This window comes from Vipera ursinii (genome assembly GCF_947247035.1).
Source record: "Vipera ursinii genome assembly, chromosome: Z".
NCBI classification, from domain to species: Eukaryota; Metazoa; Chordata; class Lepidosauria; order Squamata; family Viperidae; genus Vipera; species Vipera ursinii.
The window spans coordinates 13,176,566-13,244,574 of record NC_139517.1 but is presented as its reverse complement, the minus strand read 5'-3'; the positions used below and the strand labels follow the sequence as shown (position 1 = coordinate 13,244,574).

The 68,009-nt window shown below is 43.3% G+C and overlaps 2 protein-coding genes across 2 annotated transcripts in view; one reads left to right on the top strand and one right to left on the bottom strand.

Annotated features, from left to right (window-relative positions):
• Positions 1-8,407: 8,407 nt before the first annotated feature.
• MMP25 (matrix metallopeptidase 25) lies at positions 8,408-36,310 on the top strand (the record flags this gene model as incomplete). The annotated part of the gene is made up of 10 exons (XM_083378817.1): positions 8,408-8,527; positions 18,900-19,032; positions 20,676-20,820; positions 22,585-22,880; positions 22,991-23,164; positions 25,374-25,476; positions 29,014-29,096; positions 29,934-30,086; positions 31,639-31,899; positions 34,735-36,310. The coding sequence occupies 10 exons, from the start codon at positions 8,408-8,410 to the stop codon at positions 34,980-34,982; spliced, it is 1,716 nt and encodes a 571-aa protein (XP_083234943.1). The 3' UTR covers positions 34,983-36,310.
• A 3,040-nt stretch (positions 36,311-39,350) lies between these two features.
• LOC310649983 (integrin alpha-X-like) overlaps positions 39,351-68,009 on the bottom strand; it is a 54,486-nt gene continuing 25,827 nt past the window's right edge. Inside the window, exons 10-27 of the mRNA XM_083378816.1 lie at positions 65,588-65,728; positions 64,418-64,621; positions 64,174-64,304; positions 61,307-61,470; positions 58,353-58,504; positions 55,917-56,048; positions 53,861-53,934; positions 52,632-52,773; positions 50,805-50,915; positions 49,281-49,363; positions 49,111-49,194; positions 48,517-48,589; positions 46,214-46,321; positions 44,536-44,613; positions 43,387-43,509; positions 42,431-42,529; positions 40,922-41,032; positions 39,351-39,669 (exon numbers count right to left, since the gene is read on the bottom strand). Of these exons, the coding sequence (XP_083234942.1) occupies positions 39,568-39,669; positions 40,922-41,032; positions 42,431-42,529; positions 43,387-43,509; positions 44,536-44,613; positions 46,214-46,321; positions 48,517-48,589; positions 49,111-49,194; positions 49,281-49,363; positions 50,805-50,915; positions 52,632-52,773; positions 53,861-53,934; positions 55,917-56,048; positions 58,353-58,504; positions 61,307-61,470; positions 64,174-64,304; positions 64,418-64,621; positions 65,588-65,728 (2,112 nt within the window). The 3' untranslated portion in view covers positions 39,351-39,567. The remainder of the gene's footprint in view (positions 39,670-40,921; positions 41,033-42,430; positions 42,530-43,386; positions 43,510-44,535; positions 44,614-46,213; positions 46,322-48,516; positions 48,590-49,110; positions 49,195-49,280; positions 49,364-50,804; positions 50,916-52,631; positions 52,774-53,860; positions 53,935-55,916; positions 56,049-58,352; positions 58,505-61,306; positions 61,471-64,173; positions 64,305-64,417; positions 64,622-65,587; positions 65,729-68,009) is intronic.

The following is a 68,009-nucleotide window of genomic DNA, read 5'->3' as shown; positions in this document are numbered from 1 at the left end:
AACTTAACAACTGCAGCGATTCACTTCACAATTGTGGCAAGAGAGGTTGTAAAATTGGACACAGCTCACTTAACAACCCCCTTGCTTAGCAATGGAAATTTCTGGTCCCAATTGTGGTTGTAAGTCAAGGACTACCTGTAGCTGGTCGATCACCACCACACAGCAAACTAGGGCAGAGAACAGGGATTTGATTTGATGGACATGCACTAAACTGGTGACAGCCAAGTGAGAAGCTTCGTTCTTTCTCTAGCTCAGGGGTGTCAAACTCACAACGTCACATGACGTGTCATGACGTATCATGACTTTTTTGTCATTGCCGGCAATGGAGTCGGCGCGGTTTTGCTATGATGCATCCGGCCCGCGGGCCAGCAGTTTGACACCCCTGCTCTAGCTTGACCATTAAGCCCCTCCCTGCATTGCCAGTGCTGTTCAGCCTGATCCTAATCTGCAAGCCAAGGGGATCCACGGCGGGAAGGTCAAAAAAGTCAAGATGGCAGCTGCAAATGAACTGTTGAACTGTTTTTTCCAAAGATTTGCCTGACATTGACATCAGGTTGACTGTTCTATAACGGCTAGCACTTTTCTTGGGGTTGCTGTTTTTATTTGGTTTGGCTTGGTTTTTTGCCCTTCTCTCTCTCTTTGTTTTCCCCATTTCTTCCACAAATGAATCAACAAATATACTGCAATACATAAATACATACTCTTAAGGTGGGGTGCTGCTCGTCCATTTCCCCTTTCACTGTACCCACCCTCCTTCTCTCTCTTTCCTCTTCTCTCCTTTCTTTTTCCCTTTCTCCTTTCTTTCCTACTTCCCTCTTCTTCCTCTCCTCTTTCCCTCACCACTCCCCTCCCGTTTCTCCCCACTTCTCCTCTTTTCCTCTAACCTTCCTACTTCCTTCCCCCTACTTTACTCTCTTCCCTCTCTCCTCTCCTTTCTTCCCTCCCGTTCCTCTTCCGATACAATTCAGGGGTGATGTCCGAGCAGCTCCTCTCCTCTTTCTGCCCTTCTCTTGTCCTCTGGGACTACATCTGTTGTCCATGATTTTTCAAAGATCACAGAAAACAGCTGCAGGATGGTGTCTGCAAGACACCTGGCTGCAGCACTCTGATCCTGGAGAGCTAAAGTAAGCAGATAATCCCTACTCTTTCTTTCTTTCTTTAGCTATTTTTGTTTTTAATTTGTTCCATGAGTTGTTTGCTTAGATCCATCTGAACCCATCTTCTCTTTGGGGGGCGGATAGGAACAAAGTAGGAGTTGACAGCCAGTTTGGTGTGGTGTTTAAGGCAGTGTTCCTCAGCCTGAGCAACTTCATGATGCATGGACTATAACTCACAGAATTCCGGGAGTTGAAGTTCACACCTCATAAAAGTTGCTATGGATGAGAAACCCTGGGTTAAAATATCAGGCTAGAAACTGGGAGGTTGTGAATTCTAGTCCCACCTTGTGCACAAAGCCAACTAGTTGGCCTTGGGCCAGTTCATCTGTCTCAGCCCTAGGAAAGAGGCAATGGCAAGCCACTCCTGAAAAACCTTGCCAAGGGAACTCCTGGAACTTGTCCAACAGATTCTGAGAACTGGACAGAACAGAATTGATTTTTTTAAGGAGTTGCTACCTTCTCCCCCTCTTTTGCTACTCTCCCACTATCTTTCACAAAGAGACTTATCCTTTTTTCCCCCTTTTAGTTATGAGCTAGCCAACCCCACCTCCTGTTTTTGCTGCTTTTAATTTATGTCCCTTTGTCATTTATGACTAACTTCCAATTTTTTACACAAGTGCAAGAACTAGCAGTTCAATACAGCTAATCCTTGACTTATGAATGATCATAATTAGCAATCAAAGTTACAAGCGACCCCCCCACCCAGAAATGTATTATGTACGTACGTACACACACACACACACACACACACACACACACACACACACACACACACACACACACACATATATATATATATATATATATATATATATATATATATATATATATATATATATATATATATATATATATATATATATATTGCATGATGTCCCAGATTCAAAGTTCTGACACCCCTCTGGTTACATGATCGCAGTTTGGGTGCTTGGCAACTGGTTTGCATTTACAGCTGTTTGCAATGTCCCAGTCATGTGACCATGATTTACCACATTTTTTTGCCAGAAACTGGTACTTATTTCTGGTTTCCAGCAAAAGACACCCGTTGGTAAAATGGGTTCACTTAACCGCAGCGATTGCTTAATGCAGGGGGTCTTCAAATTTGGCCCTTTTATGACTTGTGGACTTCAACTCCCAGAATTCCTCAGCCAGCATGCCTGGCTGAGGGATTCTGGGAGTTGAAGTCCACAAGTCATAAAAGGGCCAAATCTGAAGACCCCTGGCTTAATGACTGTAGCATTCACTTAGCAACCATGGCGTTCATTTAATGATTGCCACATTAAAGGTCACAAAAGCAGGTACAGCCACATGGTGACCTGCTTAATAACCAGTATGGCATACGACTGCAATTCTAGGCTCCATTATGGTCAAAAGTCGAGGACTATATATGTACCATGCAAACCGCTGCCAGAAAAGAATAGGTCAGCCACTTAAGCAAAATCCAATTGACCCTGGATCTATGCGGAGGTTTATTAATGCATATTCAATCTCACACTGACTACAGCTTAAAATGTATTTGAGGAAAACCCAAAGCACTTGCACTGCAATTATTTTCTATCATGTGTTCATCATTTTTGATATCAAATAGTTAAGCTGCCCATTTGTACAGGTAGTCCTCGACTTACGGCCACAATTGAGCCCAAAATTTCTGTGGTTAAGTGAGGCATTTAAGTGAATTTTGCCCCACTTTACAAACCTGTCTTGCCGCAGTTGTTAAGTGAATCACTGAAGTTGTTGGTAACACGGTTGTTAGGTGAATTTGGCTCCCCCATTGACTTTGCTTGTCAGAAGGTCAAAAATGGGGATCGCATGATTCTGGGACACTAAATATGAGTCCGTTGTCAAGCATCTGAATTTTGATCATGTGATTATGGGGATGCTGCGGCAGTTACAAGTCTGGAAAATATAAGTCACTTTTTTCCGTGCCTTTGTAACTTCAGATACTAAATAAACAGTCATAAGTCAAGGACTACCTACATAGGGGTCTCTTTCTCTGCAAAGCAGGCAGGAGAATTTTAGGAGGGCCACTTCTATAAGACACCCTGTCCCACTGATATATAATCCTCTAGGATGGGAAAATTTCTTTTTTAAAAGATCTTTTTTCTCCCCAAATGTTCCCTACAGTAAACTACATCTGGCTTTGTAGAAGGAAGTTATTAATATACACCGCATGTACACAACACGTAAGGCCATATGGTTTGCCCGGTTCTGGTCTTCTTTGTCTCTCAGGAGTGGGACACAAAAGAATGATCTTAAGTTACAGGAAGTCCAGCTCCATGTGAATTTAGAAATAGCTTCTCATTAGCAAGAACAATTCAAGGGGAGAATTCAGTACCCAAAAGTTCAGGTACCGTAGCTTTCTCTTCTGTGATTTTTACAACTGTATTGTTCTGTTTGGAGAATCTAACGAGTGCAGTTAATAGCAGAGAATGGGGTTTCATAAATAAGCTATGTTTAGGCTATGGCTCAGCATTGAATTGTTCTGTGATTGAAAGGCCTTTTTTTTTAAAAAAAAAGCACTCCCCTCCCCCACCTCAGAAATGAATCTAGCCCTGCTCACAGTCCATGCCCTAATCTAGTGGTACTCAACATTTTCTTCACCACAAAACCTCTTTAAATACCTTTTCTGGCCACGGACCACCAAGCCTTAACTCAAGAATTAAATGATAACATTTCTTCAAGCCTTTACAGACCCCCTGTGATGACATTGAGGCCTCCCAGGTGTCCGCGGACCACAGGTTGAGAACCACTGCCCTAGTCACTTCCTGTTTTTACTACTGCAAGGCACCTGGCATGGGGCTGCCCTCAAAAAGTATCGAGAAGCTTCAATTGGTTCAAAATGCGATAGAACCGCATGGTTTTCTACAAGTCTAAATTTGAACACGTGTCACTTCTCTTGCAGGAGCCTTACTGGTTGTGGATTTGCTTCCAGGTCCAATTCAATCTGCTGGCTGTCACCTTTGTCACCCCGCATGACCTGGGCCCAGGTTATTTGAAAGACTGTGCTTTCCCAGTTACATCTAATGACCCACCAGAGCAGGGAGGCAGTTAGGGGTCCCCTCTTTTAAGAAGGTCCATCTAGCACAGGGGTTCCCGACCAGGGGTGTGAGACGACATTCCAGGGGGTGTGAAAACTTGGGTTTTCAAAATTATAGTTATATATAGTTGTATTCGTTTCCGTTATTTTGAACTTTTGTAAGGGGTGCGAGAATACATCAGAAGCGTTTTAGGGGTGTGGGGTATAGAAAAGGTTGGTAACCGCTGATCTAGCAGGACCAAGAAGGAGGGCCGTGGTGCCCCCCACTCCCTATGAAGCATCATATCCATGGAGATAAGATTGGCCCCCACTTTGACACTCTTTTGAAAAGCCCTAAAGACTGCGGACCTGGAGACCCCTGAGTGAAATGGAACCCTAGCAAGTGGTTGGTTTGATCATTGTCCCCCGAGGGTTATGTGGGTTTTGTATCGGAGTTTTTGTTTTTGTAAGCTGCCTGGAATCACCATGAGTTGGGTAGCCATATAAATTTCCTAAATACAGGTAGTCCTCGACATACGACCAGAATTGAGCCCAAAATTTCTGTTGCTAAGTGAGGCATTTGTTCAGTGAGTTTGGGCTTGTTTTACGACCTTTCTTGCAGAATCACTGCAGTTGTTAACAACATGGTTGTTAAGTGAAACTGGCTTCCCCACTGACCGTTTGTCAGAAGGTTGCGAAAGGTGATGGACACTGCAACTGTCATAAATAGGAATCAGGTCCCAGGCGTCTGAATTTTGATCATGTGACCACAGCGATGCTGCAACGGTTGTCAATGTGAAAAATGGTCATCGGTCACTTTTTTCAGTGCCGTTATAACTTCAAATGGTCACTAAACAGTCTGTTGTAAGTTGAGGACTACCTGTAAATCAATAAGCCTGCCTTTCCTCCAGCCTTCATCTCCCTTCCCCCCAACCATTTTCCAACCTGTGAGATCTGGCCTTCAGTCTCTCACCTTTCACCTTCAGCTTCCTCAAGAGGTAGCCAGGTGTGAAGCCGGAAATTAAACAGGCAGGTTTGAAGGAATGCAGGTAAACAGGAGCTGTGTTGATGCATCCACCCCCCCACACACAAAAGGGAAGCAAAGTTAAACGGTCTACAAAGAAAAAAGAAAAAAAAACTTGGTTGGGCATAAGCTAAATCCCAAATATGGTATAGTATTTTTTAAAAGCATGTTTATTTACTAAACTTTTACAAAGAAAGACAAAAAAAATACAACAGTGGTAGTACAATCAAAGCAAAGTAAAATGCACACAGTGGTAGTGAATGAAATGAACTCAAAAGGGTGGGTGAGAAAGATTTATACAGGATTAATATAGAAGTAGCCAAATTCTTCAATGTAATATTAAATCGGTACTATTAGGAAACTTATTTCTCCATCTTCTCATTTTTAAAACGTAAACGGATTTCAATTATTGGTAGGAAACACATTTCTTGGATCTACTTTTTAATATTTGGAGCACTGATTGTTTTGCACCTTTATAATTTCCTTTGAAAAATTCCAGCCCTGATAGAGGTAGAAATCATTTTTTAAAAAATGAAATACCATGTTTTTATAGTATCATTCATGATTGCATTTCATGTAACTGTTTTCCCTAAAGGCTGTTCTAATATAAATTATGACTTAAATCCAAAAAGGATCCATAAAGGAGCTTATCTAAATCATCTGTGTTAAAGAGACTCCAACTTTTTTATACCAACCACAGAAAAACCCTGATTCTCATCCTATTTAAAACATTATTTGAAGAACCTTGTAAACAGTAGTAGTACAATCAGAAGAAAGTAAAATACATACAGTGATAGTGAATTCACTCCAGGTAATTCACTCCAATCCTAAGAAATATATTTTAGGTTTCTTAAAATTTTGGGCCCACTGACTTTCCAAAATTGGACATTCAAAATCAATTTTTCCATGTATCATACGTATTATCCATATTAACGTTTGTCTTTTTACTTTCAAATAGAATTAAATTGTTGATTTTATTTCAACTACATGTCTTAAACATCCAAATTTCCCATGTACCTTTAAAAATGCTAAAACGTCTGAGCCATAGTTTGTTACCATATTTACATGTTTTAACTGTATTACACTGTCAAGCAAGTTATAGATAGTATGAACCAGTTGCCAAGCACCTGAATTTTGATCACATGATCATGGGGATGCTACAAAGGTTGTAACTGTGAAAAAAGGCCATGTCACTTTTTTCAGTAGCATTGTAATTTTGAACGTCATTAAATTGTTGTAAGTTGAGGATTACCTGTATTGATATAAGCTACATTCAGAACAGGGACGCGGTGGCTCAGTGGGTTAGGACGCTGAGCTTGTCGATCAGAAGGTCGGCAGTTTGGCGGGTCGAATCCCGAGTGCCGCGTAACAGAGTGAGCGCCTGTTACTCGTCCCAGCTTCTGCCCACCTAGCAGTTCGAAAGCACGTAAAAATGCAAGTAGAAAAATAGGGACCACTACGGTGGGAAGGTAACAGCGTTCCGTGCGCCTTTGGCGTCTAGTCATGCCGGCCACATGACCACGGAGACGTCCTCGGACAAGCGCTGGCTCTTCGGCTTTGAAACGGAGATGAGCACCGGCCCCTAGAGTCGGAAACGACTAGCACGCATGTGCGGGGGAACCTTTACCTTTACCTTTACTTTACATTCAGAACATAGCTTCTGAAAAAGCTTATAATACTAATCAGTTGCATGACTTCCAATGAAACATCCCCATTTTCAAATTAGGATTAGTCCAATGTCATTAAGCAGCAGGAGTGACAGACTGGTAAAAACGGCATCCACATGCCAAAAAGGGGTGGAGCCTATTTGACAATGCTGCTTTTATCCTTCTCATAAGGGTTTTCATGAGATTCCAGATCAGAATTTAATGGCTTTCCAATTAATTAATGCCCAGTTGCATCTAGCAGCTTTCAACGCTGGGAAGATCAGCTTCTGATGGTTATAAGTTGACCGAATAACTTGTGAAGTATTCAAAAGGAGCAGTGTTTCTCAACCTTGACAACTCTGAAGTTAGGTGGACTTCAGCTCCCAGAATTCCCTGCCAGCATGGAGCACCCATTGACACTCTACACAGGATAAGTCTCTTCAATTCACTCTGGCCAAATTTCAATTCATTTTAGCCAACTGACTTTTCTTTTAATGTTTGTTTCTTTGTTTCTTTTAATGTTTTCTTTCCATGTTTGTGGAATGCAAATTTCTTACTCCTCTCTTATGTAGAATCTCAATGGGTGCTCCATGCTGGCAGGGAATTCTGAGAGTTGAAGTCTACCCATCTTCAAGTTGTCAAGGTTGAGAAACATTGCTTTAGCTTAGGAGGAAGAAGCCCTGTTGTAAAAATCCAGGTATTTGGAGAATGTGCTCCAAAAATGTAGTTTGAACCCATATCAAAACCCTTTTTAGTATCTAGCACAAGGCTTAGTGCAATGTACGAGCCAAGTCAGGGATAGAGGCGTTGATGGGGAAGGAGATTCAGATGTTGTAAACCGATTTACCAGACTGCATGGGTGAAATGCTGGTTTAAGGTTAACAGCTTCTAACCACTGTCCCTCCCACAACTTAGGCTGCAGAAGCAAGAATCCAGCAGTTTGACTGGCAGGCTTCTCTTTCACATCCTGCATTAATTTTGACTCGATGTTAAGACCCATAGAGTCTCTAATAAGACATTTTAAGTAGTAATAAATACTGTAGGAGGAAAACCATGTGAGTCTATGGTAGCCAAAAAACCCAAGGCAGTCTGGTGGCACCTTAGAACAGTACGTTTTATGAAGACATAGTGTATTTGCCTTTTAATAGTATTTGTTTGCCTGAAAAGGTGCAACTGGACTTTGAGCTTTCTCAAATCTTCCTCTGTCTTCCTTTCCAGCTTTCTGACAGGCAGAAGTTCAGTAGGTAGTGAACATACCTAAGCTTCATCTGCTGAGCTCTGCCCTATAAACAATTAATCTACCAACCAGCTTCATTTTACATGCTCTGTAAATTCTGTATCCCTATCAACATTTGTTGTTTTCCATTACAACCCATTCTCACTGACTAGAAAATCTGGGGGGTGGGTGGGGTGTCTACTTCCCATCTTTCTCACCCCATCTTAAATTGACTAGCAGGGCGGAGAGAAGAGAGAGACAGGAAGGAGGGGAGGGGAGATAAGGGGGGGAAGAGGAGAGAGACTATATAGGACCTCCAGGCTGTGCCCGGAAACCTCACTTGCCAAGATGCTTCTACTGCTTATTTTCCTGGCATCGCTCTGCCACATCCCTCAAATCAAGGCAGGACCATCTAGAGTCCTACGATCTAGTTCCCGATCTAGTTCCCGAGACAAGATAAAAGGGCTGGTGAGTACAGATACTCTCAAGAAAGCAGGAAAAGTGGGGAAGGGTCCAAAGAGTTAGGATAAATGGTTGGGTAGTTGAGAATAATCTCTCCCCATTTCTCCTGCCCAAAGGGAGGTGGGGGAGAAGGCTGAATGTGAAGGAAGGGGAACAATATTTGGGGGAAGATGATTGGACTTTGGGAGGCTATCATAAGGCAGAGAGGACAGATCATGAGTTGGGGAAAGAAATTGGTGCCTGGGCTTAAGAGAGGTAGGAAAAGGCAAAGGTTGCAAGATAAATATAACTCACCTGGAGGATTATAACAAAGGCTGAACGGGATTCACAGATTTGTTGTGGGTCTGTCTTTGGTAGCATTTTGTTCCTCTTTCAAGAAAGATCAGATTGACTCTTTGGAGTTTCAAGTTACAGACTGCCTACAGGCAGGAAATCATTGATCCCTAACATCATTTTCTTTCCTTTCTCTCCCCCTGTAACTCGGTGATAAATTGTGGGAAATTGGGGGCCCTGAGTGCAGTAATGTATTATCAGATTTACAGATCTTTTTGATCCTCTTTCTCATTGTCCAGAGGATCATAATGAGATTCAGCAATATATGCATCTGTTTTTTCAGTACTGGCAGGGTTTGGAAATACCTGAAGCATTTGCAGTGTTTCTCTTTCACATCTGCAAATGTGATTTATAAACACATGAAACCTTAATAGGATGTGGTTTGATCCCGACTTAGCATCTTTCATGAGTCAGCTGCAATTTATTCAAAAATTTAACAAACCATGGTTTTTAAAATGCTTTGGAAGCTCCCAATAAGCTCCCTGACAATGTTAAGTTCATTCAGAACCAAGTTGCCTTTCAGATCTGAGATTTGCTGACTTCCAGACTTTGGCCACGGGGAGGAGACATCTGTTAGGCTCCCAAATTCTTTGAACAGACCCTTTCACCTGTGAAAATTGCCATCATCTTTTTCCTGATGGCATATTTGGTTCTTGAAGAATTCTGATCCTCACATAGCCACAAATTTTGATCATGGGGAATGGTGATTCTTGAAACTCTTGCTTGCTAAGCAACTAATAAAGGTAAAGGGATTTTGTGAAAAATTTTAGGAAGTGTACATTATGTCCTTGCCATTACTTGGAAACACTGAATGGGTTACAAGACTCTATGCCACCAACATTCTTATTCTTATTCTTATTCTTATTCTTATTCTCATTATTATTATCATTATTATTATTATTATTATTATTATTATTATTATTATTATTATTATTATTATTATATGATATTATCATTATCATCACAGTCAGACAGATGCTCAGACTGGATTTGGCATTTTTGTCTACCTATCAAGTCCTTATCAAGGACCTGGGAGAATGGTAATAATAATAATAATAATAATAATAATAATAATAATAATAATAATAATAATAATAATAATAATAATGATGATGATGATGATGATGATGATGTTTCTACTGCCTTAATTGTACCGTCATTCAGAAATCCAATGTTTTATTGCTACTATATTTTAGTGTCTTTAAATATATCTCATTTTCTGTTCTTTTGGAGAAGTAGAGAAAGCTACAAGTAGGTCTTCAACTTACAATCATTTATTTAGCGACCATTCAAAGTTACGACGGCACTGAAAAAAATGACTTATGACTAGTGCTTGCACGTAAAATCTTGCAGCATCCCCATGGTCCCGGGATCAACGTTCAGGGGCTTGGTTTCTCTTCAGATCATATAAATGTTTCACCTTTTATTGAAAATTCAGGTGCTGGGCAAGTAGCATTTATTTACAAGGTGGAAATATACCTGCTGCTTGGTGCCTGAGCTATTATTGCACGGACTCCATAGCGAGCATGGAATTCCTTTGCCTTCCTAGCTTCAAGCTGAGTTGATTGCTGCTTCTCGTAATGTATAATTTGGCTCATTTGCTCGAAGAAGCCATTCTCCGTAGAAGCGCTATCAATTTTGCAGCGTACTTCATTTAGCAGGAGTGGAGGGTGGCTAAACTAGGGATAAAGAGTTTTACTTTGGGTTAATGAAACATATTTAGCCACTAAAACCTATGGTTTCCTCCCACGATTCCTAATGAACTTGCAGAATTCACTTTAAAAAAACACACAAAACACCTCCTGGAAGTTGCAGCTTGGAATAATTCAGGAGCTGCTAATCACTGAATAGAAGCTGGAAGAAGAAATTATGGAGTGGATAAGTAAATAAATACTTACGATCCTGTTTTTCTATACTTTAAAAGCGCTCTTCTCTTCTACTCTCCTCGCCGTAAGAAACAGAAAAAGCCAGCCCAGATTTCAAATCTATTTGGAGGACAAGAGCAATAAATACTGCAAGTGTTTCAAAAGTGCCTTCTATGAAAGATTAATAACCTACTTTAGAGCTGTTGGGTTGTGTTTTTTTTGTTCTGCAACCATGATGGAAAAATAATAGAAACTGTCTCCTACCTGCCACTCCTAAAATCTCAGCCTCTCTGTCCTGTGCCTCATTTCCTTCACTTTTTTCCATTCTTTGAGAAGAGGCCATTCAAAAAAAAATTAGTATCTTTGGAAAAAATCCACTGTTTCCAGGCTTGGACTATCTTTCCCGATAACTGCAGCTGCATTTCTGCCTTTCCTTCCGGTGGAAAGTAATATTGACTAGCTGCTTGACCTTTTCTTTTCTTTTCTTTAAAAAAAGACAGCTAACCCAACCAGCTGCAAACAGCAGGGGTTGTGTGCATGGATGTTATACATCAATGGATAAGATACACTGGGGGGAAATTGACCCGTCCTGGAAACTGAGGCAAAAGGGTGGTTGTAGTGAGGTCACGGGGGTCTCGAGAAACCAGGGGGCGGCTCCTGGATTCTCCAGAAGCCTCCATGGAGTCAGACAAAGGAGGCTTTCAACTATCGGGGGGGGGGGGCTGTGGTAAATTGGGAATGTGTTAAACTCCCTCAAAAGCTGTTCAGAGCCACTTAGAATAGAATAGAGCTGAAAGGGACCTTGAAGGTCTTCTAGTCCAGCCCCCTGCTCAAGCAGGAGAACCTGTCCTATATCATCTCAGACAAGTGACTGTCTAGCCTCTTTTTTTAAAAAAAATCTCCAGTGATGGAGCGCCCACGATTTCTGGAGGCAAGCTCTTCCACTGGTTAATTGTCCTTACTGTCAGGAAGTCTCTCATTAATTCCAGGTTGCTTCTCTCTTTGGTCAGTTTCCAACCATTGTTTCTTGTCCTGCCCTCTGGTGCTTTGGTGAATAATGTGACCCCCTCTTCTTTGTGGTAGCTCCTCAAGTACTGAAATACTGCTATCATGTCTCCCCTATTTCGTCTTTTCTTTAGACTAGCCCAGACATGTCAAACTTGCAACGTCACGTGACGTCGCGCAACGTATCGGAGCTTTTTCGCCATTGCTGGCAATGGGGTGGGCGTAGTTTCCCGATGACTCGTCCGGCCCGCAGGCCAGCAGTTTGACACCCCTGGACTAGCCAAACCCAAGTCCTGCAGCTTTTCTTTGTATGTTTTTGTCTCCAGGCCTTGGATCATCTTAGTTGCTCTTCTCTGAATTTTTTTCCAAACTCTCAACCTCTTTTTTGTGATATGGTGACCAAAATTGGCTGCAGTATTCCAGGTGTGGTCTTACTAGGGTTTTATAAAGCAGTACTAATACTTTGTGTGATATTGATTCTATGCCTGTGTTTATACAACCCAGGATTGGATTAGCTTTTTTGGCGGCTGCTGCACACTGCTGGCTCATAGTCAAGTGATCATCCACTAGCACTCCAAGGTCCTTCTCACAATTTTTAAGCCAGGTCTGACCCAATCTGTACTTGTACCTTTGATTTTTCCTACCTAAATGTAAAACTTTTCTCCACACTGAAACTCATTTTGTTGGATAGGGGCCGGGCCCATTGTTCAAGTTGGTCAAGATCTTTTTGGATCCTGGGTTTGTCTTCCAGGGTGTTGGCTACTCCTGCCAGTTTGGTGTCATCTGCAAATTTGATGAGTTCCCTTTCAATTTCCTCATCTAAGTCATTGATGAAGATATTGAAGAGTACTGGGCCTAAGACAGAACCTTGTGGTGCCCCACTGCTTATTTCTCTCCATGTAGTGCCATTAAGGACTACTTGTTGAGTACAGTTTGCCAGCCAGGTACAGATCCATCTGGTGGTGATGTTGTCTATTCCACCTTTTTCTAGCTCGGCAAGGAGTAGGTTGTGGTCTACTTTATGAAATGCCTTACTGAAGTCTAAGTATACTATGTCCACAGTACTTCGCTGGTCTGTTAGTTTAGTCACTTTGTCAAAGAATGAAATAAGATTGGTTTGGCGTGATCTGTTTTTAGGAAACCCGTGCCGGCCACTAGTTATAACTGTATTTGCTTCTAGTTGTTCGCAGATGTGTTTTTTGATCATCTTTTCTAGGATCTGATTGGTCTGTAGTTCTCTGGGTACGTTTTTCCCCCCTTTCTTGAAGATGGGAACCACATCAGCCCTTTTCCAATCCTCAGGTACTTCCCCGGTGCGCCAGGATTTTTGAAAGATGTGCAATGTGTTGTGATTCAGGGTCAGCCTGTGGGTTCGGCAGTTGGGTCGGACAATTCAGAAGAGGAGGGGGGGTGTTGGAGAGCCTGCAGAGGACAGCCCTGAGGCTTCGCAGAGCCCTCAGCCAGGCCCCTCTCATCTGGTCACTACGCAGACCCAGCTGTGTGAGCCTGACAGCGTGGATGAAGATGACCCACAGCTGTTCAAGGACGCCCGACGCAGGAAGCAGTCAATCAGGAGTAAACAGAGGAAGGCAATGGGGCACCTCGGAAGGAGGCAGAGAGAAGCCACCCCTTGAACTGTTTAAAAGGGGAATGTGTGGGAGGGCTGGTTTGCTGAAGGCAACCGTTTGAATAGCTCCTGTTTCATGGTTCGTGTTTTGGTTTTGCTCTTTTTGCTCTGTTTTGTGTCAATAAATTTGGCAGGCTTAGTTCCAACCTCTTGCCTTTTTGTAAAGAGGTTGTCTCTGCCTTTTCTGCAGGGCCGGTAGTAGGCTGGTACAGAACATAGTGGTTCTGAGATAACATCTGCCAGCTCCTTCAGAACTCTGGGGTGTAATCCGTCAGGCCCCGATGATTTATATTTGTCAAGGTCAGATAGGTGTTCTCTTACCATTTTCTTGCTTATTTTTAATTTTTGTTTCTAATTTGTCTTTTGCAGTGTTTTTTGGTATGTTGGGCTAGTTTCTTTTTGTGTGAAGACTGATGCAAAGTATGAGTTAAGCAGCTCTGCTTTCTCCCTGTTGCCTGTTATTTCCTTGCCATCTTCTCTCTTTAGTGGACTTACAGTTTCCTTGACTTTTTTCTTGTTGTTAATACAGTATGTTGGAAGAAACTTTTTTTTATTATGCATAATTTCTGTTGCAACTTTTTGTTTGTTCTGAGCCTTTGTTTTCCTGACTTCATCTTTGCATTTTCTGGCTGTCTGCTGATAATTGGCCTTAGGTATGTGCCCCTCATTACATTTTTTGTGTTTGTCCTTTTTGTCTTTCAGTTTGTCAGAGACATCTTTGTGCAGCCATGCTGGTTTCTTCTTGAATTTCTTGTTTTTCTTTTTCAGTGGTATTGTGCTGGTCTGGGCTTTTATGATCACATTTTTCAGAGTTTCCCAAGCTTCTTGGGTGTTTTTCCCCGTTAGGATTTTCATCCATGGGATCTTTCCTAGGTTCTCTCTGAGTTTGTTAAAGTCACTTCTTTTGTAGTTCAAGACACTGTTTGAATTGTTTTCGGTTGCTAGTGTTTGCATTATATTAAATTCCAATATGACATGGTCACTTTTGCCTAAGCTTCTGGCAACTTCAACTCCCTCTATCACTTCTTTTCTATTAGTTAGAATTAAATCCAGTATAGCTTTACATCTAGTTCCCTCCTCCACCTTTTGGATGACAAAGTTGTCGGCTAGGTTGGTTAGGAATCTGTTTGAGCTCCTGCTCGCTACAGAGTTTGTCTCCCAGTTGATATCTAGATAGTTGAAGTCTCCCATTACTGCTGTGGTATGCTTCCTACATACATTTGTTAGCTTGTTTGCAAAGAGTTTATCTATTTCTTCTGATTGGTTGGGTGGCCTGTAATATACACCTATGGTAATGTCATTTTTTCCCCTCTTTTATATGGACCCATATACATTCTGGAGAGATTTTATCTTGGATCATGTGCATTTCTGTAGATATGTAGAGTTCTCTTACATATAGTGTAACGCCCCCTCCTCTTTTTGTATTCCTGTTTTTTTAAAACAATTTGTATCCATCCATAAGTCCATTCCATTCATGGGTTTCGTCCCACCAGTTTTCTGTAATGCCAACTATGTCATATCCTCCCTTGTGTACTACTGCTTCTAGTTTACCCTGTTTGTTTCCCAAGCTTTGAGCATTTGTATATAAGCATTTAAAACTTTTATACCTGTTCATGAGCATATTTCCTGCATCTCCTGATTGTTGTTTGGGTTTTTCTTTTTTCTCGTCTCTGCCTACCTCATTGTCTGATTTGTTTTCTTGGGATTTATGATTGGTTTTGGGTTCTAGAGATTCTAAATTGGTCACCCTTCCCTCTCAATTTTAGTTTAAAGCCCCTCTGATGAGTTGGGCCAGTCCTTTTTTTTGAGTACATTTTTCCCTGTTTTCATGAGGTACAGCCCATCCCTTGCCAGGAGTCCTTCACATAGGAAATGCAGTCCATGATCCAGGAAACCAAAGTTTTCTTGGCAACCACCTTAAGCCAATGGTTTATTTCTAGAATTCTTTTTCCCCCTCAATGGGTGTTAGCCTTTCGTTCGGAATACAGATGAGAACACTACTTGTGCTCCTAGCTTCTTAATTGCCTAATTGTTTGCAATCTCTCACTATTGTACTCAGGTTCTTTGTTGTGTCATTCGTCCCAATGTGGTGGAGGAGGAAAGTCAGCTTTCTTTCATAGATTGGGGTTTGGCTAGAGTTGCCTTACTTCCTAGTGCTGTCTGCTGGTCATAAAGAGAGATGCAGGTAGAGAATTACCTCCAACTGCGAGTGAGTTGTTCTCTATAAGGTGTATCTGGGATTATTACCTAAAGCTAAAGCATTGTCCCAAAGGTGATTTTTAGCACGTATTATTGTGGTTTGATGTAATATGCAAACCACTTTCAATGTAAGGGTTGGCTGCACTTTTATCCTTTTTTCTACCCAGTCAAATCACCAGTTGAGATTTGCAGCCGTTTGCAGGGCCCCAGAGTCCAAATGACCATACAGTAGTTTATGATGTTTTTGACCTATGTTTAAACCTATGCTGGCTGAGAAGCCCTGAGAGTTGTAGTCTTAAAGTTGCTGAGATTGAGAAATGCCGTCACACAGAATGCTCTTGCTTTCTGTTCCCTAATGTTGGAAAGAGGCTTTGAGGAACAGCTTGTCTGGATTCTTCTGAAAGCTGAAGGCATCAGCAGGAGCCATCTCTGTCCCAAAGCAAATGGGAAGCCGTTTTAAGGCTTCCCCTCCATGCTTCTGCATCTCAGTTCTCAGTTCTTCGTAAAGAAGGAGGAACCATTGCTCTAATCTAGAGAAACGGAAGGAGAAGCAGTGATGAATCCTTTTGAGGGACAGCCCCCCAGGCAACTGGGGAGAAAAATTACAGTCCTGGCCCAGCCTCAAAAGGGAATCCCCAGGTGAGAACAGAAAGACATAGTAGAAACGAGAACAAGATGCTCTTTTGGGGATTTTTTTGGCTTGAATTCCCCTAGAGCAGCTTGCTTCAACTGAGCATGCTCCAGATCAGGGGTAGGCAACCTCGGCTCTTTTATGACTCATGGACTTCAACTCCCAGAATTCCTGAGCCAGCTGACTCAGGAATTCTGGGAGTTGAAGTCCATGACTCATAAAAGAGCCGATGTTGCCTACCCCTGCTCCAGATAGATTGGAACTGCTACTCCCAAAATGCACAGCTAGCACGCGAGCCAGGAACTGTATTGTAGATACAGGGAATTGTAGATCCGCGGCACTGGGAGCATCCTCAACTGGAGAAGAATAACCTGTTAGCCAATCAAAGTAATAGAACTAATAATTATTACTACTAATGCAGTAGTAATAATACTAGTAATATAATAGTAATAATCTAGTAACAATATATATGTGTGTGTGTCTGTGTGTGTGTGTATGTATGTGTCTGTATATATATATATATATATATGTGTGTGTGTATATATGTATGTGTGTGCGTGTGTGTATGTATGTGTGTGTGTGTGTATGTGTATGTATATATATGTGTGTATGTATATATGTGTACATGTGTGTGTATGTGTATGTGTATGTATATCCAAAATAGTCCTAAAAATGTGAGTCTCGGGTATATTCATATTTAAAACTAGAAACACGGATCACCAAGACTGAAAACGTATTAAAACTGAGCTTTCATCTGTGCCTGATGACATCATCAGAGTGTAAGCCAGGATTGGGAAGTGCGTTCTTATAGTCTCTGTGAAGCTAGCAGTTTAGCTAATGAGCGTGTTACGGGTCTGTTCAGCTCCCGCCCTTCCGTAATCAATTGCATCATTCCTATTTCCGTCGGACTCGCTGACGTCTGTTTGAGTTTTGGTGCTCTGCCTCTCTCCACTCCTCCCGTCCGCTGGGAGCATTCGTCTTGCCACCTGCAGTCCTCTCGCTGCTCGTCTGACACTTTTGTATCGGCCGATCGTTCCTCTCTAGTGCTGGCATCGCTGTCCACGTTGGTCAAATCTCAGTGATGGACATAGCACAGAAGCGTTGTTTAAACAGGGTCCATAACATTATCTGTACTCATCCTCTTCACAACCTATTTTCCTTGTTACCTTCTGGGAGGGGGCTTCTTGGTATCCATAGCAGAACATCCAGATTCAGCCATAGTTTCATTCCATACAGCATTAACCTTGTGAACTCTCAGTGTCACTGCGTGTTTTTTTAGTTTTGCCAGCTTCGCTCACACTAAAAGCATGAAGTTATTGTTAGAACCCACACATACTGACTATGCAGAGTTATGTTGTTATGCAGATTCTGATTGGGCGAGTGACAAGCAATCACATAAAAGCACTTCAGGTTATATGATGTTTTTAAATGGATGTCCTGTTTACTGGCACGTGCGTAAACAGAATTTTGTTTCTTGTTCATCTACTGAAGCTGAATATGCTTGTGTTTCAGATGCATGTAACTCTCTAACATGGTTTGATGCTTTAGTCACAGATATCTGGACACACCCGATTCGACCGATCACTGTGATGGAAGACAACGAATCTGTGGTTTATATATCTGAGAATCGCTTTACAGGTTCCAGGTCTAGACACATTGACATCCGTTACCAAAATATAAGACAAGTAGTTAAACAAGGTTTTGTTAAATGGCAGTACGTGCCTACACATGACCAGATTGCTGATATGCTGAACAAACCACTTCCTACAGCCCAACACGAGTATCTGCGCAAAAAGATGTGCCTTATCTGAGTTCTGCTTCGCTGACAAAAGAAGGGGATGTCACTGCGTGTTTTTTTAGTTTTGCCAGCTTCGCTCATTTCTGTCTGTACATTTTCCCCTGCTCTCTGCACCTGTGTTACTATCTTATCATGTAACCATAGTGAATGTCACATGTGCAGCCATGTTATGGTTTTACTCTGTCTTGTCCTACTAAGTGCACATGGCTAGAAAAAGTTTTCTCACTTTTACTTTGTATTCTGCCTGATGAGAGATGTAGTCAATTAGGTCTTTTGTTTTCTCATTAAAAGTTTTACAGTAGAATATGCCTTGGATTTCTTTCTTTGATGTTCAGCATGCATCAAATGAACCACGGTTCATCACCCTCTGATAGGGGAGTAATAATCCTCCCCTGTCACTCAGGCTTCCTCCTTCCCTTATATATTCAAGATGGACAGTATTTAATATTTATTTGTTATGTATATGTAGGGATGTGGGTCTATACATACGTTGTATGTAGTATATTTTAGGTGTGTGTCATGTATGTGTTTCACTTTGAGAGGGTGCAACTAAATTTCATTTTTGATGTGTGCCGTTGTGCCCACAGTAAAAAATGACATTATTATCTTATCTTATCTTATCTTATCTTATCTTATCTTATCTTATCTTATCTTATCTTATCTTATCCTATCCTATCCTATCCTATCCTATCCTATCCTATCCTATCCTATCCTATCCTATCCTATCTTATCTTATCTTATCTTATCTTATCTTATCTTATCTTATCTTATCTTATCTTATCATCTTATCTTATCTTATCATCATCTTATCTCATCTCATCTCATCTCATCTTATCTTATCTTATCTTATCATCTAATCATCTCATCTCATCTCTGCCTATCTGCTGACTTGATGTACCATGTGAATTGTGTTCTCACAGGAATGGTTGATGCGCTATGGCTACCTCCCCCCACCGGATCCCAGAGCAGCAACTCTTCAAAGCCAAGAGGAGTTATCCGTTGCTGTTAAAACGATGCAAAGGTTTGCAGGTCTGCCTGCAACTGGGAAACTGGGTAGGTGTCTCTGTCCACTGAAGGATGCCGGCATGAATGTAGGATTACTAGACGGCTGACACATGTCCTTTTTTTGCTCTCAAGTTTTTATTATTTTTATTTCTGTCTTGCCTGTATTGTTTTTACAAATAACTCAAGGTTGGCAAACATATCTAGCACATCTTCCTCCCCTTATTTTTCCCACAACAACAACCCTGTGAGGTGGGTTGGGTTGAGAAAGAGTGACTGGCCCAAGATCGCCCAGCTTGCTTTCATGCCTAAGGCGGGACTAGAACATGTGGTCTCCCAACTTCCGGTTTGCCATTGTGGATGCCGCAGACGCTGGAAGGCGAGCTCCGTCTTCCGCATTCAATGTCACACCACTGGGGGACCCTGGAAAGGGTCGAAGGTCACCCTGTAGGGACGACAAACAAGGAGGTGATCCCCACTTGATCGCAGGAGGGCAGTGGCCCTTCCGCTTGATCCGGGGCAGCCCTCCAAACTGGCGACTTTTGACCAGCCATAGAAATATGGCCCATCACTAGGCTGCAGACAGCCGGTCAAACTTACCACCAGGCACTTCCAAAGCAGTGCGGATGAGACTGGGTGAGATCTGAGCCTCTCTTCAATCCTAACTATTTTTTTTTACCTGTATAAGCTGCCCAAAGTAGTTTCCCCCCTGTGGAGAGAGGGAAGGGAAATTCTATCCCACCCTCTAAGAGCAGCAGCGGCTGACTATACAAGGGAGTTTAAAACGCTGAAAGAATAACCTTATTTTAACTGGATTTATATATTTCTAAAATTTGGGGACCAAAAGATTTCTTACCCCTATTGAAGATTTGGGTTTTTACTTACAAAAAAAGAAGTAAAATTGGAAAAAGAATTATAAAAATTTTGGACTTAAAAAACCTTAAACAGCATTGGTGACATCTTGTGGCTAAATCTGATACTACAACCAGTTATTGTTTAAAAGAGACTTGGCTTGAAACCCAGACTACAGATAAGACTCCTTCAACCTTGGCACATATCAGTTGTGAGAAGCTCAGCTGTGTTTTATACCCAGTGATAAAATTATTTTCATCCCCTGATTGTAAAGCTTTTAATCTAATACACCACTAAGAGAATATGGATGAAGATCAGGAACAGATTCTTTCTATGTTGAAAGCAATTCATGAAACTATTTTTACAGCCTCCAATGAAATAAGATGCTATAGAAAAGAACAAGATGTCAGCCTTTAATGACTGTTCAACATTATACCAGCAGGGGGAAAAAGTAATTCTTGACACTTACAATGGTTGCAGCATCCCTATGGTCACGTAATCAAAATCTGGGCACTTGGCAACTGGCTTGTATTTATGACAATTAGAGTGTTCCTGGGGTCATGTGATCCCTTTTTGCGACCTTCTGACAAGCAAAGTCAATGGAGAAGCCAGATTCATTTAACAACCATGTTACTAACTGAACAACTGCAGTGATTCGCTTAACTGTGACAAGAAGGGTTGTAAAGTGGGGTAAAATTCACTTAACAACTGTCTTGCAGAGCAACAGAAATATTGGGCTCAATTCTGGTCCTAAGTCGAGGGCAAATTGGAATTTCACATCGGAAAAGAGAAAGGGACCTTGAATTAAAATCAAATCATGGAAATTCCTCTCTCTTTTGCAGATCGTGAGACTCTGAAAATGATGAACAGGCCTCGCTGTTCTCTCCCTGATTTCATTGGCACCTCAGAGTTGATGCGACGGCGACGTAGGAAGAAACGCTACGCTCTCAGTGAAAATACCTGGAAGAAGACCGACTTAACATGGCAGTAAGTCCACTAATCCCATCTCTTTTGAAGGAGGAGTCCTGCGAAATGCAGAGTTAAGCTAACCACTTCTTTGCTGTGGTTTTTGTTTTCCTGTGATTTCCAGTTCTCACAAGAATCATAATTCAGCATCTCCTCTAAATTGAAGAATGATACTTTCAGTGTGCAGGTCGTCCTCAACTTACGACAGTAATGGAGTCTGCCCACTACTTTGTAAGTAGTGACGGACATAAAGCAGATCAATCACATGACCAACCCGATTTTATGAGCTGTTTTGCAGTGGTCATTAAGCGAATCCATGGTCATTAAGTGAACAATGTGGTTTTTAAGCAAACTCATTCTTTGCTATGGGGTATTTGGCTGAAAAACAGAAATAAAAGCCATTTGGGGGCAAAAGTGTTGTAAGTAGTGATCATGTGGCCGCAGGACATTGCAAATGGCTATAGGTGCAGATTGGCTGCCAAGCACCCAAAATTGCAGTCATGTGACCATGGAAAGCGGCAGCCATTGGAACTTTGCAAGTACCTTTTGAAGGGGTCCACCATAACTTCAGACAGTTGCCAAGTGACTGAACATAAGTTGAAGATTACCTGAATACACTCTTGTTAATTTCTTCTCTGCTCACTTTTGTTATCTACTTCTCATTACATAACTTACTGACTGGGCAACTGGTGGAGTTACAGGTAGTCACTGACTTATGACAAGGGTCTTCAAACTTGGCAACTTTAAGACTTGTGGACTTCAACTCCCAGAATTCCTCTGCCAGCCGGCTGAGGAATTCTGGCAGTTGAAGTCCACAAGTCTTAAAGTTGCCAAGTTTGAAGACCCCTGACTTACGAGCACAATTGAGCCAAACATTTCCACTGCTGAGCAAGATAAGTGAGTTTTGCTCCATTTTACGACCCTTCTAGCCACCATTGCTAAGTGGAGTACTGCAGTTGTTAAGTTAGTAACACGGTTATTAAGTGAATCTGGTTTCCCCATGTATTTTGCTTGTCAGAAGGTCGCAAAAAAGTGAGCACATGACCCAGGACATTGCAACCATCATAAATATGAGCCAAATGCCAAGAGTCCAAATTCTGATCACGTGACCACAGGAATGCTGCAATGTTCGTAAGTGTTAAATGGTCATAAGTCACTTTTTGCCATGCCATTGTAACTTCAAAGAGTCACTAAATGAATGTCTATAAGTTGAGAATTACCTATACTCTATCAGAGCTGTTACACCCATTTGGAAAAAAGGTACTACAACTTACTGCTTCTGTTTCATTCTTTTCTTTTCTTCTCTTGTTCCTGCACCTTTATTCACTTTGCCATCTGTAATTAATTTTCATTATTCTTTTTTTCTTGTGACACTGAATATCACAAGCTGGGTAACAAAAGTGTCCTGTAAGAGGATATTGCCTACATATCCTGTTTCTGGGCTTCCAGTAAATCCTTCGTTGGACATCTTGCAAAACAAGATAGTGAACCACACAGGACTTTGTTATACTCTCATCCAGCGAGACTCATCTGGCCTTACCTTATTCCAGGGGTTCTCAACCAGGGGTGCTCGCACCCTCTTGGGGGGTGCAAGACAATATTCCAGGGGGTGCAAAAATGTGGGTTTAAAAAATTGTAGTGTATATGTATAATTCATTGCTGTTATTTCGAACTTTTGTAAGGGGTGCGAGACTATATCAGAAAGCGTTCTAGGGATGCTGGGTATAGAAAAGGTTGGGAGCCGCTGCCTTATTCTTTCTTTCTGTTCTTTGTTTCCCACTCCAGCATCCGCTCCTTCCCTCATTCCTCGCAACTGTCCCGCGATCATGTCCGGAATCTCATTTTTTATGCTTTTCGAGCTTGGAGCAATTCTTCAACCTTGACCTTCAAAGAAGTGTCTTCTCAGCAAGCGGACATTGTGGTGGATTTTACAACCTCTTATCATGACGACACATACCCCTTTGATGGGCCTGGAGGCACCCTGGCCCACGCCTTCTTCCCTGGAGACTATCCCATTTCAGGCGACACCCATTTTGATAATGAAGAGACCTGGATTTATGACCCACAGAATGAATCACCAGGTATCTTCAGGATTACGACACACCACACTACGGGACTTCAGTATCTGCTAAAAATATTGTCCAAAGAACCTCAAATCTTGACTAAAATGTCCTTTTTCTCCTGATTTCAGACCGTGGTACAGATCTATTTGCTGTAGCAGTGCATGAGTTTGGCCATTCCTTGGGACTGTCTCACTCTTCTGTTAAGGAGTCCATCATGATGCCATATTACCAAGGTCCTGTCGGTTTGCCCCACCTGTATCAACTTTCCATAGACGACACCATGGGAATTCAGCAAATCTACGGTGAGAGGCTTTGGTCTTACCAAAAACACAATTCTTTAATGCCATCCTCTTTCTTTCTGCCTTGACTGATATTTCTCCTCCTTCTGGAGCATTTTACATGTACCAATCACTGTTTCTCTATTGCTTTCCTCTTGTGCTCTGCAATAATATGATGATTAGGAATCATGGATGTTGTACAAAACAAGTTTACGAAAACACAATTCTTTAATACTACCCTCTTTCTTTCCACCTTGACTCGTATTTCTTCTCCTTCCTGAGACATTTTACTTGTACCAACCACCGTTTCCTCTCGTGCTTTGCAAAGACTATGATGATTAGTGAGCATGGATGTTATTTATTTATTTATTTATTTATTTTATTACATTTATATACCGCCCTTTCCCGAGGGACTCAGGGCGGTTTACAGGGTAATTAAAACCAAAAATACAAAAGTTAAAAACCAAATTTAAAAAAGATTAAATTTATCCCTGTATAAATAAAACCCCAATTAAAATAAATTAGTCCTCAGCCTGGGCCAGAGAGCTCGAAGAGCCAGGTCTTCAGGCCCCGGCGGAACGAATGGAGGTCGGGGGCAGTCCTCAGCTCCACTGGCAGCTGGTTCCAAAGGGCAGGTGCCCCCACAGAGAAGGCCCTATCCCTGGGTGTTACCCGCCGGCAATCTCTTACCGGTGGCACCCTGAGCAGACCCTCCCTGTGGGAGCACACTGGACGAAGGGAACTTGATGCCGGCAGCAGGTGTTCCCTCAGATATCCCGGACCCAAGCCATGTAGGGCTTTATAGGTCATCACCAGCACCTTGAATTTCACCCGGAGGGCAACCGGAAGCCAATGCAGCTCGCGGAGTAGAGGTGTTACGTGGGAGTATCGGGAGACCCCCATCACAACTCGCGCGGCCGCATTCTGCACCAGTTGAAGCCTCCGAGTGGTCCTCAAGGGCAGCCCCATGTAGAGAGCGTTGCAGTAGTCCAAACGGGAGGTCACGAGCGCATGAGTGACTGTGCGTAGGGCATCTCAGTCCAGATAGGGTCGCAACTGGCGCACCAGGCGAACCTGGGCAAAAGCCCCCCTGGTCACGGCTCCTATATGGTCTTCAAAATTGAGTCGTGAATCCAGGAGGACGCCCAAGTTGTGAGCCCTATCAACGGGGGGTAACACCTCACCCCCCCATCGTTAGAGATGGAATAGTCTGGTTGACCCGAGATGCCAATATGCACAGCCACTCAGTCTTGGCGGGATTGAGACGAAGCCTGTTTCTCCCCATCCAGACCTGGACCGCCTCCAGGCACCGGGACATCACGGAGAGGGCATCACTGGGTTGGTTCGGGGTGGAAAGAAAAAGTTGGGTATCATCAGCGTACTGATGATACCCCACCCCGAAACCACGAATGATCTCACCCAGCGGCTTCATATAGATGTTGAACAGGAAGGGCGAGAGAACCGACCCCTGAGGAACTCCACAAATGAGAGGCCTCGGGGCGGATCTCTGCCCTCCCGCCAACACCGACTGCGAGCAGCCCAGGAGATAGGAGGAGAACCACCGTAAAACGGTGCCTCCCACTCCCAACCCCCTGAGATGCCGCAGCAGGATACCATGGTCGATGGTATCAAAAGCCGCTGAGAGATCTAATAGGACCAGGACAGAGGAGCAACCCCTGTCCCTAGCCCTCCAGAGATCATTCACCATACACAACAAGCTACTAAGTGAATTTGAGGAAGTTGTTCTTTTCTTTCATCTTTTGACATATAGAGGTAGTCCTCGACCTACAACAGTTCATTTAGTGACCATTCAAAGTTACAATGTCACTGAAAAAGGTGATTTATGACCGTTTTCTACTCTTATGTCCATTGTAGCATCCTCGTGGTCACGCGATCAAAATTCAGACGCTTGGCGACTCCCTCATATTTATGACAGTTGCAGTGTCCCGGGATCACGTGATCCTCTTTTACAACCTTCTGATCAGCACAGTCAATGGGGAAGCCAGGATTCACTTAACAACTGTGTTACTAATGTACCAACTGCAGTGTTTCACTTAACAGCTGTGGCAAGAAAAGTCATAAAATGGGACAAAACTTACTTTCACTTAGTAACCGAAATTTTGGGTTCAACTACCTGTACATTCCTTCTCCTTTCTCATGTCAGGAAATATCTCATACTGTCTATTGCTCCATTTGATCTGTGGCCACCTCATTCTTTCTCTCCTGTTTGTAGGTAGGCGGCCTCATGGTTCATATCCAGATCAAGACATTCCGGTGCCACCGGTTCCCACAGCGCCCCCGATCCCAGGCATACCACCAGACAAGCCGAAAGAAAAGTGAGCCTCTTCTCTGATTGGTTGAGCCTACTAAGTCTCCCTTTCCTCATTGGCTCTTGTAAATGTGATGCAGCAAGAGTCCTTTCCATAGAATGGAAGCCACTGAGCCAAATCAGAGCACAATTCAATGCAGGTGGTCCTCAACTTACAACCATTTAGTGACTGTTCAAAGTTGCAACAGCACTGAAAAAAGTGATTTACAATTGGTCCTTCTACTTATAACCATTGCAGCATTCCCATGGTCATGTGATCAAAATTTGGGTGCTTGGCAACCAGCATGTATTTACAACAGTTGCAGTAATCTGGGCAGTGGTGGGATTCAGCTGGTTCGCACCACTTTTGTTGCCCAGGCCCAGAATGGACTTCTGGAAATGTCATCCACACAGAGAACCGGAAATTCATTCTGGGCCTGAGCAACAAAAAATTAGCTACCGGTTCTGCCAAAGTGGTGTGAACCAGCTGAATCCCACCACTGATCCTGGGGCATAAAAATCGGTTGCCAGACAGACAGGGCAAAGGTTGCTGCTGCTTCTCTTTACAGGCCCACTTGGTCCTTCTCCAATGCCTCCTCTTGGAATTGTACCTGATCTTATTGCCAGTTTTCATGCGAATACAGTGTGGAACGGGACAGTCCTGCTTCTGCTTCTTAGCGAGGAACTGCTTGATCTTGAAAATCCTATGGGACGAAATCGTCCAACGCGGCCACCGGCTACCACAACGGCAGCAGACGAAGAGTGCAACCTAGGTTTAGATTCAAAGGACCACACTAATGCCAACTGAAATAGCAGCCTAGAACAGGGCTTTTCAACCGGTGGTGTGCGTACCACTGGTGGTACTTCAGCACCTGGCAGGTGGTTCGTGATCTAGACAAGTGTAGCGGGGGCATGAGCTGAAGTGGCGGCAGTGCCGCCAAGGCTTGCTGAGGGCCTAGGATTGGCTCATGTGGCTCTAGCTGATCGGTGCTTCCAACGGCACTGGGGGTGGCTGGCAGCCACATGCAGTCTTTGGGCGGAGAGTCAGCTGGAGCTGCAGTGTTACTGAGGCTCTGCTGAGGGCCCTGGATTGGTGCGCGCAGCTCCAGCTGATCAGCGCTTCTGGCAGCCTCTGTTATCACCAGGAGCAGCAGACAGGCCTTTGGGTGAGAGAGTCAGCTGGAGTTGCAGGGCTGCCTGGGCTTGGCAGAGGCCCCAGGATTGGTGCACTCAGCTCCAGCTGATCGGCGCTGTGTTCAGTGGCCAGCCAGGGAGTGGGTGACTGCATGGGGGAGTGAGACCGGGGTAGCGACTGATGCTGGATCTCTCCCTGAGCCCCAGAGAATGGCGCACCCGGAAGAGAAGGAGAGAGGAGAGGAGGTTTTGGCGGGAGAGGGAGAAGGGGGAAAAAGATAATGGGGAAAGAGAGGGGGACAGAGAAAAAGAGAGGGAGAAGAGGAGAGGCATCTGTGAGAGAAACAGATCAACGAAGGAATAGGCTGTGAAAGAGAGAGAGAGGAGAGGGAGAGAGAAAAAAGGGCCGACCAGCCACCTGACCACCAAGGTAGTGGTGCATATTAATAAATATGGATAAATTCATTAGAACGCTCAGAACGGAGTTCCGGCACCTTTTTTGGATGGAACCTTGTAGGGTAGGCAAGGCAGGTTGTATGACGTGTGTGAGTTCCGGCACCTTTTTCTTTTACAAAAAAAAAAGCACTGGATAAATTCATCATACATTTGTCAGTGCAAAGGGAAAGTGATTCAGCAAAGGAACCGGCACCGAAGAAATTAAAACCAGTACTTTTTTCGTTGTTGTTGGGTTTTTTGGGAGGTCATCACACCTTGCTAAGCACTGATGAAACTCGAATATTGTCATGTCCTAAAAGCGGTACAATCTGTGAAAAGGTTGAAAAGCCCTGGCCTAGAAGAACCAACTGGGAATAGCCAGGAACCCAGGAAAAGAAAAGAAAAAACCCTTAATGAACAGGAGTGTGTCTTTTTGACGAGCAGAAAATGAAGGATCTATATTTTTTGATATCTTGGACCACAGCCAATGAGCAACCTACCGGACAACATGAGTAGTTAGGGCATTTGGGTCTAGCACAATTCGCCACGGCCAACTCACCACGGCTAATTCAGCACGGCCAACTCACCACACACAACTCGCCATGGGATAATTCGCCACGGCCAACTTACTGTGGGACAAAAGTTATTTAATATCGAAGAAATGGTGAAGCAGCATCATTAACGAAAGCACGCAGAAGGAGGGGCCAAATGAAATGGCAGTGGCAAACATTAAGATCATTTAATAATTTTTAAAATTATTTTAAATAATGAAATAAAATGGATGAACTGGCTTGCGGTGAGTTTTCCCGCTGCAAATTGTCCTGTGGCGAGCTGGCCAAAGTGAGTTGGCCATGGCGAACTGGCAGCCGGAGTTGTCCCATTCCGAAGGCATTTAGCAGCTGGTATTGTTTTATTTTATAAGGGACGCGGTGGCTCAGTGGGTTAGGACACTGAGCTTGTCCATCAGAAGGTCAGCAGTTTGGCGGGTAGAATCCCGAGTGCCGCGTAACAGAGTGAGCGCCTGTTACTCGTCCCAGCTTCTGCCAACCTAGCAGTTTGAAAGCACATAAAAATGCAAGTAGAAAAATAGGGACCACTACGGTGGGAAGGTAACAGCGTTCTGTGCGCCTTTGGTGTCTAGTCATGCCGGCCACATGACCATGGAGACGTCCTCGGACAAGCGCTGGCTCTTCGGCTTTGAAACGGAGATGAGCACCGGCCCCTTGCGTCGGAAATGACTAGCACACATGTGCGGGGGAACCTTTACCTTTACCTTTATTGTTTTATTTAAGTAGCTACCCAAAGATTAAAAAAAAACCTCTTGTGCTAGTCATTTTTTTTTTAAAAAATAATTTTTCGTTCCTCTATCCTTGGGGACTTTTTTTGCTACTTTCACAAACCCTAAGAATCGTCTTCTGTCTTAGGTCAGCAGCGCGGAGGTCATGAGTGCATCTTGGCTGCTTATGGGTGTGTATGTGTTGTGTGGGGTTCAGCAGGGAACAGACTGCTGATTTCTTCCTGCTGGTGCAATTGGGAGTTCTCAGGATCAAAAAAAGTACAAGAGGGGTAACTATAATGATCTCATGCAAAGTCCAGGGAGAGGAAGATTGATATGCATAACTATTATGGGATGCAGAGGAGGAGGAGGAAGTGAGGCGCAGGGGAATTCCAGACAAGGCTTTTATTGTGCACCCTCAGGCTTCATGCATGGAATTTAGTATGGAAGGCAGCATTGTTGATTTCCCTTGGTAACTGCCCCTCCGTCTCCCCACCGTTTCCCCTATATTTTGTTTTCTTCCTACCATAAAGAAATCCATTAACAAGGGGAACAGAATAGCTTTGTCATCTTGTTTATAGGAATCAGTTTAGAAACAGCCAGTGTTAATGAGGAAAGCCAAGTTTGGTTTTAAGATCACTGGCCATATTTTGTCCTGGTGGTCTCAACCTAACCCCAATGAATTAATTGGTCCTCTTATTAATTCTCTCTCCTTTCAAGGCCTTCCTTGCCAGCATCTGAACGTTGTAAAGCCGGGTTTGATGCTATTGCTAATATTCGTGGTGAAGTTTTCTTCTTTAAAGGTAAGTCAAACAGGGCATCGTAAAAATAGTCCTTGACTTACGACCAGACCAGAACTTTTGCTGGTAAGCAAGGCAGCTGTTAAGTGAACCCCGCTCAGTTTTTATGACTCTTTTGGGCACGGTTGTTAAGTGAACCACATAGTCGTTAATTGAATCCAGCTTCCACCCATTGGCTTTGCTTGTCAGAAGCCAGCTGGGAAGGTTGCAGTCACGTGACCCTGGGACGCTGCAACCATCACAATCATGTGACCCTGGGATGCTGCAACCACCGCAAATACATGCCGGTTGCCAAGTTCTTGAATTTTGAACTCTTTGCTACGGGTGTGGTTTTGTCAAAAACTAGAAGCAAATGCTGGTTGTTGGCAAAACTGTCATAAAACAGAGTCACGTGACTGCAGGATGCTGCAAACGTTAACGTAGCTGTGTTATTGAGCCGCCAAAGTTTGATCACATGACCACAGAGGGGCCCAACTGTTGGAATTTTGAATCCAGGTTGTAAGTCCCCACTTTTTGGGTTGGTCATAACTTCAGCGGTTGCTAAGTGATCGGTCATAAAGCAAGGACTATCTGTAAAATGGGAAAACCCATAGTTACTGGTTGTGTGGACATTTGGAATTGGAATACAGTGATTGCTGCGACAGGAAACTGCAGCAAACAATTGCATAATTTCCTTGTGCTACTTACTTTCTCTCCATTGGTAACACAGCAATTCTCATGAACTGTTGCTGATTTCTGGCAATACATTCTTTTATTATTATTATTATTGAGATATTGGGAGATTTAAAAGGAACCGGGCAGCTGCCCCCATCAACTTTGGTTTCTATGAATTTTTTGCAGCGAGACATTTTTGGAGGATACAGCCATCCCAGAATCTGGTTTCCATGGAGCCAGCCCAGACTCTTCGCTTCTGGAACGGACTCCCCCCAGATTTTAAGGCAATTGATGCTGCGTACGAACGTGCCAACGACAGCCAGATTGTGTTCTTTATTGGTGAGTGTGGCAAGGTGGCAATGGGGGGGTGGGGTGGCAGATTAATTCGGAAGGAGAGTCTACACTGATGCAAAAGGAGGCTAAAATAGGAAAAATCAGCTTAAGATCAAGATTTTACAGGAAAATCTTATAGGCCGAGGTCTTTCAATTAATCTGCAAGTCAGAAACCAGGCATGTCAGGACGTTTCTCCTTAGTTCTAGGTTGTTTCTCTCCTTGACTAGTTTCCATCCGTTGCTTCTTGTCCTGCTTTCAGGTGCTTTGGAGAATAGCTTGACTCCCTCTTCTTTGGGGCAGCCCCTGAGATATTGGAACACTGCTATCATGTCACCCCTCGCCCTTCTCTTCGTTAAGCTAGTCATACCCAATTCCAGCAACCGTTCCTTGTATGTTTTAGCCTCCAACCCCCTTGATCATCTTTGTTGCTCTTCTCTGTACCCGTTCTAGAGCCTCAACATCTTTTTAACATCGTGGTGACCAAAACTGGAGTTGTGTCCGACTTTTGGCGAGTGCTTTTGAGGCACGTGCTCTCCATGCTACCCCGTCAAGCACAGCTTCTTTCAGTTGGTGGATGTTCATCTTCGTATTGGTTACAATGGTAGCAAGCCAGCAAGCTCTTTGCTTGCCCCTTGTTCTTGTTCCACTAACCATTCCTAGCATCATTGGCTTCTCCAATGGCTTTGTTTGCATGACGTGAACAAAGTAAATTGGATGTGGTGTTGTGAGCTTGGTTCCTAATGGGTCTGGTTTTACATGATTCAGCACCTTTGGGTTGGTTGCACTGCTGTCCACGGTTTACGCAGTAGTTTACACCAGCACTACAGTTCAAAGGCATCAATTCATCTTTGGCCAGCCATTCTTAATGTCCAACTCTCGCTCTCATACATCATTATAGGGAAGACTATTGCTCTAACTAGCTTGCTTTTTGTATTTATATCAATATCTCTGCTTTTCCAGGGAGATGATGATAGATAGATGATAAATGATTGATAGATGATAGATAGGCAGACAGAGAGATGATAGATAATGATGATGAAGATAGATGATAGATTAAAAGATGATGAAGATAGATGATAGATAGATGATAGATAATGATGATGAAGATAGATGATAGATTAAAAGTTGATGAAGATAGAGGATAGATAGAGAAATAGATAATGAGGATGAAGATAGATGATAGATTAAAAGATGATGAAGATAGATAGAGAGATGATAGATAATGATGATGAAGATAGATAGATGATAGATTAAAAGATGATGAAGATAGATGATAGATAGATAGATAGATAGATATAGATAGATAGATAAAAAGATGATATAGATAGATAGATAGATAGATAGATAGATAGATAGATAGATAGATAGATAGATAGATAGATAGATAGATAGATATTTGGGGGCTAGGTATTAGATTTTGTAAATATCTGTTTGAAAATATCTGACTCATATCTGGAGAATATGGATCGAATACATATGGCCCCAACAGAAGTTATTGATGGAATTGAATTTGCCTCTCTTCTACAGAATTAATTTCTTGCTTCCTCCTCTTTGCAGGACCCTACTACTGGGTTTTTTCTGACACTCAAGTCAATCATGGTTACCCCCGTCCCACATCCAATCTGGGACTCCCTCCTGGCACCGTAGTCGGGGCTGTGTTTGTTTGGCCTCACAATGGCAAGACGTATCTCTTAGAGAAGAACCGCTACTGGCGCTATGATGATCAGCTGGGCCACGTGGAACCGGGATATCCCAAACCGGTCAGCCTCTGGAAAGGAGTTCCTTCTGAGCTGGATGACATCACCCATTGGAATGATGGTATGTTCTGCTTTCTCAAATGCAGCGACTTTAAGATGTGTGGACTTCAACTCCCAGAATTCCCCAGCCAGCAACTTAAGAGTTGCTGAGTGTGAAAAACACCATACTAAGGCATACAATACAGTAGGACTGTGGCCCACTAGCGGGCCGTGGCCTGTTTGAACACGGGCTAAGCTAGCGATGGTCTCCTCTTGTGCTTGCATGCGAAGCTCCACATGCGAACATTCTTCGCTCATGCGAGTGGGGCTTTGCCCGCGAGCACAAGCACCCTCCACTTGAGTGAGTGCAGCTTCGCGCAAGCACCCACCACTCATGCGCGAGGCTCCGTTTGCTTGAGTGGACGGGGTGTGTGCCCGTCACTTGCACCATTGGAGCTCTGCGTGTACGCATGCACCTGCCACTCACACACACACCCGCCCTGCACCAGGCTGGTCCACCAAGATGAAAAGGTTAGGGCAGGGGTAGGCAAACTTGGCTCTTTTATGACTCATGGACTTCAATTCCTAGAATTCCTGAGCCAGCCATGCTGAGGAGAAATGGAGAGGTTTCCATGCTGAGCCACGCTGGCTCAGGAATTCTGGGAGTTGAAGTCCACGAGTCATAATAGAGCCAAGCTTGCCTACCCCTGGGTTAGGGACTGCTGTTGTAGGGAGTCTGCAACAAGCCTGTTCTAGACTTTAGTTTTTCCCCCCAATAATTATTAGTGACACGGAATTGCAGAAATGCGCAGTGCAGCTCCCGCATATCAAAGCACCGAACTGTGCAGATTTTGGTACCAAGTAGAGGTGGTCCTCAACTTACAACCATTTGTTTAGTGACTGTTTGAAGTTACACCACCACTGAAAAAAGGGACTTGTGACCATTTTTCACACATACGACCGTTGCAGCGTCCCCATGGTCACGTGATCAAAATTCAGAGGCTTGGCAACTGACTCGTATTTATGACGGTTGCAGTGTCCTGGAGTCACGTGATTTCCCCCGTTGTGACCTTCCGACAACCAGATTCACTTAGCAACATAACTGTAACTAACTCAGCAACTGCAGTGATTCACTTAACAACTGTGGCCAGAAAGGTCGCAAAAGGGGGCAAAATTCACTTGACAGCTGTCTTGATTAGCAAAGGAAATGCTGAGCTCAGTTGCGGTCATAAGTCGAGGACTGCCTGTATTGAGTCTTTGACCTAACCATTGTCCCAGCACTGCTGAGAATAACTTGCAGGTACTGAGGCTCATGTTTGAAAATAAATTCACAGAAAAAAGCGACAGTAAAATAGAAAACCATAAGGGGGAAGACAGCCTCCAAGTCAAATGAACAAAATCCTACATCTGGGAATTCCTAGCATTTAAGCAATATAGCAAGTTTATTGTTAAACATCAAAGGATGTTCAGAAGTGATACTGCTGGGCCCTCTAGCAGGGGTCTCCAACCTTGGCAATGTTAAGACTTGTGCACTTCAACTCCCAGAATTCCCCAGCCAGCACATGCTGGCTAGGGAATACTGGGAGTTGAAGTCCAAAAGTCTTAACATTGCCAAGGTTGGAGACCCCTGCCCTATAGGCATTTTTTCCTGTCCTTTACTTGCCTTCAAAAAGCCAGCGATGGGAGGAATTGTTCCGTATTCCGATGTCCCTCCCATTCCCATTTTAGTTAAGTCATTATATATAAATGTGATAAAATATATAAATAAATTTGTGTCACAGACATATACATATTTTAAAGCATATTGCCAAACTCCCCCAGGGTTGTTTATCTTTATCTTTCAATTTTCTTTAAATCATCTTCCAAGCTGAAAAAGTCTTCCTCTCTTTCTACTACAATATGCATCTAGTACAGACATGTCAAACACAAGGCCCGGGGGCCAGATCCGGCCTGCGAAGTTGTTTCATGCGGTCCGCGAAGCCATCCTGGGAACAGTGAGGGAACGGCCCCCACTGCCTTGGCCCTGGCCCAGAGACCCTCCTTCTGCCAGAGACCCTCAGATCTGTCCCACTCCTGCCCAGGCCCCCATAGGCACCCTTGATGCAAACGATGTAGAGCTGGCCATGCCCACCCAGTAGGCCATACGCACTCTAGCCACGCCCACCCAGTAGGCCATGCCCACCCAGTAGGCCACACCCACCCGGCCCCCTGAGGGCAACCGCCATGCTGATGCTGCCCTCTATGAAATTGAGTTTGACACCCCTGATCTAGTACAAGTTAAAAGAGGTGGGGAAAAGTGGTCTCAAAAATAGCCAAGGTACTTTTGCAATGTATGGCAGTGAAAGTTGGACCATAAGAAAGGCTGAGCGCCAAAGAATTGAGGCCTTTGAACTCTGGTGCTGGAGAAGACTCCTGCCAGGCGATCAAACCGGTCGGTCCTAGAGGAGATCAACCCTGACTGCTCTTTAGAAGGCCAGATCCTGAAGTTGAAACTCAAATGCTTTGGCCACCTAATGAGAAGGAAGGACTCACTGGAGAAGAGCCTAAGGCTGGGAAAGGTGGAGGGCAAGAGAAGAAGGGGACGACAGAGAATGAGGTGGCTGGGTGGAGTCACTGAAGCAGGAGGCGTGAGCCTAAATGGACTCCAGAAGATGGTAGAGAAGGCCCAGAGGAACATTGTCCATAGGGTTGCGATGGGTCGGACACGACTTCGCCACTAACAACAACAACTTTTGACACAGTAAAATCCCGATGCATTTATTTCCACAGTGTAGTAATGGAGCCACTTCCCGTAGTAATCTCAGCCATTGTTCACTTCAGATGAGTTCCTCCAAATTCAGGGACAAAAGAAATGTCATATTCATTCATTCATTCGTTCATTCATTCATTCATTCATTAATTCTTCTTTCCCTTGCAGGCCATACATACTTCTTCAAGGATACTGACTACTGGCGCTTTAAAGGCGGCAATGTAGAGGCTGATTCAGCCCATCCACGCTCCATTCCCCGTGACCTGATGTTTTGCTCAGATCCTACCACCGTTCCCCCGAAAGTACCAAGAACTGGGCAGAGAGGGGAGGACGGCCTATGCCTCTGTGGGACCAACGGACAAAACAAAAACTCCTTCACGGCTTGGATCTTAATTCTGCTTTGGATTATATGGTGATTGCTAGGTTAGCTACACAACTATGCACTTTACATTATCATAAAGAGAAGAGGAGACGAAAGAGCGGGGAAATACGGTATTTCCTAGCAAAAGCTGCGCCGGATACTTTTCCTTTTATTCTTTTGGTGCTCTCAGTATTTGACGTTGGCTTGGCGACTTTGTTCCCATGCTCAGTTGCTGAAAAAAGAAGTGCTTAGCCTTAAAACTAACTTGGAAGCCCTGGATCCTAATCCTGAATGTGTGATTATATCATTTCTCAGGGGTGAAGGAAATGCATTCTGCGCAAGCTCAGGGGTGCTGATCTTTCTGATTCTGTCCCGTACCAAAAAGCTCAGATTAACCGTAAATTACGTGATACCCTTTCTGCTTCCTCTGAGTGGAAAGCCGATAAGGGTTTAAGCTCAGGTTTGTCTTCAGGATGTCACTAGAGGTAGGAGACAGGGGGGAAAAAACCCACCCCTTGGAAAAATAAGTCTAACCTGTGAATACATCAGCATATAAAGAAGAAGGATGTGAGAAAACCAGGATGTGAGTGAGGAATATCTCGGGAAAGTAACTCATCCAATTATGGTCTGTGTATATTTGACTTTGTGGGATGAACACCATTTGGGACTGTATAAGATTCAAAAATTTTCGGTCCAGAGGCTAGATTCTAAGAGAAGAGCCCAAGCATATTGGAGGGAGTTAACTTAATATGATGTAAAATCTGCTTGGAGATGAGGGGAGGGAAGAGCAGATTAATCGGGAAGAAATGAAATGTGCATCACATTTTAATAATAAAAGCCAGAAGTAAACCATCCTGACTTGCCATTGCTGTTTGGTCTCATCCCCCAAGACAAAACTAAGACTTTGGGAAGGAGCTAAGTCAGTTTCCGAGTCATGGGCTTAATTTGGTTCCTTGGTTTCTATCCTGTAGAAATAATTTGTGTGCATCTAAAGATATCGAGTTACCATTATTACTCAGCCTTGACCACCTCAAGATTTGTGGATTTCAACTCCCAGAAATTCCCCAGCCAGCATTCTCGGAGTTGTAGTCAACACATTTTTTAAGTAACTGAAGTTAAGAAATACTGTGTTAGATCACCAGGATCCCACATTATATCCCATGCCCTTGTGATTTGGTTAACAACCACTTAATAACTGCAGTGATTCACTTAACATCCATGGCAAAAAAAAAAAAAAACCAACCATAAAATCAGACGCAACTCTTAACAACCTCTTTGCTGAGCAATGAAAATTCTGGTCCCAATTGTTATCATAAGTCAAAGACTATGTGTAGTGTCTTGAACCTCTGAATTAAATGTGGGATAAAAATATAATAAAAATGGGTCAGTTAAATAGGTTATTATTAAATGCAATATTAAAGAGATTCTAAACCACGCCTGGTCAATCTGTTCTGCATACTTTGCCCTCTATGAAAAAGGAACTGAAAAATCAATATATATATTTTGCAAAATATACCTTCCATTGTTGTTGCCCTTCCAGCTAACGAGGAAGACATTTGCTTGGCCTGCCTTCCTGCAAAGGCTCATGGGATGCTAGGGAAGAGTGGGAGGGGGACTTTTGCATTTCCAAAATCACAACTTTGGACCAAGGGAGTGGGTGTCATTAGGGCCAGGGATTTTTCAAAATGCGTACTTGAAGAATGATTTCCTAATTTTAGTGCACAAGAAGGGGGGAAAAATGGGTTTCCACACCGTTCTATGAAAACCTTAAAATAATGCAGCAGCTGGATGTGAATTGTGCAGAGCCCAGGAAGATGTCAACAGAAAATTGAATCATATCCCGGTGTGCTTATGAGAAGGTCCTGTTAAATTCACTTTAACTTCCTTATTTTCGAAGCAGCAGTTCTGAAATGTATTGGTACAGAAGATCAAGGTTTCTAAATACTCTTGCCACTTGTCTATTATCTCTTTCTCAACCCCTCAGCCCTGCCTCTTAGGGGAAGAAAAAAGGCTGTTCTTATCCACCAGGCAAAAAGCCATTAAGTGTGAGCTGTTTTGATTTCAATCCAGATGCAGAGAGAGCAATTAGAGGAAAGTCCCCTTATGCAAAGAACAAACCAAGGCATGGACTCTGCTTTTAAAAAGCCAGACTTCTCTAGATGCTACCAGATACAGTATAGTGTGGCTGACTTCAGAGCCCTGGGCAGGCTAGAGAGAGACAGAGAAGTGGGTTGCCCTGTTTGAATCCCAAGGTCTTTTGAATTCTCAAAACAAATTCCAGCGCTTGTGTGGTTAGGATTGGCCAAGCTGGGTAGGTTGTAGATTGCGTGTAGAATTGTTAGCTGCGAAGTCGTGTCCGACCTATCGCGACCCCATGGACAACATTCCTCCAGGGTCCAGGCCTTCCTGTCCTCTACCATCTTCTGGAGTCCACTTAAGCTCATGCCTACTGCTTCAGTGACTCCATCCAGCCACCTCATTCTCTGTCGTCCCATTCTTCTCTTGCCCTCCACCTTTCCCAGCATGAGGCTCTTCTCCAGTGAGTCCTTCCTTCTCATTAGGTGGCCAAAGTATTTGAGTTTCAACTTCAGGATCTGGCCTTCTAAAGAGCAGTCAGGGTTGATCTCTAGGACTGACCGGTTTGATCACCTTGCAGTCCAAGGGACTTGCAGGAGTCTTCTCCAGCACCATAGTTCAAAGACCTCAATTCTTTGGCGCTCAGCCTTTCTTATGGTCCAACTTTCACTGCCATACATTGCAACTGGGAAGACCATAGCCAACAAAAGTCCGTATAATCAAGGCTATGGTGTGTAGGGAGACTAACAGCTAAACTGGAGAAGTCAGCCTTTGCCAACCTCAACATACCACGTTCTGGCCCTTTGAGATATATTTGGAAGCACAGAGGCCCCGGTGGGGATTGAGCAGGTTGCAGAAGATCTACCTCACAAATGCAGGTGCTCCAAAGTGCCCACTTGCCTTGGAATATGAAGTCCCACCCAGTCCTTATGTGGATTACAGATAGTCCTCGACTTACGACCACAACTGAAGTTGGAATTACGGTCATAAATCATTGCAGTCATAAATAGATGCACCCATGTGACTGGAAGTAACTTTCTGGCTTTTATCATGATTATTAAGCGAATGCCAAAGTTGTTAAGTGAATGTCACAGTCATTAAGTGGGCGTTTTTGCTGGAAACAAGCAAAAAGCATCACAAAACAGTCACATGACCATGACCAGATGCCATGACCGGTCATAAAGATGACTATCCAATATGCAGTCATGTGACCGTGGAGAGGGGAACAGTGTGACAATTTAAATGGCCAGGAGTGCTTTAGGGCCATAAAGCACCTGTACTGCAGCTGTCATAACATCAAGAGTTATAAAACAACCCACTCATTGAGCCCTACCTGTATCCTGACTACATCCACATGACCCATTCAACCACAAATGGTCACTACTATCTAGTGCCGTGGTTGCAAACCTACGGCACGCATGCCACAGGTGGCACGCAGAGCCCTCTCTGTGGGCACGCGCACCGTCGCCCCAGTCCTAGGCCTTCAGCTGGGTTTTATAAAATTTTTTCACTTTAGGCCTCCACCACTGTGTGCAAAAAAAAAAAGGTTCAATCAATCAATTTCAACTTCTCATGGGAAAAAAAAAAGATCTCGCAAAGTTGGAATTGATTGATTGAACTTTTTAGTCCCACCCAGTCTGCTGTTACCACCATAACCACGCCTACCCAGTGGGCCATGCCCACCCAATGGGCCACACCCACCCAATGGGCCAGGCCCACCCGGCATCCGATGATACATACGTGCTTTTTGGGTTGCAATTTGGGCACTCAGTCTCTAAAAGGTTTGCTATCACTGATCTAGTGGCTCTGAAAACCCCATCTGTGCGAGTGGTTTATGATACACTAATCCTGGAAATTGAATCAACGTGGCAAACCACAGCTAAATTATTGTGTTGTGCAAAGCTAGTGCAGTATGTGTAAACATGCTACATTAGGCAAGCGTAGCCACTGCTGGACTGTAAATGGGGAACACAGAGCAATTTCATAAGAAAGACAAAAGAGACACAGTCACTCAGAAATGACTATGGCAAAATTCTTCTCTTTGCCATCAGGTCAACCAGAGGAGTGGGCAGTGCATATGAATTTAATGATCTGAAATCTAAAATCTTCTCTTGGAGTCAGGCACTTGTAGGCACCCAAGAAAGAGACGGCTGGACTGTTCTCCTGCAATGCTACTATGCCATAAGCAGCATGTTCTGAATTCCTGCAGAAGTATTCCCCAACTTCGATTCCAGAGTGGAAGCATTCACTCTCCTCTGGGTCGTTTTCCCAGTGGTACCAATTTGTTCAAACCATTTTCGTGGGGGGAAAACTGCCACCAAACTTTTGTTTTGTTTTGTTTTTTAAATATAAATTTATTTGAATTTTGAATTAGTTAATTCTACTTAGCTTCTCACCCTCTTGTCTCTCAATCCCTCCCCATCCATCCCATTCGTTTCCGAGTAATCTAGAGGTCCTGCCTCTCCATTTTTCAACCCTGTTTGAGTGGCTGCATTATTCCTGTTCCAGACAAGGCAGGAATCCTGGCTTGCAAGTTGCATCCAGATCCAGAATCCCTTCCTCCCTTAGGAAGCAGCTGAAGTTGAAGGAGCTTGGTTACTGGGAGCAGCTGCTCCAGCTGCATTTGCATCCATTTGGGGTGCACGCTTGCGTTTAAAGAATCCCAACTGGAGAGATGATAGAGGTGGGGGGGGGAGGGGGTAGAGAAGAGAGAGGAAACAGATTTAAGATGGAGAAATTGCAATGCATCTGTCAACAGCACTAAAATAATAGGATCAATAACAACAGGATCTTCTAATCTCTTTTCTAAAATGCCAAAGTAGCTGCAAAGAGCACCTAACAGGAAATCTGTTGCATCCGTTTTATCCAACAGATTTCCTTGGTTCTGAAACGATCCAGGGTGTACAATTTAAAGGTGCTAATGCAGTGTTTTTCAACTTTGGAAATTTTAAGATGTGTGGGCTTCAACTCCCAGAATTCTCCAGCCAGCCACTGATCTAGCAGATCACAGATAACTTAAGAATTAAAATGCATAGGACAGATGAAGTTAATTTGTCTGGGAGTTGAAGTCCATATATCTTAACTTGGCCAAGGTTGAGAAACACTCTACTAATGTATATGACTGTACAGGTAGTCCTCAATTTACAACCATAATTGAGCTTGTCAACTAAGGGGGGAGGTTGTGACAGTCGTAAAGCAGGTCACCATATGACTGGATCCAATATTACAACCTTTTTTGTGGTGGTGGTGAAGTGAACCCATTGTTCGCTATGGGCTGGTTTTAAGCCATCGTAAATTGTGGTCACGTGACCACAGGGCCCGGCAAATGGCTGTAAATGTGGGCCAGTTGCTGAGCACCCAAAATGCTGTCACATGATTGTGGAAGGGGTGATATCAGAACTTCAAAACTCAGGTCATAAGTAGCTTTTGGAGCGCCCGTTATATTTCAAACATGACAGGTCTTAAATACTTTATGGGTTCTTTCTGCCAGACCATATTCTGCGCTACAGGAGGCTGAGATTTCCTGATGTAGTATGTGGATTGCCAAAAAATATTTCAGGGTTTAATAATACTGTGGTAAATTACAGTGTATGAGGAACACAGCCTACGTATATACTTTATTTCTATCTGAGGTTCCTGCTAAAAAAAATTAGTTTGCAATCAGATAGAGCAGGGGTCTTCAAACTTGGCCCTTTTATGACTTGTGGACTTCAACTCCCAGAATTCCTCAGCCAGCCAGTTGAAGTCCACAAGTCATAAAAGGGCCAAGTTTGAAGACCCCCTGAGATACACAGACAGCCTCCACTGAAACAGATCTAGGTTTTTTGAGGTTGATTTAAAGGAGAGATGGGAATAAGGTCCCAGAAGCCCAGATCCTAGCAAGACCCACATCAAACAGCCGAAACAACCAGCACAAACCTTATACAAGACAGCCACTATAATGGCTAAAAGCACAATGCCTCCAATGGTGCTGCCAATGATGATGCGGACAGGATTGAACGGTGAAATTAACTCAATTGCTGTGGTGATCTGAAAAAGAAAAGCAATGGGAAGCTGAAGTCTGTTCCTACAACCGGTTTCCATTCTAGGAATCGCTTTACCCAGAAGCCTGCTTGCTAGATTCAACTGCAAAACTGCCCAAAAGATAGCATAAGAAAGATTTGGAGAAATTAGCCTTTGCTGAACACTCATTTTGTTATTCCCCTTTGGCATAAGCGTCCTTATGCAATGTGCCAAAAAAAAGGAGGAAGAACTCTAGGCAAAGGAATTGCTGGGTGCTCTCCGAACTTGGTTGTTTTCCTTTAGACGTTTTATTACCCATCTAGGTAACGTCATCAGTGCTAGAAAGGAATTGGATTCTTCTAGCAATGTTAACATTACCTAGTTCAGTAATGCAACATTGAAGAAGAAAACAGCCAAGGACTTCACAGTTCAACCCTGATCTACAAATATTCTCTTCTGTTGGTAGGCAAATGAAAGATATGAGGTAAGAAAATGAAAAATGGATGGATTGAGTTTGCACGATGCTATTCACCATTCATTCTCTCTCCAGGGCAGAACTAGCTCAACGTACTTTTGTCCCAGTCACTTGCGTTGCATTCAGTCCACCTTCGTTCAGCTCCCATTCGTTCTTGACTCTTTCTTCATTCTCCCAAGTTCAGCTTGTTATTGCATTTCTCCTGACAAACCCCACGCTCACTTCCGCGTGACAAAGATGGCAGATGCATGTTTGTTTGTTTTTTTACTAGCAGGCATTTCAGTTCCTTTCGATAAAGATCCACTCATCACGACAGAGCAGATACGATGGTGGGAAGCCAAATCCATTAGCTTCCCACCTGGTTCTTGCCCATTGCTCTCCCTTCTCTTGCATTCAATGTGTTTCAAGTCTATAAGAACTAATCCTTTCTGGGCCTCTGAGGTTGTGGAAAGGTTTCGCCCTAAGAAAGTTGGTTAGTCTTGAAGATGCCATCAGATTCCATGACTCATTTGCAGCATGGACTAACTAAGAGAGCTCTCCAAAGCAGCTGAGGGCCGGACGGAAGCAATGGGTGGAAGCTCATCCAAGAGAGAACCAGTCTGGAACTAAGGAGAAACTTCCTGCCAGTAAGAACAATTAACCAATGGAACAGCTTGCTTCATGGAGTGCACCATTGCTGGAGGTCTTCAAGAAAAGATTGGACAGACCTCAGGGGTAGGCAACCTCGGCTCTTTTATGACTCATGGATTTCAACTCCCAGAATTCCTGAGTCAGCTGACTCACCTACTAAGATTGCTGACTCAGGAATTCTGGGAGTTGAAGTCCATGAGTCATAAAAGAGCCGAGGTTGCCTACCCCTGTGACCTAGATCCCTTCCATCCCTCTGATTCTATGACTCCTTCCACTGCTCAACCATTAACTCTTTAGTCAACCAACCCTGGCTGAATTACCTGGCTGAAATGAAAGCCCTCTGCTTCGTTCAGGAAAAATCTGGTCTCATCCACCCTTATGGATGCCTCGCTGCCAACGTGGAATATTTCGGACTTCAGCTTTAGAAGTGATAAGCAAATGAAAGAGATCGATATAATTTAGTCAGTGAAAGAGATCAATATAATTTGGACTTGGAGGTGAGACAGGGGCACTCCTGAGCATGTTTAGAGCGTCTGGCTTAGGTTTGGGCAATCTTTCCCTGGAAGCCTCCCCGCCCCTCCGTTATTTCCTAATAACCAATCTAATAACCAAGTTGGACTAGAAGACCTCCAAGGTCCCTTCCAGCCTATGATTTTATATTTTTAAATTTATTTCTTCATTCCCTTTTGCTTAGCTCACCAATCGATTGACTAAAAAAGAGAGTTCATTTTTCTTATTTTCTACACATGAAATCTCCAATCAAACATCTAAGGCAGCTGTCATAAGCATTTCCTTTATAGCAGGGGTGTCAAACTCAATTTCATTGAGGGCCGCATCAGCATTGTGGTTGCCCTCAGGGGGCCGGGTGGGTGTGGCCAGGGTGGGCGTGGCCTGCTGGGTGGGCGTGGCTAGAGTGTGTATGGCCTGGGTGGGCATGGCCAGCTCTACATCATTCACATCAAGGGTGCCTATGGGGGCCTGGGCAGGAGTGGGACAGATCTGAGGGTCTCTGGCAGAAGGAGGGTCTCTGGGCCAGGGCCAAGGCAGTGGGGGCCATTCCCTCACTGTTTCCAGGATGGCTTCGCAGGCCACATGAAACCACTTCGCAGGCCGGATCTGGCCCCCTGGCCTTGTGTTTGACATGTCTGCTTTATAGGAATCAAGAATGAATAGGAAATTCTTTACAATGCTTTCTTTGCCCAAGGTATTTAATAGAAATATACCTTCCAAAAAGAACAATATAATAGTCCTATTATCTGACAGAGGTGCCACTTACTTTGAGAGATTCGTCTTCTCTATAAAAATCTCCAGAAAAATTGAATCTGATCCATTCTCCCTTAGCAAGACTGTTAATAAAGCAGTAAACCTTGGGGCAAGCAACATCCCCCTGACAGCCTCTCTGTCAAAAGAAGATAAGAAAAGAGAATTAGTATTGCAGGGTCCAATCTGGGTCAGTAACTAGACCAGTGGTTGAGTCTTCTGAGCTTTGAGAATCGTGATGGAGGCCTTCCTCAGGGAACTTCTCTCTATCAGAATGTGTGCTTCTACGTGTAGTATTTATGGACCTGATAAGCTGGTGGTAAATCAGCACTCCTGTTGACTGACGAGGGACTCGTTTCCCAGGCTTCAATAATTTCCCTGGCTATTTTTGTCCCTGCTCAGCCAACAATCTTAGTAGCTGTGAAATTGATTGTATGTCTTTGTTCATTGCATACACACAACCAGGCACCACATAAATGCTATGCACAGAATAGCTGATAACGCACATTCTGGTGAGAGAGAAGTTCCCCGAGGATGGGCTCCAGCACGGGTCTGAACGCTCGGAAAATTGAACTTCTAGTTCTGGTGACTGACCCAGATTGCATCCTGCGACATTATCCTGGAACACATATATATTCGCCTTCATTCATGAGAATTGGTGTTGCTGCTTGCTGTCACCATCTCAGACAAAAACACCTCTCAGCTTCAGTTGAGGAATTTCTTCTCATAAAAAGGTATCAGCCCAAAGGAAGGTACAATCCTTGACTTACAACCATTCGTTTAGAAACCGTTCAAAGTTAATGCAGCATTGGAAAAGGTGACTTACAATGAGTCCTCTCACTTATGACAGTTGCAGCATGGCTACAGACATGTGATCAAAATTTGGCTGCCTGGCAACCAACACGTATTTGTAATGGTTGAGATGTCCTGGTTTCATTTGGTTGACATTTGCAACCTTACCCAGCTGGCTTCCAACAAGCAAAGTCAATGAGGGAAGCCGGATTCGCTTAACAACTTAACAACTGCAGCAATTCACTTAACAACCGTGGCAAAAAAGGTCACAGAATTGGACCTGACTTGCTTAAAAAAAACACCTTGTTTTGCCACGGAAATTCTGGTGCCAATTGTTGTCGTAAGTCAAGGACTACCTATGCCAGATTTTTACCTTGATGGGTTTTGTGACATTCTTCCTGTTGATTCCTGTTCTGAGCGTAAACAACGGTGTGCAGGAGAAGTGATTTTTCTAGGGGAAAAAAGAAGAGTAATTTTGCACAAGTGGAACTTACAAGAAAATGTACCAAGTGATGCTATGAAAGAAACCGGAGTATCACAAAACATTAATGTGAACAAGTTAATGGACATTTCAAAAGGTCAATCTTATCTGGAAAAACAATACATTGTTTTTGATTAGCCCTTCTTTCTTGCATGCTGGGAAAAACAGGTTCAAAAGACAGACTCTGCCTTAATTGATTTAACTAATAAATGTGTGCTACAGTTTGTTATTTCCAAAAATGTTTATATAAGCCCATTATCTTTTTGACAATAACCCTAACTTATGACATTCATCACAATTTTTTATGGACACAGGCAGTCCTTACAACCGTTGCAGCATCCCCAAATTCAAGTGATCGAAATTCAGATGCTTGTCAACTGGCTCATATTTATGACGGTCGCAGCGTCCCAGGGTGATGTGATCAGGTTTTGCGACCTTCTGACAAGCAAAGTCAGAAAGAGCCTTGGTGGAGCAGTGGGCTAATGCCTCCTTAAATAACACCAGCTGCCTGCAATTAGTGCAGGTTCGAGTCCCACCAGGCTCAAGGTTTACTCAGCCTTCCATCCTTCCGAGGTAGGTAAAATGAGGACCCAGATTGTTGGGGGCAATAAGCTATGTAAAATGCCGCTTGGGGGGGCGAAAGCCCTAATAAGCAGGCATATACATAGAATGAAGGCTATTGCTAAGCACATTGATTTGTGCTTCTTAGATTGTAAGCCACCCTGAGTCTTCGGAGAAGGGCGGAATATAAATGGGATTAAAAAAAAAGTCAATCGGGGAGCCAGATCCAGTTAACAACCCTGTTACTAACTTAACAATTGCAGTGATTTGCTTAAGACCTGTGGCAAGAAAGGTTGTAAAGCAGGGCAAAACTCATTTAGCAAATGTCTCACTTAGCAACAGAAACTTGTGGCTTGCAACCGCAACGGAGCCCAACATTTCTGCTGCTAAGTGAGACATTTGCTAAATGAGTTTTGCCCCCCCCCCCCCGTTAGAGATAGATAGATAGAAATAGAGAGATAGAGAGATACAGGTAGCCCTTGATTTACAACCACAGTTGGAACTAGAATTTCCACCACTAAACAAGGCGGTTTTTAAGTGAGTCACACCTGATTTTACACTCTTTTCTGCCACAGTTGTTAAGTGAATCACGTAGCCATTCAGCAAATCCAGCTTCCTCTATTGACTTTGCTTGTCAGAAGCCAGTTGGGAAGGTTGCAAATGGTGATCACGCAACCCAGGACGCTGCAAACACCCTAAGGAACTATAAATTGCCAAGGGAGCTGAATTTTAATCACCTGACTGTGAGGATGCTGCAATAGTTGTAAGTGTGAGGACTGGTTGTAATTCACTTTTTCCAGGGCCCTTGTAATTTTGAACAGTCCCTAAACAAATGGCTGCTAGTCGAGGACTAGTAGCCATTTGTTTAGTGACCGTTCAAAATTGGAGGACTGTCTGTACCCTTCCAATACTAAATCTTTCCTCCAGGTTTCTAGTCTTCCTCCCCACAAACATTATCCAGATGTTCTCTCTTGCAAGCCCTCTAATCAACCAGCAATCTTCTTCTTACCACATAGCTGTAGGACGGGGTTATATTCCAAAAGAACCCCTGTTTTGTCTTCAAAGGCAGCTCAAAAGTCACATTGACCGCAGTGGAGTTTGAGTCCAAATTCCTCACCTGCCAGAAGAAAAAAAAGCAAATTGAATAAATTGGAAGACATGGAATCAGGTATGGAAGTAGATGTTGGCAGAATGAACATGTCAAGTGCTGGGACCAAACCGTTTGCAACTGAAAATAGTAGAGTGAGCAGATTGCTCTGTTACTCCGGGTAGGTTTCAATACACTTGGGCAGGGGTAGGCAACCTTGGCTCTTTTATGACTCGTGGACTTCAACTCCCAGAATTCCTGAGCCAGCCATGCTGAGGGGAAAGGGAGAGGTTTCCAAGCTGAGCCATGTTGGCTCAGGAATTCTGGGAGTTGAAGTCCATGAGTCATAAAAGAGCCAAGGTTGCTTACCCCTGCACTTGGGTGATCTCTTCATTTTTTCCCCTCAGTTTTTTTTTAATCACCATTTTTCCCACAGAGACATTCTCTGTCTACCAAAAAATAGAGAGAGACCTCTCTCTCATAAAGACCCACAGAGAGACTGTTTATTGTAAGTAGGTATGCAAAGAAAAGGGATGCGGTGGCTCAGTGGGTTAGGACGCTGAGCTTGTCGATCAGAAGGTCGGCAGTTTGGTGGGGCAAATCCCAAGTGCCGCGTAACAGAGTGAGCACCTGTTACTCATCCCAGCTTCTGCCAACCTAGCAGTTCGAAAGCACGTAAAAATGCAAGTAGAAAAACAGGGACCACTACGGTGGGAAGGTAACAGCGCTCCGTGCGCCTTTGGCGTCTAGTCATGCCGGCCACATGACCACGGAGATGTCCTCGGACAAGCGCTGGCTCTTCGGCTTTGAAACGGAGATGAGCACCGGCCCCTAGAGCTGGAAACGACTAGCACGCATGTGCGGGGGAACCTTTACCTTTACCTTTTTATGCAAAGAAAGATAGATAGCCGGAATGGTGGACAGGTTGAGTAAAGGAGTAAAGGCAGATTTATTTATGCCTTTGTTTAAACTTTATTTGTGAGTCACTCTAATCACATAATTCTGGGTGATGAACAATAAAGTAGAAACATGGTGGAAAATAAGAACACAAAACAATATAAAAATATGGAAATAGATTCAGGTAATACTCGAGTTATGACCACAATGGAAACTGCCTACAGATAGTCCTCAACTTTTCAGCAGTTTGTTTAGTGACCGTTTGAGGTTACAACGAGACTGGAAAAAACTGACTTATGACTATTTTTCACACTCACAACCGTTGTAGCATCCCCATGGTCAAGTGATTTAAATTCAGACGCTGGAAAATTGACTCGCATTTATGACGGTTGCAATGTCCCTATGATCCCCCTTTTGCAACCTTCTGACGAGCAAAGTCAATGGGGAAACCAGATTCACTTAAGAACCGTATTACTAATTTAACAACTGCAGTGATTCACTTAAGAACTGTGGCAAAAAAAGTCAGAAAAATGGGGCAAAACTCAATTGACAAATGTCTCACTTAGCATGAATTTTGGGTTCAATTGTGGTCATAAGTTGAGGACTTCCTGTATTATGGTTGTAATTCATAAAGGTTCATAAAAGAGGTCAGTCACATGATTTACCTGATTTTTTTCAACCTTTTTTTGCAGCAGTCATTAAGCAAACATAACGGTTGTAAAATGAATGGCACGATCAAGGGATTGCTACAGTTGTTAAGCAAATCCATTGCTCGCTATGGTGCAGGTTTGCTAAAAACCAGAAAAAAAATGCCAGTTTTCAGCAAAACCATTGTAAAATGTGGCCATGTGACCGCAGGACACGGCAAACCACCATTGATGCAGCTGTGTTGCTGAACACCTGGATTGAGGTCACATGACCTGGGAGGTGGCCGACCATCAGAACTTCAGATCCGGATCTTAAGTTCTCCTTTTTTGGATCGGTCATAACTTCAGTGCTCGCTAAACCAATTGTCGTAAGTCAAGGACTACTTCGACCTATACAGATGGAATGCCCACAATCAAATGGAGCCAAACGCACTCAACTAGGAAGTCTTAACACTATTCTGGAATGTGAGGGCACCGCTTGTTTGAAGCCTATTCCATAATATGGGGCTACCACAAAGAAGGCCTCCTTTTTCATCAAAGTCCTTCAAACTTCACGAGCAGGTTGGACTTTCAGCAGCTCTGCTTAAGAAGACCAGAGCAGGTGGATGGAATCCATTTGGATAAGAAAGATATGGATTTAGTTAGTTATTAACCAACAGGGGGAAAAACCAAGTCGATTACCTCATAGTTATGCGTAAGTATTTTCTTCTCTGGGTCCTCAGTAGAAAAGTTGAGATATGCAGTGGACTGAAGCCTAGAGGGGAAAGGAGAGGCCTTCATTTGGATCATGAAAGGGGAAGTCCTACGTCTTCCTTCAACAACAGCCCTGTAAAGAAGGCTGAGCTGAGAGAGTATGACTGGGCCAAAGCCGCACTAAGGTTGTCTATAATATGAAGTCCGTGCTGATAGTCCAGCACCACCCTGGTTCTTGCGCTGGGAAGGACAAACTAGGCCAGGGGTAGGCAACTTCGGCTCTTTTATGACTCGTGGACTTCAACTCCCAGAATTCCTGAGCCAGCATAGCATAGCATAGCTAGCTGGCTCAGGAATTCTGGGAGTTGAAGTCCACGAGTCATAAAAGAGCCGAGGTTGCCTACCCCTGAACTAGGCGAAAGTCAACCAGGGGGCTTCTGTGGCTGAGAATGGGCTAGAATCCCAGTTTTCCAGCTCCTACTTCAACATTTTCACCACAAACGAAGATTATTCCTGGGAAACGGGCTTTCGGGGTAGGAAATCACACACACACACAAAAAAGGGGGGGGAAGACAGTATTACTCTTTCACTATGACGTTGACAGGATGCAAAACAGGTAGCCGGCCGGAAGCCTCGTTGTTCTCCTGCGTGTTGCTCTCATTCTGACTAGAAGAGACCAAAAAGGAGAAGGCAGTGAGGAAAAGCAATTTAGAAACTGGAGAGAGAGGCAGACACTCCGCGGGGTTCCTTACCTGTGTGCACGGATGGTGAAGTAAACAAATTTGTCAGGCCAGGTATCACCTTTGGAGGAGCGGAAGGAAACCCGGAGGAAGGCCTTCAAGAGAGAACATCAGAGAGGGCAGAGCCTATAAGAACATTCTCTTCCTGTTCAACCCCACGTTCTTTTGTCAGCCCTTCCTTCAGCTAAAACTGCTCTCCCCCCACCGTTAACTGCAGCAAAAAAAAACCCCAAATACAGGTAGTCCTCGACTTACGACCACAGTCGAGCCCAAAATTTCTTTTGCTAAGCCAGACAGCTGCTAAGTGAGTTTTGCCCCCATTTTATTCTTGCCACAATTGTTAAGTAAGTCGCTGCAGTTGCTAAGTTAGTAATACAGGCGTTAAATGAATCTGGCGTCATGGTTCCGACTAATGAGACAGATCAAAGAACAATCCAGCACTGTTTATTCTAAAAAGTCTATAATAATGAGAACGAAGCATCGGCACTCACGGATGGATGCCAAAATCTGAATTCTCCTCCCCTGAACACATCCTATCAAACACAATTCCCTCCCTTATTTGAACGTCAGAAATCACATTCTCCAATTAGCTTAAAATGCAAGCTTCACTTCCGTTATGTAGCCCACCACTCCTTATCTTATTTAAACAACCGGGTTAGCATTCTCCTCCCCACCACCCCCACCCCCAGCTTAATTTTATTCAGAGCAAACAATTTAAAGAAAAAAGCTGCCTCTTATATTGTCAGAGCAAAAACATCCAATGTTTGCAGCGTTGACATCTGGTTTTTTCCGTTGACTTTGCTTGTCAGGTTACAAAAAGGGATCATGTGATCCCAGAACATTGCAACCGAGTCAGTTGCCAAGTATCTGAATTTTGATCATGTGACCATGGAGATACTGCAATGGTCACAGATGTAACAAATGGTCCTAATTCACTTTTTTCCAGTGCCATTGTAACTTCATGGGTGTAACTTAAGGACTACCTGTATTTTGGGATGCCGGTTCCCATTACCTCCAAAACCTCACCACCCTACATTGTTGGTGGGAACTCAAAGAGCCTAGCTTGCAGAATGTTACGCATTTGCCTGCTTTGGTTACGGTGTTGATTCTCTTTCCACCAATCACTGGGAGAAACGAGGAATGGAACTTGCTTATTTATATATTTACTAAATGTATGATCCACTTTGGACAGTGAGGTGGATGGCATATGAATTTAATAAGTAAATGAAAATAGTAATTTGTGCCCTGTCTCTCCATCCCTTTTCCGCTTTTCTCCCGCTGGTTTTTAAGGTTGCATCACATCATGATTGCACTTATAAATGTACAGACTAGAAAGTTTTTCTTTGAAAACAAGAGAAAGCTGAATTCACTTTCTTCTCTGCACACTAATTATGCAGAAGCAGGACACAACGACTAGCCTCGCTTACATCGGCATCCTGCCTAGGAACATTTTATTTTTCACATTTCGCTTTCACGTACTCTTGTTCTCACGGCTCTCCTTTGCTTTTGTGCTTGACTTCACTTCCCATTTCTTACCCGAGTGCCTCCTTTGAGAGCAGGTGTCCTGAAATGGCAGGAGTTATGGCGTACGGTGTCATTTCCTTGGGTTCTGTGCACCTGACAAGCCAGGAACAGGGGCCAATTCGACTGGAAGCAGAGAGAGGTTTAAAAAACAAAAGTCAGATCGTGCCCAGAGAACATAAAGGAAAGTGATATACAAGAACCAGGCTAGCTGTCTTTTGCAAGCCTGCCCAGGCATCCAGAATTTCAGTAGATGCTTAGTCTGTTATACCTTTGTCAAAGTACATTTAGTGGGAATGCAAGCAAAGGCCTTCTTATGGAACTAAAGGGATGCGGTGGCTCAGTGGGTTAGGACACTGAGCTTGTCGATCAGAAGGTTGGCAGTTTGGTGGGTCGAATCCCGAGTGCCGCGTAGCAGAGTGAGCGCCTGTTACTCGTCCCAGCTTCTGCCAACCTAGCAGTTCGAAAGCACGTAAAAATGCAAGTAGAAAAATAGGGACCACTACGGTGGGAAGGTAACAGCATTCAGTGCGCCTTTGGCGTCTAGTCATGCCGGCCACATGACCACAGAGACGTCCTCAGACAAGCCGTGCGCGTAGGTGTGCATGCATACACACCCACTCGCGCTAGCGCTGCAACCGTGGAGCATGAAAACGGGCTGGCGCGACGTCTCGAGGCATGAAAATGGACCACCACCATCCTTTGGGGCATGAAAATGGGATGCCACCATGCCTCAGGGCATGAAAACGGGACACCACCGCACTGCGGGTCATGAAAACAGGACACCACTGCGCCACGGGGTGCAAAAAATGACTACTGTTGTGCCTTGGGCCATGAAAACAGGATGCCGCCATGCCATGGGGTGCAAAAACAGGATGCTGCTGTGCCTTGGGGCACGAAAACGGGCTGCTGCTGCCCTGTGGGGTGCAAAAACAGGTGCCACCATGCCGTGGGGCACGGAAACAGGGCATTACGCTGCACAAGAATTGGGCAGGGCTAGTATCAGGCGGGCGCTAGCCCCGCCCTATTTGCATTGCAGCCCCGTGCACACACGTGTGTGTGTAAAATGCTTCCCCCTTCCTTTCCCTCCAGGTTTGCTAACTGAGAAAGGTTGGTGACCTCTGGACTAGAAGACCTCCAAGTCCCTTTCAGTTCTGTTATTCTGTTAACTCTGTACCCAACTCATTAGATCCAGCTAATCCAATCCCTGTTATTTGTTTGCTGGCAAAGTAATCTTCTTTTGGTTGGTCTTTCTTTTTCCCGATAATTAAGGGGAAATTAATATATAGCCACATAGATTGGTTGCTTAGACTTCTATTAGCTTCAGATTGCTTTGCAAGGGAGTGGCAACAAACCGCTAAGTGGGGAGCTTGCCATGGTCATCTTCGGAGTGGAATTTTTCTAGATTTCTGTCTGAATCAGATCCCTGGGGTTTCCTAATATTCTCCCATCTATGTTCCTAATATTCTCCTATCTATGCAGCTGGTTTGGCTTTTTCTAGATCAAGGAGTCCTTGGTGCTCTCTGAGCTTGGCTGCTTGCTGGCAGACATTTCATTACCCAGCTAGGTAATCTCATCAGTGCTGGTGAGTGTGGGGTTTTCTCCCTGTTTATATACAGCAGCTGTATATTTTCTACCGCTAGCTGATCTTCTATGCTGACTCTACAGTGGCTGATCTTTTTCTAGATCAACCAACTCTGCAAGATCAGAGCTGCCAGGTGACCTTACTGGTGACACCTGAATCTTGACCTAAAAACGTCCAGCATTGCCACCTTAATCCCCCCCCCATTCTTTTCCTCCCCACTATATCCCACCCACCCCCCAAAAAATCATCAAACTCACTAGAAGAACTGAAGCTCCTTGGAAGGACAAAACAGAAGAGTAGTAAAAGGAAATAGCTGGCTCATATGCCAATTCTCCCAGATTTTCTAGTTTCACTGTTAGGTTTAGTATGAAATTTGGGCTCAGCTTCAGTCCTTTTGATCTGAAATACAACAATGGAAAATATTTCCTCAACGCCAAGGACCGCTGGTGATTTTCTGTCTGTCTCCACTTCCCAACATCCATAATATAGAAACGGTCGCTAAATCTACTACATGAATTACAAGGAAATGAATGTAACCCCTTCTATCCAATGGCCAATGTTAGCAGAACACAAAAAGCAAATTAAAATGGGCATTTGATGGGCTGACCTTTATTGCAAACCACTAGAGTGCCCGTCTCCAGCACAAGAGGACTGACAGAAACAGATACAGGACACAATCCAAGCGATGCATCTCAGACCCATTATGTAATGGGGATTGTTGGAAGAAACAACAATCACAGGCTCTGGTATTTTATTTGTGATTTCACAATAATCTTGGGTCTGCCTCTCAGCTTGTGTACAGCTTCCTACCAATCAGAGGTAGCACTTCCAAGTGGATGGCCAAGGCGTATAGGGTGTTGTGATTCAGGGTCAGCCTGTGGGTTCGGCAGTTGGGTCGGACGACTCAGAGGAGGAGGGGGGTGTTGAAGACCTTGCTGAGGGGGTTGAAGATCTTGCTGATGAGAGCCCTCAGCCAGGCCCCTCCCACTTGGTCACCACGGAGACCCAGCTGTGTGAGCCTGACAGTGTGGATGAAGATGACCCACAGCTGGCCCTGTTCAAGGACGCCCGACGCAGGAGGCAGTCAATTAGGAGTAAACAGAGGAAGGCAATGGGGCTTCTCGGAAGGAGGCAGAGAGAAGCCACGCGCTCGGATGGTTCATGTTTCTTAAAGCTCCGGTTTCTTGGTTCGTGTCTTGTTTGTTTTTGTAGCTATAAATTTGGCAGGCGTAGTTCCAGCCTCTTGCCGTTTGTGGAGGGGTTGTCCCTGCCTTTTCTGCAGGGCCGGTAGCAGGCTGGTACAGAACATAGGGTCTCCTGCTTGAGCAAGGGGTTGGACTAGAAGATCTCCAAGGTCCCTCCAAGTTCTATTCTGACTGTGTATCTCTTGGCTCTTGCACCATATAATGTCTTTCCATGGGATCCAAGCTTGCACCAGCGAAGGACAGAATTTAAAAAAAAAACATGGACGCCACACATTACTCACCCTGAGAAGTTAAAAGATACGGAAAGATCAGGAACACAAATTCCATCCTGACCGCAGTCTTTCTGGAAGGGAACCTGGTGGAATAAGAGAAACAGCAGTGAGGTGAGCCACATGGGCTAATTGACAGAATGAGCTTTCTTAAGGAGGGCCCCTACAGAAGGAGACAAAGGCATAAACTGATGTAAGGATGGGTAGAATCATATATCTAACACAGGATAACATGTATTATGAGTTCCTCAAGCATCTATATACTAAAGCTTTCGTTAGGTTTGTCTGCTTGTACCTTCCACTTAACCCAAACGAGACGTCATACTGCCACAGTTTTTGAACCGAGTACCTAAAAGGTGCTAACTTACAAGAATGGACAAAAATCCAGGACTCGTTTACTTCTGCAGAATTGCAATTTCCACAATGCTCGAACCAGTTTGAATTGCATACTTGTGGCTGTTGCAGCGTCCCTGTGGTCTCCCAATTGTGACTCCTGACTCTCTCTACCACTCCCCAAGCAAAGTAAATGGGGAAGCTGACAGGAGTCAGAGGTTGCTCTTGCTCCCACTGCTTTTTTGCACAACTGTATATTTGTTTAAGTAAGTTAATATTAGTTAACTTATTGTGAAGTTTGTTTCCCCCCGCAAATATTTTTTTTTTCTATTTATGATGTTAACGCTTTTTAATTGATCCCTCCACCATGGTGGTAAAAACATATGGTCAGCTTATAATTTAATGTTTGTTCTGGTCACATTACCTTTCTCTCAAAGTGGTTTTATTTCTTTAGGAGGATGGCATTTTCCTGTCTTCTCATTATGAAATCTGAATGGTAGTTATCCTCTATGTCAAGTGTCTCTCAAAGTTGGCAACTTTAAGAACTTCACCTGACTGGGGAAATCTGGAGTTGAAGATCATCCATCTTAAAAGTTGTCAAGATTGAGAGACACTGCTTTTATGGACACAAGAAGAATCCATTTGATCACACAGTCATAACCAGTGACCTTTTTCAATTTAGCCCAGTTACAACATTCCAGAACCTTTCACACTTGTGAAATCCCTTCATAACTAACATGCAAGCCTGTGAGAGTTTGGGAGTAAAGCAAGCGATAAGTCAGCTGACAGATTATTTTATAGTTGATAACTCAGCTCAGGTGGAGAGGGATTTAATGGAAAGCATTTTAGAGATTCCACATTAGTGAACTTAATAAATGAGGCTGGGGACGTCCTATGGCACTTTCCAAGATTCTGTACTTATCTGAGACCCCTTTCAAAATTCCTTGCCGATATCTGTAGTTCTTGCTTCCTCAGTTTTGCCATCTCTGTGGGGCAACGCAAGTGGTCCTTGACTTACAACTATTCATTTAATGACCATTCAAAGTTACAATGGCACTGAAAAAAGTGTGTTACGACTGTTGTTCACACTTATGACCATTGCAGCATCCTCATGGTCACGTAATCAAAATTTGGAAGCTTTGCAACTGACTCACATTTATGACGGTTGCAGTGTCCCGGGGTCACGTGATCACCTTTTGCGACCTTCTGACGAGCAAAGTCAATGGGGAAGTCAGATTCACTTAACAACCATGATACCAATTTAACAACTGTGGTGATTCATTTAACAACTGTGACAAGAAACTGGGGCGAAACTCACTTAGCAACTGTCTTGCTTTGCAACAGAAATTTTGGGCTCAAAATTGTGGTCGTAAATCGAGGACTATATGTACCCAAGCCTTGTGTTTATAAGAAACCTAGCTTTTGTGGGCGATGGAAGGAACCCTCTTTTGAACAGATTTGCTCATAAACATGCCTTCAAATTTGCTTGTGGAACTGAAAATGGCATGAAATAAGAATGGTGGGTAAGACAATGAGTGGACCCTTGCATTGAGATGTCGGGCAGCCATTTTCTCCCCTCCAGGCTACCATCTCAATACTGCTCCTGAGAGGAAAGATGGATTCAAATGAGACGTAGTGGACTGGCAAAAAGTCAGAAATGCTCAGGACTGGCTCATGACAGAGGAGATGCTAGTTCCAGATAAAGAAAGTGAAAAGACAGAGTACAAAAAAATACCTCGATGACCGTGGAGGTTTTTGTCTCAGGATGAAAGACAGGTCGCAGATTCCTGTCAGAGACATCTGCTTGTGCCTGAACTGAGAACTTTGTCTGCAGCACAACTGGAGAGAAGGAGTCATCCAGGCAGACCTGGGACCAATTAAAAAAGAGATTCTGGAGATCAGACATTTCCACCCAGATCAGTGGATTTCTTCATTCAGTGTTATAATAATTCTTACACCTACACTCCTCACGGTAGGAGTTCCAAAGGCATCCATTCTCCATTTTGTCACCAAACCATTTGAAGCAACCTACCTTGACTTCTAATCACTTTGAAATGCTGAAAACATGCACAGAACACCACAAACAAATTCATGCTCTCTCCAGATAATCAGTTAAAAAGCGCCAAGAAATCTCATTTAATCATGTGATCATCTGATCCCAAGTGACTTCAGGCCCGGAGCAACCAAATCCCCTTCATTCCCATTAGATCCAAAATGGAAATCAAATTAGACCCCAAATGGAAATCAAATACATTTCTAGCATTCCCTACCCAACTACAGGTTTAGTACATGATATATTCATTTCTGTGAAAACATCTGAGTTCTAGCTAGGAGGGGGATTTAAAAGCTATAGCAATAGACTTATATAACACTTTATAGTGCTTTACAGCATATTGCCCCCAACCATCTGGGTCATTTTACTGACCTCAGAAGGATGGAAGGCTGAGTCAACCTTGAGCCCCTGAGAATCAAACCGCTGGCAGTCGGCAGAATTAGCCTGCAATATGGCATTCTAACCACTGCACCACCACAGTTCTTTCACCTATGAAGGTGAAAGAATTGCATGCTTAGCATTTCTGCAACTGTGATCTCCTACTCTCTGCAGTGGCCAGAGTAGAGGCGGAACATACAGATGGTCCTTGATTTATGCCCGGTCATTTAGTGACCGCTCAAAGTTTCAGTGGACCTCCCCAGGGCTACCTACAGATTCAGATTCAAAGTTCTTACAGCCAGCCCTTCCCCATATTCACGGGATTGCATTTTCAGTACTCAGCAACTGGCTCACATTTATGTCCACTTGCAGTGTCCAGCAGTACATAACCACGTTTGACTACAATTTTTACCGGCACTCGGCATTTACTACTGATTTCTGGCAAAAAAAAGGCCATTGCGTAGAACGAGTTTGCTTACCAATGGCTGTAACAAAAGGTCATAAAATTGATGTAGTCACACGGTGACTGGATTAATGACTGGCACAACTTAGGATCATAATTCCGGGCTCAATGACCATCGTAAATCAATGACTAGCTGTATATTTTTTGTAATGCCAGCACAAGGCACTCTGGATGTTGAAATTTGGAGAAATGAGGGAAGAGCAATAATAACCTTGAGTCCAAAAGCAAGGCAGTAGGCAGACAATTTTGTCACTGGGAAAATGGGCAATCCATAAGGTCATCAAAACTGAAGCAGCTCACAGGTACAAGTTTTTATTTAAGTTCCAATAAGCTGGTATAAAGCCAAAAATGAAAGGGCTTCACTCCTCAAAATAGCTGATTTGATATGATGAGAAAAGGCCCCTGAATCGATGCAAATGTAATTACAGGCTTCCTCAACCAGGGGCTGAAGCAACCTGCATAATATCAAAGAGGGAAGAGGGACTATACAGGCATGCTGGCTCAGGAATTCTGGGAGTTGAAGTCCACGAGTTCTAAAAGAGCCAAGGTTGCCTACTCCTGGCCTAGGCCTTAGGCCACTTTATGACTCGTGGACTTCAACTCCCAGAATTCCTGAGCCAGCCATGCTGAGGGGAAAGGGAGAGGTTTCCAAGCTGAGCCATGCTGGCTCAGGAATTCTGGGAGTTGAAGTCCACGAGTCCTAAAAGAGCCAAGGTTGCCTACCCCTGGACTATACTATCTAAAAGGGAAGAGAGACTATAAAATTGGAGTTGTCCTTTGAAAAGAAGGTCAGAAGTCATTACACTGCAGTGTTTTTTCTTTCTTTTTCTTCCATTTCCTGAATTTCTTTCTCTCCTTTTTTTCTTGTAATTTGTCTTTTACTCTATGAGAAATTCTTATTTTTTTTTTAAAAAAAGGAAAGATTAACAGTATCTATCAATTACTAACAGTGAGGGGGAGAGAATGAGGACTAATATCCAAAGAAGCCAGAAACTTCAGATTGGTGAAATGTAATTTCTGATATCTTGATGCTACCTGCTTAATGGACCCATCTACAGTTGTTAGAATTCCCTTCTGGGCACTTTGGATAAGGACATAATTGTGCCCTTAACCAGTGGAACAGCTTGCCATCAGAAGTTGTGGGACGGGTTTTTTAAGAAGAGACTGGACAGTCACTCGTCTGAAATGGTATAGGGTCTCCTGCTTGAGCAGGGGGTTGGACTAGAAGACCTCAAGGGTCCCTTCCAGCTCTATTCTGATTGATTGATTGTGCCTACCTGAGCCCACAGGGTCTTGTTGATGCAGATGGGCATAATTCCAATTTGGAGAGAATCTGAAAAACTGGGTGTCTCATGCTCTAGCATCAGGCGTGGTGAGGTCTGTTTAACATCAACATGAAGGCTGAAGTTGATTGTGGCTTTCAAAGAACCTTGTTTAAAAAAACAAAAGGGGAAGACAGAAGAAAGCAACCTCAACGAGATGATCATTGACTAAGAGAGCTTGATAAACAACTTAATGAATGAGTTAGCATTCAGATAAAAATTTCAAATAACATGGGAATATATTGCTATTTATAATTGTCGTAGAGCAGTGTTTTTCAAACTTGGCACCTTCAACTCCTAGAATTCCCTAGCCAGCATCAACTCCCAGAATTCCCCAGCCACTATGCCCACACATCTTAAAGTCAACAAATTTGAAAAACACTGCCGTTGGTACTCAACTGCTTTGAAACTCATCGAATTTGGTATTCAATGCATTTTGACGTGAAAATTTTGTCCTAATACTCAATGTTTGTTTGATACTCAACAGAAAAGCTAGAACTTGCTGGTGTCAGCTGCCTTGTGACTTATTACATTATTTCTTATGGGAAAAAGTTGATATTCATCCTTTTTTGTACTCATCATGCCTCTCGGAACCAATTATCGACAAGTACCAAGGTACCGCAATATACTCTGGCAAGCCATCGAGGAGGCTTATAATTTAAAAACTCCAAAAAGTTAAAATTTCATATTTGAGTTAACGATAAAATAATACTGAAATCGTATCTTTACAGATTTTCTAGAACTCAACTGACCAAGGATTAAACACAGTTCTTGTGGAAGGATATTTCATAGCTAGGACAGCTATGAAACACAACACAGGACTTGACCTGCTCCCACATTTACAAGGCCTTGGTAAGGCCACCCTTGGAATACTGCATCCAGTTTTGGTCACCACGATGTAAAAAAGATGTTGAGACTCTAGAAAGAGTACAGACTCTAGAAAGTACAGACTCTTTTTAGAGTACAGACTCTAGAAAGAGTACAGAGAAGAGCAACAAAGATGATTGGGGGACTGGAGGATAAAACATATAAGGAACAGTTGCTGGAATTGGGTATGTCTAGTTTAATGAAGAGAAGGATGAGGGGGGACATGATAGCAGTGTTCCAATATCTCGGGCTGCCACAAAGAAGAGGGAGTCAAGCTATTCTCCAAAGCTCCTGAAGGCAGGACAAGAAGCAATGGATGGAAACTAATCAAGGAGAGAAGCAACCTAGAAATAAGGAGAAACTTCCTGACAATTAGAACAATTCTATGACTGCGATATCTGGCATGTTGTGTTCCAAATGACGATCTGTCTGTATTCAGAAGTCCCACAAGATCTTCACCCTCTCATTCTCGACAACTTTTTCCACCCTATGTTCCCACAACTTTTCGGACACAGGCAAGTCGTATTTTTTACACAATGCCCAGTGGATTAGTTTAGCAACTCGGTCATGTCTAGCTTTGTAATCAGTTTGCACGATTTTGCTGCACTCACATATTAAATGTGAAACAGTTTCAACTTTGTCGTTGCAAAGTCGGCAATTTGGATTGTCAGTAGATTTTTGTATCTTCGCTTTCATGGCATTAATTTGTAGTGCTTGTTCTTGAGCAGCCAGTATTAAGCCTTCCGTTTCTTTCTTAACAGTTCCCATCTTAAGCCATGCCCATGTCAAGTTGTTATCACATTTTCCTTCAATGTTTTCCAAATGTTGTCCATGCAAAGCTTTGGTTTTCCATCTATTTAATGTGTCATCCAGCCGTTTTTCCTTATATTCTGCCTTTGTTTCTGTTATTTTGATAATGCTCTCTGTTTTCACAGCCTGCAGCAATTTTTGTGTACTTTCATTTACATAGTCATTCAAACTTCATTTTTCTTCTTCTACAGCAGGGGTCTTCAAACTTGGCCCTTTTATGACTTGTGGACTTCAACTCCCAGAATTCCTCAGCCAGACATGTTGGCTGAAGAATTCTTGGAGTTGAAGTCCACAAGTCATAAAAGGGCCAAGTTTGAAGACCCCTGTTCTACAGTTTGGTGGATTTGCAATAGCCCTCTGCCCCCTATTCTTCTTGGCAGGTACAACCTGTCGATGTCACTTTGTGGATGTAGAACGTGGTGCATATTCAAAAGTTTACGCGTTTTCCGGTCTAGGTGTTCCAATTCAGCCAAAGTCCAGTTGATAATTCCAGCTGAGCAGGGGGCTGGACTAGTAGACTTCCAAGGTCCTTTCCAAATAATAATAATAATAATAATAATAATAATAATAATAATAATAATAATAATAATAATAATAATAATAATAATTATAATAAAATTATTATTATAATAAAATTATTATTATTATTATTATTATTATTATTATTATTATTATTATTATTATTATTATTATTATTATTATTATTATTATTATTATTAGGAAGATGGGCTTCAGACCAGGGCGGAATTCTCAAATAAGCCTCTCCCGTTAATCTTAATGGCAAGATGAGTACAAAATAAGACAGGCAGTCCCTTAAATAGCCAGGCCCTAACCATGAAGGACTTTAAACATTAATGCCAATATCTTATATTGTATTATGGAAACCCTGGGTTCTAGTCCCACTTCAGACACAAATCCAGCTAAGAGGCCTTGGGCCAATCACTTTCTCTCAGTCCAACCACCTCACAGGGTTGCTGTGAGGAACTTAGTAGTAGGAAGTGATGGCTACGGCTGACAGAATGAGTATTAAGTACATGAGTTTAATATATATATACAAATAATAAAGGTGGAATACAAATAAACAAGTTAATTGATGAGAAACAGAAGTTGACAGATAAAAAGAGTGATTGCAAAGCAAACTATCAACCCCTAAAATGTGAGGGAAAGACGAGAGTTCCAAAACCTAAAAATTAAGATTATTATGCCAAAGAACAGTCACACTGAGATGTTACCAGAGCTCCATTTCGTGCTGAGTAGAGTTAAGGTGAAGCAAAGACTGACTTGCCCACGAGAACCAATTCTTGAAATCTTCCTGTTTCCACAGTCTGGATCATCCAGAGGAATCAAATCAGGGAAAAATCTTAGTGAAGTGAGGACAGTGAAAACAGGCCGGGATCTGGAAAGCATAAAAAAGGTGTGATTTTTCATAACCAACTGATTTCTAAAATACAGAAATCTCTAGTAAGGCCTAGTCTGGCCATGGGAGAGGAGCCATTTCACAATACCCATGTATCTCTATGCAATATGCAGCACAATTCCTCTTTTACCCTTAACCAGGGTGAAGTCTCTAGAGTCAAGTTTAACTTCTGGCGATTTTGTCGACTCATTCATGTAATTTTCTTGGCAGCAAGAAGTGATCTGCCATTGCCTCCTCCCACGCTGTCTACTCTATGCCCTTGGTCTATCCTGGTGGTTTCCCATACAATTAATAACCAGCCCTGCTTAGCTTCTGAAACCAGACAAGATGGGCTAGAAGCTGTCAGCTGCTATGATTCCACAGCTAACAATTGCAGATAACAACCATCTCAGCTCACACAAGTTCCAAGTCAATATGAAACTACCACTGTGCCACAGGCCAAGCCATGCCCCCAAAGCAGTGGTGGGATTCAAATAGGTGAACAACTGGTTCTCTGTGTGGATGCCGCTTCCAGAAGTCCATTCTGGGCCTGGGCAACAAAAAATTAGCTAACGGTTCTGCCGAAGTGGTGTGAACTGGCTGAATCCCCCCACTGCCCCAAAGGTATTTTTTTAATTACTTTTACTGATTTTATCCCTGATCATTTACACACACACACAAGCACAGAAATAGATAGATAGATAGATAGATAGATAGATAGATAGATAGATAGATAGATAGATAGATAGATAGATAGATAATTTTTTATTTATTTTTTTATTTTAATTCCATTTATATCCCGCCCTTCTCCGAAGACTCAGGGCGGCTTACAAGCTTAGCAGTAGCCTTCATTCTATGTATATGCCTGCTTATTAGGGCTTTCATACACCCCCCAAGCGGCATTATTACAAAGTCAGCTTAATTGCCCCCAACAATCTGGGTCCTCATTTTACCTACCTCGGAAGGATGGAAGGCTGAGTCAACCTTGAGCCTGGTGGGATGCGAACCTGCACTAATTGCAGGCAGCTGGTGTTACTTAAGGAGGCATTAGCCCACTGCTCCACCAAGGCTCTTTTTAGATAGATAGATAGATAGATAGATAGATAGATAGATAGATAGATAGATAGATAGATAGATAGATAGATAGATGATAGATGATAGATAGATAGATAGATAGATAGATAGATAGATGATAGATAGATAGATAGATAGATAGATAGATAGATAGATAGATAGATAGATAGATAGATAGATAGATAGATAGATGAGAGAGAGAGAGAAGCTCTCCTAAGCTGATGGATATTTTATTAATTTCTTGTGTGCCCAATCACATTTGGCCAATAAACTATATTCTATTCTTGTCAACCGTCCCACTGCATTAGACAGCAAAAGAAACTCCTGGTACATTTTTTCTCCACGAGTATAACTTTACTGAAAAGCCATATGGGAACAGAAGTGGAAAAGGCAGTTCTGATGTTTTCGCATACAAACAGTATAGGAAAACTTTCCTTTTCCCCTCCTGGACCTCCGATCTCCCACTGTCCACCAATCAGTTGTACTTGCTTTATTTTGGAGACAGCCTGTGTGCCTCGGACATTCCCAGTCGATGATCTTGGGGGTCTGGGTCTGTCTCAGGCTTCCAGGCAGAACACTTGCATTCCGGAGTTCCCTCCCAAATCTCCCTTACATTCCAAGGCCTTCCTTCCCCCCCTCCCATTACTGTTGTCTGGTTGGGAGCAGACCTGCACAGCAAGTCAACCGTGACAATTCTATTCTATTCTATTCTATTCTATTCTATTCTATTCTATTCTATTCTATTCTATTCTATTCTATTCTATTCTATTCTATTCACAATCACAATCACAATCACAAATTGTAAAGTTGGAAGGGACTTTGGAGGTCATCTAGTCCAACCCCCTGCTCAGGCAGGAAACCCTATACCATTTCAGACAAATGCCTGTCCAGTCTATTCTTAAAAACTTCCAGTGTTGGAGCATTCACAGCTTCTGGAGGCAGGTTGTTCCACTGGTTAATTGTTCTAACCGTCAGGAAGTTTCTCCTTAGTTCTAGGTTGCTTCTCTCCTTGACTAGTTTCCATCTGTTGCTTCTTGTCCTGCTTTCAGGTGCTTTGGAGAAGAGCTTGACTCCCTCTTCTTTGTGGTAGCCCCTGAGATACTGGAACAATGCTATCATGTCCCCCCTCGTCCTTCTCTTCATTAAACTAGACATACCTAATTACAGCAGCTGTTCCTTATATGTTTTAGCCTCCAGTCCCCCAATCATCTTTATTCTATTCTATTCTATTCTATTCTATTCTATTCTATTCTATTCTATTCTATTCTATTCTATTCTATTCTATTCTATTCTATTCTATTCTATTCTATTCTATTCTATTCTATATTATCAGAGCACTTTGCACATACACCCTACTACACCATGAGGGTTAATGCATTTATAAGTTTTCACAAGGGGCCACATGAGAAACTGGGTCTGTTATGGAGGGCTGAACCGATGGGGCTGTGAAAGTGCTCAGGCGTGCACACGCTCACATACATAAATTGGGGGGGGGGAAATAGCAGTCGCCTTCAAAATAAAACCAATCTTCACAGTTAGGACAGGGACAGCCAAACGGGCAGATGTGGCCTGGAGGCCATAAAATGCCCAGGTTTGCTCCATGCCCATTTCCACCCCACCAATCCCTACCGAAGCACCACTGCACTTCCAAGCGCTCCAATGGCTAAGTCGGTCAGCTCATCCCTGCTCAGATCCAACCTTCCTTGGATGGATTGTCCAAAAAACTGGAGCATGGGAGAAACAGAGGCGGCAGAAATCCGCTGCAGGGAAGAAGGGAGTAAAAAAAAGAGATCAAGACTGGATCACATCAGTACACGTAGAGAAACTTCAGACTGCTGTGCTTACCTTTCTTATCTTTAACATTTGGACTTACCTGGCTGTGCACGTCCTTCAGTCGGTCTGCTTCACCCAGGAAGATATAGATGGCCCCCCGATTTTCATTCTCCATCGGGGCTCCCACGGCCACGTCCGTCAGGCCATCGCCACTGATATCCCCTAATGTGGCTAGAGCTGCCCCAAAAAGGCCAAGTCCATTATCCGGGACTCCGTGCAACGTTTGAAGGTGAACAAGATTACCCTGGAATGAACAACCATACATTTCTATATTTAAGCACTCATAAAAAAACGCACTCATTAAAAAAGCATCTGGCCAGATGACCTAATATAATATGACAAAGGCGTAGCTGGATTAAAGTGACATACCGTAAATTCTCATTATCTGCAGTAGTTACAGTCATGCTCGAAATTGTTGGCACCCCAGAAATTTTTCCAGAAAATCAAGTATTTCTCACAGAAAAGTATTGCAGGAACACATGTTTTGCTATACACAGGTTTATTCCCTTTGTATGTATTGGAACACAACAAAAAAGGGAGGAAAAAAAGCAAATTGGACATAATGTCAAACAACTGGAGGTTTTTAAGAAGAGACTGGACAGCCACTTGTCTGAAATGGTATAGGGCCATGGTGGCGAACCTATGGCACGCGTGCCACAGGTGGCACGCAGAGCCCTCTCTGTGGGCACGCGTGCTGTCACCTCAGTCCTAGGCCTTCAGCTGCGTTTTGTAAAACCTTTTCGCTTTAGGCCTCCGTCACCATGTGCAAAAAAAAGAAAAGGTTCAATCAATCAATTAATTTCAACTTCTCATGGGAAAAAAAAGATCTCACAAAGTTGGAATTGATTGATTGAATTTTTAGTCCCATCCAGTCTGCCACGCCCACCCAATGGACCCCACCCACCCAATGGGCCACGCCCACCCAGCACCCAACAATACATAAGTGGGTTTTGGGTTGTAGTTTGGGCACTCGCTCTCTAAAAGGCACGCCATCACTGGTATAGGGTTTCCTGCCTGAGCAGGGGGTTGGACTAGATGACCTCCAAGGCCCCTTCCAACTTTATTATCGTTATTATTAAGAGCCTGTTGAGACTACCAAGCATTACGTCCAAAAAAAATGAACAGATGGAGTGAAAGACAATTCACTAAATGTGAGAAAGCTTCTGCCCAATCCTAGGCTTTTCTTCCTTCCTCCAATGGTTTCACTTACCATGCTGTTGATGGAGGAGACATGGACATTCCCACCTTGGCTTCCATTGTAGTAATGAGGAGCCCCAATTAGAAGGAGGTCAGTATTTCCATCCTCATTTAAGTCCACGGAGGCGACTTCAGCACCAAAGTAAGAGCCCACCTGAAAAGAAGGAAACACGTTCAGTGGGATCACACAACACACAGCCTGTAGGCCCAGCATTTTGTGCATATCCAGCCATTTTAACATGACAATCCTGTTGAGACATGTAATTTATTTGTTTATCGTATGATCTACTTGTCTATTTTTGACTGGAAACCCCTTGTGACTTTTTGCTCAAAACAAAAAAACCCACAAAACCCAATCTTACGATTTATGGCTTTGATGATCGGATGAAGTAGATAATGGGAAAAAAAGAGAGTTTTTTCCTTTTTGCAACATAAAGAGGTAATTCTGTAACTGTACTTATATTTGCTGCAAAGAAAATAGAAAGCTACTTCTTTCTATGTCTGTCTTTCTTTTTCTTTCTTTCTCTTTCTCTTTCTTTCTTTCTTTCTTTCTTTCTTTCTTTCTTTCTTTCTTTCTTTCTTTCTTTCTTTCTTTCTTTCTTCCTTCCTTCCTTTCTTTTTCTGATTACTTAAATGGGCCCAAAACATCCAAGAAGTTATTACAATGGACACGTGGGAAAGGATTTGGGTGAGGAACGTAAAATTCACACAAGCTCAAAATTTAAGAGAGAACTTTTATAAAATGTTTTACAGATGGCATTTAGATCCTAAAAAGCTTGTGGTGAAGAAGATGCAACATATTTTCATATATGGTGGACTTGTAAAAAGGTTAAGGCTTTTTGGATAAAAATTTGGTGGAATATGCAGAAGATTTTTAAGCAAAGGATAAAGTTTTGTCCGCAACCTTTTTTGTTGGGAATAATTACAGATGCTACGGTTGTGGACACTAAGCTGATGTTGAATTTAATTACGGCAGCAAGACTCTTAGTAGGTCAATATTGGAAGAAGGAGGAACTGCCGACTATAGAAGAATGGACTTTAAAGGTTTCTGACCTGGCAGAGATGGCAAAGATCTCGGCTTATTTGAAAGATCACTCGCAAGAACATTATGTTATGGAGTGGAGAAAATGGATTGAGTATATCCAGAACAAATATGGGACTAAGAAGTTTCATGTAGCATTTGAATAAGTCTTCCTTTCTTTTCTCCCTTTTTTTTCTCTCTTTTTTATATATTTTATATTAATAGTGTTTGTAGTTATCCTATATGAGCTAGAGAGAGACAGATTTTAGAGTTTATGGTTGTTAGCATATGGATGTTTATGATTGGTTTTTTTTTGGTTTTTTATACCTTGTACTTAGCTCTGGGAAGTCGGGGGGGGAGGGGAGGGGGGGGGAGGGGTAGGGAGGGAGGGATAGGGGAGGGGTAGGGGGGATTGTTAAAGATAAAATGTATGATAACACTGATGCACTTTTGACTGTTAATTGACTAGATTCTTGTGTATCATCACGATCATCACAATTGACACTTGGGCTTGGCTAGTCTAAAAAAAAGAAGAAATAGGGGTGACATGACAGCAGTGTTCCAGTATTTGAGGGGCTGCCACAAAGAAGAGGAGGTCACATTATTCACCAAAGCACCAGAGGGAAGGACGAGAAACAATGGTTGGAAACTGATCAAAGAGAGAAGCAACCTGGAATTAAGGAGAAACTTTCTGAGAGTTAGAATAATTAACCAGTGGAACAGCTTTGCCTCCAGAAATCGTGGGCGCTCCATCACTGGAGATTTTTAAGAAGAGGCTGGACAGTCACTTGTCTGAGATGGAATAGGACAGGTTCTTCTGCTTAAGCGGGGGGTTGGACTAGAAGACCTCCAAGGTCCCTTCCAGCTGTATTCTACTGTGAGCTACGAGTGGCACAAAGAGCCATGGAAAGATACAGGCTCGGCGTTGCAAGACAAGACAGGAAGAACCGCACACGGATTAGAGAACAAACAAAAGTATGCAATATCGTCAAGAGAGTAAAAGAATGGAAATGGAAATGGGATGGTCACATAGCAAGAAGAACCTATAGCAGGTGGACCGAGGCAGCCACGGAATAGACCCCACTTAGCAAAAAGTGTCCACGAAAGAGACCTAACACAAGATTCTTGTGCATAGGTCGCAAAAATAACCTCTTCAATAATTTGAACTCAACGAACGGCTATTTGGCTATTTGCGCTTGACTATCCCAGAGGTTTTATTAGCTGAGGCCCTGGTTATCAAAGGGAGACTAATTCTATTATCATGGATCTATCCAGCCACAAGAATGTAGAGATCTTCTCAACGGAAGCTTCTTATTCTGGCACCTAGGAATAGGATGCTTTCTGCACGGCTGCCACGCTGTACGTGCTCTCTTCCTTTGGAAAAGTGTTCAGTTCCCATTACTAGAGTGGCCAA